The 72,089-nt window shown below is 44.1% G+C and overlaps 1 long non-coding RNA gene across 1 annotated transcript; it reads left to right on the top strand.

Moving 5' to 3' along the window:
* The first annotated feature begins 44,297 nt into the window (after positions 1-44,297).
* Positions 44,298-70,392, top strand: LOC140595464 (uncharacterized). Its single transcript, XR_011997095.1, has 2 exons — positions 44,298-45,034; positions 70,049-70,392. It is a non-coding gene; the product is annotated as an uncharacterized lncRNA (long non-coding RNA).
* The last annotated feature ends 1,697 nt before the right edge of the window (positions 70,393-72,089 follow it).

Raw genomic sequence — 72,089 nt, 5'->3', positions numbered from 1 at the left:
TCTGGGATTTTGATTGTGGTTATATTAAATCTATAAGGTCAATTTGGGGAATATTGATAATTTCACTACTGAGTCTTCCCACCCGTGATATGACAAGACTTTCCATTTATTTACTTGACTTGGATTTCTTTCATCAGCATTTTTAAGTTTTTAGAATCCAGATTCTGTGCATATTGTTTTAGATGTATAGCTAAGTATTTCTTTTTTTCGAGGTATTGTGAATGGTTTTTAAAATTTTGGTTTCCAGTTGTTCTTTGCTACTGTATAGAAATACCATTGATTTATTGTATGTTGACTTTGCATCTTGCAACCTTGATAAACTCAGTAGTTATAGGAGGTCTTTTGTAGATTCCCTGAAATTTTCTTTGCCAATCTGGTTGGGAGTGTATCAATTTTACTGAGCTTTTGAAAGAAATGGTATTTGGTTTCATTGGTTTTCTATTTTAATTTTCTGTTTTCAGTATTGTTGGTTTTTGCTCTGTTTGTTATTTCCTTTCTTTGCTTACTTTGGGTCTATTTTGCTCTTCTTTATCTAAGTTTATAAGATGGAAGTTTAATAAAGTCAGGCCTTTCTTCTTTTTTAATAAATATATTACATAAAATTAATGCTATAATTTTCCCTGTTTGCACTGCTTTAACCGCATCTCTGAATTTTGATATATTGTAATTTCACTTTTAATTTATTTGCTGATTCTCCTTGAGATTTCCTCTTTTGACTCAAGAATTACTTAGAAGTATTTTATTGAATTTCCAAGTATTTGGGGGATTTTTCTCATGTCTTTATGATATTGTTTCTACTTTATTTCCATTATGGTCAGAGAACATACTTTGTATGACTTGAAATAGTAAGAAGTACAGAGAGGTCCTAGATACTCCTTCCATAGCCTTCCCGTCACCAATGTCCAGCACCAGAGAGGTACATTTGCTACAATCAATTAGCCTACATTGACCCGTCATTATCACTAAAAGTTCATGGTTTACATTAGGGTTCCTTCTTGGTCCATTCTATGGGATTTGACAAATGTGTGACGCAATGTACCCACCATAGGCATACCACAATAGTTTCTATGTATATGAGTTTAGTTGCCAAACGCCCAAATGCTAGTTGCACTACTTTGACCCTTCTCATTTATGTTCCTTCCAGGGACAAGTTCAAGACCTGAGTGATGACCTGAACCTTCATTCATTTCTCAAGGCCTTTGGTATCCTGTTTGAGCTCTGTCCACAGGGGCACAGTTAGAGATGGATGCAGAACTGTGTACACATCTTGTTGCGATCCATTTCTAAAAACTCCATCCTCTTCATGACTCCCCACAAACTCCCCTAGTCTCTGGATTCCCTTTCTTGCTTCTTGAGCCAGAAAGGTGAGATTCTAGCTTCCCAGCACTGTTGTGCATTTCCTATGCCTGGGTCTGGCCGCCGGGTGAAGCACCGAGAGGAAAGAGAGAAAACACCACAATCAGGATTCCCTCTTACTTTTTCATTGTTCGCTAACCATAAAAGTAGGTGCCATTATGGCTGCTGCTGCCACCATCACTGGAATACAGATTTGGGACATTTGCCTGGGAGCAGCACATAGAGAGAAACAAATAAAAAAAGCAAACAGTGGGCTTTCCTCATTCTGTTCTCTGGCCATAAAGAGGTGGCTTCTCTTGGGCTCTTTCCCCTCTGCCAATGCTGAGCTATTTTGGGATTTGACCTTTTTTCCAAGTATAAGCTGGGAGATATGGGAGCAAAGAAACAACCAGGGCACTCATTGCCATATCCATCTCTCGGAGTGTTTACTCTCCCTCCATCTGCCTGCTCTTATTTCCTTTTTAGACTTCTCTGATTATTGCATCATGAATCCTGTCGGGGGTTCTTGGTTGTAATCATTGGGAGAGATAGTGAAGTGTGCATGCTCCATTTAACCAGCTCTAGAAGCTGGCTTCATAGTTGAACTGGAAAGGAATTTTAGGCTTTATTTTCATACGAAAATATACAGAGTAAGACTCAAGATTGGCACGAACATTCCAGATAAAGCTTGAGACTTTGAGTACATTTAGCCTTGCAGGGGGTGTAGTCTCCTCTTCTTGGAGAGAAGACAAGCTGGAGAAAGGGTGCTGTCACTGGTACAGATCACAGGGCTCACCATGTGACCCACTGACCTTTCAGGGGCCTGTGGTTCCTTTTCCCCATAAAGAATTTTCTTTAGAGATTCCCTGTTTCTCTCCCTTTGTCTGATGACTGGTCCTGTCAGAAATTTTACCTGATTGACTGGTCCCAGAAAATACCCCTGCCTGCATGGAACATGACATTTGCTGGGACCGCTCCCCTCTCCCGGCATAACCATCTGAGAGACAGGTGTCGGCACGAACTCCATCTCTCTGACATCTTTGCCCCAGGCAGGGAGAGGATCTCTTGCCATAACAGTGCATTCAAATGATGTTTTCAGGTGCAATTTCTTAGGGAACATGTCATTTTGTTGTACAGATGCTTCTCGCCAAAAAGCAGGGAAGAGGTGGAGGATGCTAAGGGCTGACAGGTGCACCCTCAGGGCGGTAGCAGGAGTGACGGTACCTTGGTGACAGGTGACTTGGTGCTGAGACTGATGAGGGCAGAGGGAGAGGAAAGGACAGAGCAGAGGACACAGGGTAGATGAGGCGGCAGATGCCTCAGGGAAGCAGACTCTTAGGGACCCAGTGAAACACAAAACAACATGGTGAATGCTTTGCCTTGTCCACCAGTTTCCGAGACAACTGGTGACTGGCCACCAAGGAGCCTCTACCACCCGATGACCTTCACAAAACCAACCCAGTGTACCTTGAAGCAGAATAGGCTTTTCAGGAGTGAAGACTTTCCTAGTTTTCTTTTTTTTTTTTTTTAAATTTTTATTTATTTATGATAGTCACAGAGAGAGAGAGAGAGAGAGAGAGGCAGAGACACAGGCAGAGGGAGAAGCAGGCTCCATACACCGGGAGCCTGACGTGGGATTCGATCCCGGGTCTCCAGGATCGCGCCCTGGGCCAAAGGCAGGCGCCAAACCGCTGCGCCACCCAGGGATCCACTTTCCTAGTTTTCATTCTCATCTTATTGCATGTTTTTGAGGGGCTGGGGTGAGGTGAACGGACACCTGGATCGGTTCTCAGGCTACACTCAGCTTCTGGATATTACAGGAAAATCTTTGTCTCTCTTTTTCTTTTTTATGCCTGAAGTGCAGGGCTCAGAAAGACCCACGCCCTGCTGCTGCTCCCAGACCCTTCCTCAGGAGGCAACGACAGACAGCCACATGCACCTCATTTGCTCTGGTCGTTTGTGCGAGATGGCTATTCCTCAGCACCAGGGTTGTGATTTGAAATTGGATAATCTTAGGCGCTGGGCCTTTGGCTGCCTTTGGTATTTTGTGTTGTTTTGTGAACCCTCCAGGTGCGAGAATGTAAAGTTTGTCGCTGGTTTCTGTGTACAGCTTGCTCTACATCATCTTGCTGTTACTGTTCAAAAGCTGCTGTTTCTGTTCTTATCTCTAGATGTCAAATGATGCCTATCCCACAGCTCTCCATTTGTTGTGTCCTCCTCCTTTTCTCTGTCTTCATACCATCAGCATTCCTTCCATTTGTGTCATGTAGAAAGCCATGCACAGGGGAGGAGATGGCATTGGGAAGACAAGAGAAAGAAAAGTCAGCCCTTCTTTCATTCAATGCTTTTTAAAAAAAAGATTTATTTATTTATTTGAGAGAGAGAAAGAGAGAGAGAGAGAGAGAGAGAGAGAGAGAGGTTGAGAACAAGCAGGGGGAGAAGGAGAAGCAGACTCCCCGCTGAGCAGGAAGCCTGACGCAGGGCTCCATCCCAGGACCCTGATATCATGACCTGAGCTGAAGGCAGATGCTTAACCGATTGAGCCACCCAGGTACCTCTCAATGCTTCTTGTTGTAGAAACACTTGTACCGAAAGTTTGCCAAGAAACAAAAATGGTGGAGGAGAGGCCAGGAGATGGGGAGGAGCTGGCTCCCCTGAACCAGATAAGAAGACAGTCAGCTATAGGAGGAGGAGAGGATGTGGGGTGTGAGGTTTAGAGGGAGACCAAGTTAGATGTGGTTGGCTGGGATGAGCCTGGAGGAAGCAGGACGGGGATGGAGGGATTTTCCATAGTCCACAATAGCCTCTCTTGTGAGGGGTGAGGTAGGGATTGGCTGGTTTGTGGCCCGGGAGTCTGGACTTAGCAGTGGCCAGCAAGAAAAAGGAAAGATCGCTCAGAGACCTTAAGTGAGAGTTAATTTTAGCTGAGCATTTGACTAATGTGGGGGATCAAAAACAATTCCTGGGCTCTACCCTGGACCTCTGACATGCATTAGAATTATCTGGAGAGCTTGTTGAAATACAGATTCTGATAAATTAGGTCTCAGGTAGGGTCTGAAATGCTGTATGTCTAAGAAGCCCCAGTGATGCTGTTGCTACTCGTTCAAGGATCGTGCTTTGAGTAGCAAGGATCTAGAACAATTAAATCATAATCTCTTGGGGATGGATCCCAGCCATGGATGTTTTTAAAATTTCCCAGATTTTCAGGGTTGAGACCCATTGCCTGAGAGCCTAATAAAAGATAGGAATGCAGGAAGTTGGAGGGGCTGCCATGATTAAAGTTTGCCCTTCTGTGAGGACATGGCAGATGGTCTGAGAGTGAATTAGAAGGATCTGCAGGTTTGCTTGAAGAGTCACAGATAATTCATCACGGTAGATGGCATTGGCTTCTTTGGCAGAAGAGGTTCACTGTGTGGGCTCAGGGCAACCTCAGCTAAGTCCGTGTCAAGGACTTCTGAAATCAACATGTCTCTTGGTGGTGGGAGAGAGAGTCACAAATCTCCCCAAACTCTGAGTCCTCCTATTACTCTGGTTCTCTTTTAGAGATGACCCCAAAGGATTTTTTTTTTTTTTTTTTTTTTTTAAATTTTTATTTATTTATGATAGTCACAGAGAGAGAGAGAGAGAGAGAGGCACAGAGACACAGGCGGAGGGAGAAGCAGGCTCCATGCACCGGGAGCCTGATGTGGGATTCGATCCCGGGTCTCCAGGATCACGCCCTGGGCCAAAGGCAGGCGCCAAACCACTGCACCACCCAGGGATCCCCAAAGGATTTTTTTGAACTTCAAAGACTTCACTTTATTTTTAGAATTTATTTATTCATGAGACACACAGAGAGAAGCAGAGACATAGGCAGAGGGAGAAGCAGGCTCCCTGAAGGGAGCCTGATGCAGGACTCAATCCCAGGACCACATGATCATGACCTGAGCCAAAGGCAGATGCTCAACCACTGAGCCACCCAGGTGACCCCAAAGACTTCACTTTAATCCTCAAAATGGCCTAGTCAGGTCTCTGTCCTATGTATAAAATGGAAGAAGAAACTGTATGTAGAACTATCAACCTGGAACTTAGACTCAAAGGACAGTTGAAATAAAAACACTTTGGAAGGAAAGGAAGTAGACAATAACTAACCAGATGTGGCCATTTGGGGGTCAGTTGGTAGCCCACTGAATGTCCACCTAACTCCTTGGTCTGTCATCCATTTCTGGGTTAGTAACCCTATCATTATTCTTCAAGTAATTTAAACAACTGGCCTGAATATTATTTAATTTGCTGCATGGGCCTGATGTTGCTCCTCTAGAAGCCAGAATTTACCCACCCTCCCACCATATCCTCAGGCCCTATAATTCATTCTGATTTTGATTGCCCTGTCATTCTGTGAAGTTGGATAATAGGCCATTATTCTAGGAATTACCATTATATTTTATTAATAAGAGCCAGGAGAATTTATAGCAGTGAAACGTTGAAAGATTTCCAAGTGGAGCCCTCGTATCTCCTGTAAAATATGACTCCATTGGCCAGCACATGTGATGTATGAAGACAGTGCAAGCTACCTTCCTACCTCCCTCCCTTTGTGGCCAGATCCTGGCTCTGGGGACCTTTGACTGAGCCCGGCTCAGGGCCTGCCAAAAGAGGACATGTGTGGGATGGGAGTGTGACACAGAGGAATTAGTATGAAACTATGAGTGGCATGGCCACTCTCACCTGCGGGTGACGTCGTGGTCAAACTCCAAGCATGAGCCTATGAAGGAGAAGTCTATGCATATCTTCATAATTTTTTAATAGCTTTTTTAATAGCTTTCCCCCAGATGATCAAAGAAAAATCTGCTTATTGTAACAGACATTTGGAAAGTAGTGAAAAGTGAAGAGTTGAAGACATGTACTATTCCGAGGCAACCACAAAGCTCACATTTTGGCATATTTCCCTCTCATTTTATATTCTTGCACAGTATTTTCTTTATATAGTTAAGTTCATTCTATCCACACAATTCTATATACTCTTCTCTTTCATATGGCATTGCACTTACCCAAATCATTAAAGAAAACTCTTCCTAAATATCATTTTAAAGGTTTATTTATTTATTTTGAGAGAGAGAGAAAGAAAAAGAGAGAGCAGTGGGGAGGCGCAGAGGGAGAGAGAGAGAGAGAATCTCCAGCAGACTCCACACTGAGCATAGAGACCAACATTGGGCTTCATCTCATGACCCTGAGATCATGATTGGAGCCAAAATCAAGAGTTGGATGCTTAATTGACTGAGCCACCCAGGTGCCCCCTAAATATCATTTTAGACAGCTGCATTAGTGTGCTATCATAGGTTAAGTAATGGTTTATTTACCCCTGTGTATAGTCACCACCCGTCAGTTGGGACCTGTTTTCCACTGGGGGATTCCCCTACAGCACTGTGCTTGGGGAAATTCCATCAGTCCTCTTGATCAGACTTCCGCTTTGTCTTTTGCTAGATTTGTGGCCAAATTCCCCGTGTAACTCTGGGTAAAATGGGAGTCATAATAATTTGTGATGCAGAGTTGCTATATCTTTGAAAGAAGATCATTGCCATAAAGTATCCACACACAGCCAAGTACTCTTTAAATCAAATAAATCATTTGCCCCAGAACTTTGAGTGTCTTTGCACTTGGTGTTCCCTCTGTCTGGAATGCTTTTCCTCTGGAAATCTGTATAGAAATCTAGTTTGTGTCTTCATTGGAAAAGCTTCTCAGAACACTCAATAAACAGAAGTAATGTCCCCTCATTTCTAACTCTGCCATAAGTCTTACCACCACTCTGCAGGTTTACCCAGTTATGGCCTGTCTCCCCACCCTAGAGGTAGAGTGCCATGATAGCCTTTTTTTTTTTTAAAGATTTTATTTATTTTTTTCATGAGAGGCAGAGAGAGAGGCAGAGACATAAATGGAGGGAGAAGCAGGCTCCAATGCAGGACTCAATCCCAGGACCCCAGGATTACGACCTGAGCCAAAGGCAAATGCTCAACCACTGAGATCCCCAGATGCCCTGACAGCAGGGGTTTTGAGGACTTTTCTTATTGCTGTGTCCCTAGCATCTAGGATGATGCCTACGTGTAATAAGTGCTCAATAAACAGATGTGTAACAAATGAATAAGTTGCTTGGGTGCTGGGGATGAAAATGTGAAGTCTGGGCCTCAACTAGCCTTATCTCTGGGAATGTGACCCCCAAATCTGTTTTAAGAAACCCCATCCTGGAGATGTCTCTGCCCTCAGAAATCTGAGACCTCCCTTCTTGAATGACAATGTAGCTCCATCCCCAGTTTCTTATTTATTTATTTATTTATTTATTTATTTATTTATTTATTTATTTAAGACACAGAGAGAGAGGCAGAGACATAGGCAGAGGGGGAAGCAGGCTCTCTGTGTGCAGCCTGATGTGGGACTTGATCCCAGGACCCCAGATCACACCCGAGCCAAAGGCAGGTGCTCAAGCCCTGAGTCACCCAGGCATCCCTATCCCCAGCTTCTTTGACTGAAGGAACCTTTACATACTCTGACTTCATGTTCCTACTCTCCTTTCAAAACCTACTTGACTCTAAGTAGGTAACAGTAATTAAAATGACAATAATAACATTCCTCACCTATAACATGTTAAATATCTTGTCGTGTTTCCTACGCAGCTAATTTGCTGCAAAGATCGCAGTGACGAGATAGCCATGGCTTAGTGGTGAGGGGGACTCATGTGGGTTTTGTTCAGGGTGGTTACTCGGGATGGCCACGTTGTTTTGGCTCTTCAAAGGATAAAAATGTGAGGCCATCTTTTGTGTGACTTATGCAAACCTCTTCTCTTTCCTCTACTTGGCTCTCATTCCCTGACTGGCCCCTTCCTTCTTCCTCACACTTGGTACCAGCGCTACTTCCAGTGTGTTTTACTTTCTTGAGTGAATAGTCAGAAGAGCTAAGACTCCAGGCCCCCAGGCTGTGTGGACTCAGGCTCAGAGGTTAGGGCTGGGTTCAAACGGAAGGCCTGGTGCCCAGTGCTTGAGGGGACTGGCAGGGAGCTGAGCAGACCCAGGTCTTTTCGTTCCCAACTTCACAGCCTTGTGGCCTTTGCCTGCATTTATAAAAGAAGCACACTGTGAGAATGTTCCTCATAGCTTAACCTGAGGCTTGAGTCAGATCCAACAACTAGAAAGCTTCACTCTGTGTCTGCTCAGTGGAAACGTGTAATGAAAGAGAATGAGTCCTGTTTTCAAAAAGTGGTGACCCTAATTCTTCTTTCATCTTCTGGAAAAATCCGTCATGGAGCTTGTGTGGTTTCTGTGATTGCAAACATGTATGGCGGCCTTCTTGGGAATGAGCCTCGTGCTAGGTCCTGGGGGTACATGTCCTTGTTGCGGGACATGTTAGAATTTTTAATACAATGTATTATAACGTTATATTTCTATGGTTATAGTTTTTGAATACAGAGTTAAATCTTTCCATTTTTGGCTAACTGGGGAAGGACCCATCTGAATGATAGCATATTTCAGAGTAATCACTCTCATTACTTGACACATTATAGGAAATTCGATAAATGCAGATTTGAATTAAATTGAGCTTAATCTTCCTTAAATACATACTGGAGTTGAAACTAGGTTAACAAGTGTTATCTAATAAAGAGATCCTTGGTGAGAACCAGTTAAAATGACTATAATTAGTGATTGTTTATCATTGTCAATTTAAATCCTTGGTTATTCCTAAAGTACTTAGAGGGACTTAAAACATGTTTGCCCTCTTAAGAGGCTTTAGAAACATTTTCTCTACAATCTTGTTGACACAGTTAATTAACAGAACAATAGATACAAACGCTTTCTTCTCAGACTGTGCCGGGGTAAACCTGTCACAGCACAATTATTTCCAAAATTCCTGTGGGTGAAATGCAAGTGAGTGTGTGTTGTACATGGTCTTGGTTTGGGTTTGTAATGAGCTGAAAAAACTTTTACTTCATGTACCCCCCCTGCCCCTGCCCCGGCCTCACCCCTACCCTCCCACCCAGGTCTACCCAGTGATTTTTATTCAAAATGTTTTAGTTATCTCATTTCTTTTCTATCGAACTGCTTTTACATGGCAATCTCCATCCTGAAATGAACCATTAACTAGGGAGCTATGATTATTATTATTATTTTTTTGTGGCCTCTGTTCCTGACAAGGAAATCAGTTATGAGCTCAGATCTGTGGATTGGGATTTCAAAATATAAACAAACCTCACAGGCTGAAAATATTAATTATCTGGGTGGAACCAGCTGTAAATGATGCAAAATCTGTACCTTTTGTTTTCACACACCCGAATGTGCCTGAAGGATACGTGCAGATTTGTTCATAGCAGTTTGTTGATAGAAGCTGAAGGAAGAAGAAAGAATGGGGGAGAAGAGGGTTTTAAGTAGACTATAGGGCGTCTGAAAGTGAGACCCTGGGATCTTCTGGAAATCTCCAGGGTTGTGGGGAGGGCTGTGGTCTGCCTATTTCTCTCCAGGCAGCATTACATGCTTGGCTCTTTTCTGGACCTGAGTGAGTCAGGTGTGCTGGGATAGAAGTCAGCCTGCCAGACCCCTTTGCCACTTGGCTGACAATCTGTTTGGAGCCTTTGCCAACCCCCTGGGGAGACTGAGCTTTGCCACAGCTGGGCTCTTTCTCTCAGCAGGGAGATGGGAGGAAGGAGGCCCTTCTTACAGCTTGGGACAAACGCTGGATTCGAACTCTATAAATATAACCCTTTTATAAAAAGGAGGAAAAAAAAAGGAAAGAAAAGAAAAATAGAGAAGATAGTTGTCAGATTAAAAGAGGATTTGAATTGACTTTGACTCTTCCTTGCCCCCAGTGCACCCAATGGCCAGGGAGGGAGCCTGAGCAGTGGTAGCGGTCCTCAAGTGTGGTCCCTGGATCAGCATCGTCTGGGATCTTGACAGTAATGCATATCCTTGGGCTGCTCCACAGATGCTCCGGGGCTGAGGGCCAGTATCTGTGCTTACCAAGTCTCCCAGGTGGTGGGGATGTAGTGGAAATGAACCCTTGGTTTAGAAGAGTTTTGATATTTGGGTTTGAATATTCTTCTATTACACTCCAGCAGTGGGATCTTTATTTTATTTTATTATTTTAAAAAGATTTTATTTATTTATTCAGGAGAGACACACAGAGAGAGGCAGAGACATAGGCAGAGGGAGAAGCAGGCTCCCTGTGGGCAGCTCGATGGAGGACAGGATCCCAGGACCCTGGGATCATGACCTGAGCCGAAGGTAGACGCTCAACCACTGGGCCACCAAGGTGTCCTGGGATCTTTGTTTTAGAGTCTCAGCCTTCTCTCTACAAGGTGGAGGTGATGTTGACCATCCCTTAATTCAACAGATATGATTTGCACACCTACTAACCCCAGACAGTGTGCTCAATTTGGGGGCATGATCAAGCAAAGCCAGAAAGGACCTGAGATCAGAGAGCTTAGAGTCTGGTGGAAGAGACAGGTATTGAACAAATCATCACAAAATAAAAGAATAAGGGCCAACTGCACTAAGTGTCCTGGAAGACAGAGTCACCAGCTCTAAGTTTGGAATGGGGCACCAGACAGTTTGGTGGTTTGGAAAGACTTCCCTAGGACAGTGGGGTTTGAAGTGTCAGTTGATGGATGGGAAGCTACTATGGGAGGAGAGCGTTTTGTGGGTGGGCTGAGTGGTGCAGGCAGGAGGAAGACCATGTGTGAGATCCATGGGTGGGTGGGGAGAACACCACCAGGTAAGGAAACGGTGGTTCCCAAATTTGTCCTCCTAGAGTCACCCAGGGAACCTCAGAAGTATCGATGCCTGCGCCACACCCCTAGAGATTGTGATTTCGTTAAATTTTAAATATTGGGGTCATTCTAACATGGGACATGTTTGGGAACCACTGAACAGGGAAGAAGATGAGAGTATGTGGAGCCCAGAATGGGGAAGAGGGGTGGAGAGGAAGCGTGGGGCTGCCAGGCTGTGCCTCACGTGAAACATCTAATTTCTTCCTGAGGGCAGGGCTGGAGGGCTCTAAGCAGAAAGAAGACCCAAGAAGTTCTGTATGTGGGAGAGATCACTCCCTCTGGCACCTGGACAGGATATGAATGGGTCCGTTGGAGGAGGGGGGAGATGATGACAGATGTGAGATAATCGAGCCATCTCAGCACCAAGGACTAGCAATGGGGAATTCACGGTGGCCCTTGGTTCCTGACTTGCAGATATGTAAAGACTGGCAGAGGACCAAGTTTGGGGGAAATCACGCGTTTGGCTCTGCATATATTGAGTTGAGGGCAAGTGGCAGAAAAATGCAATAAACAGGGCTTAAACAAGTAAAGTGTTTGTGTGTCTTATGTAACAGGAGGGATGAGGTAGCAGGTCTGGGGCTGGAATGTTGGCTCCAAGACGCCTTTAAAAATTTTAAATCTTTGCACCTTTCTGCTCTGCCACCTCTGTGCTCAGGCTTGTGGCTTTGGGTCCCAGGTGCTGTACCCTTTAGCTCCTTATCCCCGCTGCAGGCAGGAAGAATCAGGAAGGGGAAAGTGGGGAAATAGAAGGCAGTGTCAGGGAAGCATGGGCTCTTCCCTACACCCTCTGCTTGTGTCTTCTTGGCCATAACTGTGCTCATGGCCAACCCTTCTGGATAGGCAATGTGGGGAGCACACGGCACCCCAGACAAAAATCAAGGTTCTGCTCATAAGGGATGAAGGTTATGGATACTGAGTAAGTAGCACAGTGTATATACCTCAGATGCTTCTTCCAGTCAAGATAAGATGTTATATAGATCGTCGCATATCTATTCCTCTAGCTCAAAGGTAGGTGAGGGAAGAAGCATTTTATGGTCATGATGATAGAAATAGCTTTTGTGTCTTTCCAGTGAAAAGAGGAAGTTTTATTTGTGTGTGACTCCTGCTGTTACCTTAGTGAAGACTGTTGAAGATAAACAAATCAGTAATCCTGATGTTGTAAGTTGTCTCGAGAATCATTTGATCCTTGGGCTTATATAAATGTCTGGCTACCTGACATTACTTGAATCTTACAGTAGAGGCAGTCATCAAAATAAATGTCTGAGTGTCTACAATGCTAAGCACTGCATTAAAGCTCTGAGCAGTGTGTGTGTGTGGTGTGTGTGTGTGTGGTGTGTACCTGCACATGCTCACTCCTGGGTATATGTGGTAGACTATAAAAAATGGCCCCCAATCTCCCCTGTCCTGGCACGTGACCTGTTTGTGATATGACTTCCCTGATCTTCCCATCAAGGAGAGGAGTCTCTTGAATCGGACCTGGGTCACATGATTCTTTTTTAAAAAGATTTTATTTATTTATTCATGAGAGACACAGACAGAGGCAGAGACATAGGCAGAAGGAGAAGCAGACTCCCTGCAGGGAGCCCGATGCGGGACTTGATCCCGGAACTCCCAGGATCGCGCCCTGAGTGGAAGGCAGATGCTCAACCACTGAGCCACCCAGGCGTCCCTGGACCATGTGGACAAATGTGATGTAGATAAAGGCTTACAAAACTGTGTATTGAGGCTTGCCCTCCTGTTGGAGATTCCTGGATCAGCCATGTGAACGAGTACAGGCCAGCCTGCCAGGTGTTGGGTTTGCTCATGTCACCCCAGTTAATATTAATCCAAAACCAGACCTGCAAATTAAGGTCATCCCTGGATCAGTCAATCTTGACCAAACCAGCCCGGCCCAGAAAAATCATCCAATGTACACACAGAATCATTGAGGAACAATAAATGTTGTGTTAGCTGCTAATGGGGGTTGGGGGTGGCTTGTTACAGGGCAGAAGCTAAGTGATACATGAGTTTCTCATGAATATTTTCTTTTATTGCATAGTTACCACTAAGAGGCAATGTTTGGTAGAAGCTATGCATATGGGTTTAAGGGGCTTAACTCTCTGGGCTTGAAGTCTGGCTTACACATCTCCTAACTGTGTGACTTGTTAACTCTGTGCCCATTTTTCCTCATCTGTTGGGTGGAAAAGTAAGTCTTGACCTCTTAGGTTGCTGGGAGGATTAAGGGAGTTGATGGGGTGACAAGCCCCCTGCACTAGATCTGACTCCTTCAGACATTCCACAATGTCTAGCACATCACCACGCTGTGCTAGTCATTAGCAGTGGCCTTGGTGTGTCCTGCTCAGTAGATACTCATGGTTGTATGGCTTTCTGCTCAGGGTTGATTCCAAGGTCAAGTTTTAAGTTATAGGTTCTAAAGTTCAGAACTCTGTTCTCTTCCTTTCACACATTCACAATTTATCTTGGGGAGAGTGTTCAGTCATGGACAAGGACATCAAAGGTAGCTGATGAGGAGAAAGAAGTTGCAAAAGAGAAAGGAAGGCCCGATCTGTGGGACCCATAGAATTTTCCATTCCTCCAGCTACTCAGGAGTCAATGAAGGACAGAATAATGTGAGTCAGACTCCCTCAGCAAATGGATGAGGAAACACAGCCAAGGAGGTGAATGAAGGGTCTTACAGAGGATGCTGGCAACCCCAGCGCTGGCTCCCAGGTGCCCCTTCTCCCCAGCCTGGCGCATGCTGTCCCCGAACCCTCTGCCCTTTGCTGGGCCATCTCCCCTTAAATTCCTAAAATCCATAAACCTTTATAGGCCATGAAGAATTACGCCGAATCTGCAGGCAAGGTCTGGCTGGGAGTGGAGGGTGGGGGTGGGTGGGTAGAGCTAATCAATCAAGTATTGCCATTGTGCACATTTCACTTCCAATGTGGCTCTTGGAAGCAGCTTCTGACAGGCCAGGCCATTTTTGCCCATTCATTCCACCCCATCTGGTGGGGCCTGAGACCTTCTCTGTGCCCCCCTGGCATTTGTTCCTGTCCTCTGACATTTTTTGTCTTAAGATTTTATTTATTTATTTCCCACCCTAAAGGCACAACTGCCAATGGACCCCGGGGCCAAAGATGGATCCCCCCCACCTCCAGGACAGCCCTTTCCACAGTGTTCTCAGGCCTGACTATTGGGGGGAGTCTGCTAGGGGGCGGGGTTCAAAAGATACAAGAGTCTGATCCCTCCTGGACCATTTAAAACAAATCCCTTGGGGCTGGGAGACCAGCTTCTGTATTCTTTGAAAGCTCCTCTGTTGGTATAAGATACTTGCATGTTTGAGAACCACTACCTTACATTCATACTTGAGGGCTCTTTAGATGACATAAAAGTATTTATGGGAAGACTTTTTTTCCTGGATTATTATTATTATTATTATTATTGGTGCGATTGTATTTATTTATTCATGAGAGACATAGAGAGGCAGAGACATAGGCAGAGGGAGAAGCAGGCTCCCTGTGGGGAGCCTGAAGTGGGACTCGATCCCAGGACCCTGGGATCACGACTTGAGCTAAAGGCAAGCACTCAGCCACTGAGCCACCCAAGCGTCCCAGGACGGCTTTTTAAAAATATTAACATAAACATAAAGATGGTTTTGATTCCTATGGGATCATTTGGTTGGCAACCATTGTTGAGCATGTACCAGCCAAACCCCAAAGATATAGAGGGGAACGGGACAGATGTGTCCCCAGCTCCTGTGGCTCTTGGTCTGGTGGTGGACAGACACCTGGACAGGAAAGATTACCTGAATACATAATTAAAAGCTGTGACAAGAGGCAAGGATGAAAGGCGCAAGGTGCTAAAAGCAGAGTTCTGCTCCAGAGGGCTGGGCAGGTGTGGAGTGGGGTCAGGGGTCACGGCCAGGGAAACATTCCTCAGGGGCTGGGAGAGGAGGATGAAATGACCAGATGGAGGAAGTTGCTGAGGTGTTCCAGGCAGAGGACACTGTATTGGAAACACCTGAGGGTCTAGGACACAAAAAGGGAGAGTGTTTGGGGATGAGGCCCAAGAGGAAGCCCGGATGAAGTTCCCCAGGCCCTTTTTGACACTGTCCTGGCCTGCAGAATGACTTTGGAGGATGTGCTGTCTGGGAAATTTACTCTGGCTAGAATAGGGAGAGCAGATGTGTGGGGACAGGAGTAGATGTTGCGGGGGACCTGCTTGGGGCAACTAGAATAGTCCAGGCATGAGGGAGTGATGTCTTAGGTCAGGACAGGAGAAGGAATTGGAAGCTCTTTAGGGGGTCAGATGGGCTCAAGATTTGGAAGCAGACCAGGGAGTGGGACTGATGTCAGTCATGGCTTCTGGGTGCAGAATCCTAGACGGGACGGGATGGGTACTGGTGCCACACGCTGAGGGAGGAACCCCTGGGGGGTGCGGTGGGCAGCAGAGTTGAGATGGAAAGGTGACCAAGGGTCTATCTATGACTCTTTACAAGGGCTTGTCTCTTTGTAGGGACTGATACGCATTAACTGCTCTTGTTGTTGGTAATAAGTGTATGAGGTTGGCCTTGGCCCAGCTCAGAGAGCCTGGAGGGATGGCTGATGGGTGAGAGCTGACCGTGTTGAGTTGGACTGGGGCTAGGCTCTCTTCTGTGTGTGGTGCTTGTATGAACTTGGTTACCCTTCCTGACCGTGAGGAAGGTGTCTCTCTTACCCCGCACCCCCCAACACACAAGTTACAGATGAGGACACTCAGGCACACAGAACTAGGACTTGGACCCCAACAGTCTGGCTCTAACAAGATGTTCCTAACTTCTATGTGGCGCTGCCTCTAAGTCAGGACAGCTGTTGTTCCTGAGCCCAGTCTGCTGTGGAGGAGAATTTGGGGTCCCAGGGCAGCAAAGGAGGTCCGTCTCCTTGGGAAAAGCTGACGGACACGAAAAACCACAAGACGCTTGCTCACTTTTCCGATGACCTCACGCTGAATGGAAGCGCATTGTGCTCTGTACAGAACAATTATTTCTGTCAGACAGGGATGGGTTAGCTGATAGAGGAATCCACGTTCCCTCCTCGATTTTCCCCGTGGTAGGCTTGGCCTTGTAATCCTGCCCTGCCCAGTAATTTAGAAGAATAGCAGTAATGATGACAACCAAAAGCCAGTTGGATCTGCAGGGAGAGTCCTAGGAGGCAAGCTATAATTATCCAAATTAGACTCTGAGGGGGACTTGGGTTTTACAACCTGATGATCTCTGCCACAGAAAGTACTGTTGCTAATGTCTCTTTTTGCGAAGGGTGTGGCTTGCAGCACCGTGCCTCATGGCTACCTTCCAGGTGATTCCTAAAACTGCTTTGTGTGCCAAAACCTAGTCAGGGAGTTCATTGTATCTTAGAATGGTGATGGTTGAGGGAGCAGCTTCTAGAAACTTCTGAGAGTTCCCATGGTTGTGAAGGACATATTTAGGCTTCCCCCTGAATTCTACTCCCATTTAGAAGCAAATAGTTATTGCATATCCTTATATCTTAAGTTAATTATTCCTTTAATATTCACACAAAGTGACTATTTTTTTCCCCTCACTGGACAGCACATTTCGTTTTCTTTCTTTTTTTTAAAGATTGTATTTATTTATTCATGAGAGACACAAGAGAGGCAGAGATGCAGGCAGAGGGAGAAGCAGGCTCTCTGCAGGGAGCCTGATGTGGGACTTGATCCCAGGATCTTAGGATTATGCCCTGAACTGAAGGCAGATGCTCAACCACTGAGCCACCCAGGCGCCCGTGGAGAGCACATTTCTACAAAGTGATTTCTTTTCTAATGGTTTTTAATGCCCCTTTCTCAGGAGTTACCACTATGTGAGGACCAGGAGAGATCCACTGTGCTGAGGGCAGCAGGGCAGCCTCATCTGCCTCTGTCCTGCTCATAAGCCTCCCCAGGCTCACCCCAAATCAGCACCTCAGCAAAAATTATAACTACCAACTGAAAACCTGAGTTGAACCTGGGCTTTGTAGTCTGGCAGGCTGGTGTTTAAGTCTAGGCTCTGCCTTGTTCATTGTACACCGATGTGCAAGCTCCCTAACCATTAAAGACATGAACCGAGGACTTCTACCTCCCACGCTGCACAAAGCCTGAACACCTGGCTTCCACCGGCAGTAGGTCGTTTCCCTAAAAGCGATCCCAGCCCCCGTGGTCATTTTTTGCTCAAGAAAGTACAATACAATCACATCACAAAACTTTTTTTGTCCCAACCCACTTTGCTAAACCATCTCCAGTAATTCTGCACTCACTCCCTTTCCGTAATTTTCCATTTTCTCCATGGCCCCATGGTCCCTCTTTTGCTTCCCCCATTGCATGTCCCCAAAACCCTTTTTCTGTTTCATGTCTGTCATTTCTTTACATTTCCTTTACCTTTGTCTTAGCTGGAGTTAAGCTTGCTTTATACAGGAGTCTCTCTCCACTAGAGAAGTAGTATGAATAAAATCTGTCTTATCGCTTTAATCATGTGTCTGGCACTGGTTTTCTTAGACAAAGGCTCAGCCTCTCAACCTGCAAAACAGAGATGTTAGTGTTGCCTCTTTTACTATACACTGCTCTCTGATTAGGATTATACTGACAGTGACATGTCACAGGCCACTAGGATTGCCTCCCAAAGTGGAAACCATGTTTGTTGAATGTGCAAGTATCAGTGGTGTACCGAGTAGGAAAAAAACCCAACCCAACTATTCAAAAGAGAAAGTAATAGTTAAAAGAATCTTCATAATTTGCCTGCTAAGAAGAACGATGAGGGTATCTTTAAAATGTGGACATTGTATGCAAGGCCGACTTGTGGATGGATGTAGGGGCTTACGTAGCAGAAGAGGTGGAGGGGGCCTGGGTGGCTCATTGGTTGAGTGTCTGCCTTTGGCTCAGGTCGTGATCCCGGGGGGGTCCTGGGATCGAGTCCTGCATTGGGCTCCCTGCAGGGAGCCTGCTTCTCCCTCTACCTATGTCTCTGTCTCTCTCTCTATGTCTCTCATGAATAAATAAACCAAATCTTAAAAAAAAAGAAAATGAAAAGAGGTGGAAAGGTTGAGATTAGGTTGTAAAGCAAGGGCCTTGCATACCAGAGTAATGTGCTTTGATTTCATCCTTGAGCCAACAGGAGAGCTGAAGGCACAGGGCAAGTTTTGCTTGTATATAGGACAGGACACTTGCAGTGGTGTAGGGGCAGCTGGGGTGTGGGGAGCAGATGGGGATATTAATAAAAATATTCTGAGGCACCCGAGTGGCTCAGTCAGTTAACCATCCTGCTCTTGATTTTAGCTCAGGTCACGATCTCAGGGTCATGGGATTGAGCTCAGAACACGGAGTCTGCTTGAGATTCTCTCTCTCTTCTTCTGCTCCTCCCTCCTGCTCGCACTCTCTCTCTTAAATAAAGAAATAAATCTTTTTTAAAAAAGAAGAGTCTGGTGGAAAGTACAAACCACAAGGCAAGAAAGAGATGGATCTGATTCCATCAAAGTGAAGTTCCTCTGGTCAAGTCGCCATGGACAAAGTTAACAGATGACAGAATGGGAGCTGTATCTAGGCTATGCAAGAAAATCCACAAATCCACAGGAAAAAGATAGCAACTTGTAACAAAATAGGAAAAGAATATGACAGCCAATTTTTAGAAGAATCCCCCCACTTCGGGTGATAAACATACAAAGAGGTACTTACTATCATTAGAATTGGTTAGATGAAAAATCAAACAGCACAACGTGTCCCTTTCTATCTCTATCAGAAAGTCGGATTAAGGCCTATGTGGTAGGACTGGGGAGTATGGGTGCCCCTGGGCGCCGTGACAAGGAGGTTAGCTGGGAGAGTAAGCAGTAGTACTGGAGTACTGTGGGAGCCAGCCTACACCTGGAGGTCTGAACGAAGATGCTCGTCGCAGTGTTATTTGCTGTGTGTAGGGAGCGCCCATCAAGCTGGAAGACCAGACTGGCCTCGTGCTGTGGATGCACATGAAGGACAAGGCCACAGTTAGAGGGGACAGACAGGCACATACCGGCCCCACAGCTGGATCTTAAATTTACTGAGTATCTGGGATGCAGAACAAAACTTTGAGACCACTTACGATAAATAAAAATACATATGTGCAAATACATATAGCTTTTAAGGAATATGTACAAAAGGCTATATATCAAACAGATTAAAATAGTTGCTCATGAGCAGGGAGGGGCAAAGAGGGGTGGGGAGTAGGGCTAAAGGGACATAAATCAGTAATAGGAGTGGACACTTGCGTGGGCCATGCTGATCACATTCCCTGGGCTGAGGAATGTGAACATTTCAGCACACCTGAGGTTCACACGAACAAAATAGATTGTGTTTTTGAGGGAAAGGGTTACTTTTTGTTCAATATGTGCTTTAGTGGGGCCTGACTGGGTGCCAGCATGAGCTTTGATTAATCGTGCCCTATAACGTTTATAGTGTTTTAAAAACTCTTACGCATAGACCAGCACATTGGAGTGTTAGGACACTATATAGGACTATATAAAGTAGTTGAGGGCTGGAGCTATTTTTAGGAAATGAGGAGACCAAGGCTCAGATGGGTAAAGGGACTTGCCTGGAGTTACACAGCTGGGACGTGGCACACTCTGTGAGTCAGACCTAGGACTCTTGACCTGGGTGCTCCGTCTCAGGTCCCTGGGGAGCATGACTGCACCAAATGGGAGATCTTGGCTTCTTTGAGGAAATAAGAATGTAAAATGTCACTTGGCTGGGGTATATATATTTTTTTCATGTGTACTTTTCTGTTTCCACTGATTTCTTTTAATTTAGATTTTATTTTTGTTGTTGAGGGAGAATTTTCTTATTCTCTAGACAATCCTAAATCAATAGCTGTTAGTTCCCACCAACATGGTGTAGTGAGCTTAATAGAACCAGTAGGAGATATTTTAAATTAAGAAGTATGTTTACTATTTTTTTTTCTTATTTCAAAAATGATTTCTGCTCCAGTGACATCCTTCTTTATCCTCCTACCCAGGGATTATCACTGTTAAGTGACTTAAATTCTCCTAAACCCTGCTCCCCGCCAAAATTGAAAGTTGAATTTCCTTCTTCAGGAAAGTAGGAAAAGAAGTAAAATCTGTAAGTAGGTTAGAATCTTGGGAGTGGTATTTCTGAGAAGATAGGTCTGGTTTAGCCAAGTGGGAGGGTATGCCTCCTGAGGCTGGAGATTCAGAAATTGTTGATTTTGTCTTCACAAAGCGACTCTACATTTTTAGATGCAGCTGGGCTCTAAGACCGGAAGTTCGATTCCCTGGAGGGCAGGGCTCTCCATATCTTAGACATATGTGAAGCCAGAACAGTTGGGGAGGCTGAGAGTTTGCCTGAAGAGAATTGCAGTCTTCAGACTTGTTACAAATTTAGCTCAGCTTCTAAGAAGCATTCCCATCAAAGAGAGAGATTTCCTGGCTGCTGTCGGATTGGGTTCACTGTGGGATTTCTCATGTGCAGTTAACTAGGTATAGTTGTTTCTAGGCAGTGGGACCACAGATTTGCCTAAGATCTCTGTTTTGACGATTTGAGGACTGGTGACTTATGTGGTATTAGGAACATCTGTTGGCTTTGGATTTTGCCTGCCGAGCATCCGCACCCTATCTTTTCTGGTATTCATACCCTGTTTTTCTTCTGGTTTACCATCTGTACCAGGTTGATTTAGGTATCCCCCCATCCTCCACTCCCCATCACGTCTACTTAGAAACTCAGAATGTGACTTTATGTGGAGATAGGGTCTTTGCAGATGTAATTCATTAAGATGAGGTCATACTGGGTTAGGGTGGGCTCTCCATCCAATGACAGGTGTTAGTGTGAGGCAGCCATGTGAAGACACAAGGGAAACAAATAGAATAAGATGGAGGTAGAGATTGGCTGGAAATGCAGAATCTAGGAGAAAGGCATGGAACAGATAGATCATCCTCAGAGCTCCCACTAGGAACCAATCCTGCTGACACCTTGACTTTGGACTTCTGGCCTTCAGAAGTGTGAAAGAATAGATTCTGTTGTCCAAGCCACTCAGTTTGTGGTACTTTGCTATGACAGCTCTGGGACACTAATATACCACTGGGTCAGAGGACTGGGGGGCTGAGCTGCATCCTTGCCTCCAGAATGGCACGTAACACGGGACTGAACAGGGCATAGTAATTCCCTCAGGGACAGATGCATCACTTTATCTAGATCAATAAGAATCAGGTGTGGGAATTTTTCTAGATTATTCAGGAAAGAGGATCTCTTTTCCTTCCAGGTTTGTCAACCTAGAGCTCCTGGAGGTCTACTCAAGAATGAAGCTAGTACTGAGGAAAGCAGAATAAAGATAGAGACAAATTCAGGGCAATGTCACTTGAGCACCTAGATCTGGCTATACCTGATTCCCACTAGACTGTTCAGTCAAGGCAGTTTTAATATCTTCAAAGGCCACTTTGAGCTGGAGTTCTTGTCACTTATAACCAAAGGATCCAGGCTAATAAGTATGATTTAGAGACAAGCATTCATGATCACGATCTTTAAATGACTTTCTATAAAAGACCTGGTTGACCATGTTGGTTTGTTTTCACAGTTTCTTTGAGAAGATAGGAAAAGGAAAGCAATACAGGAAAAAGAAAACTTTTATTGAGTGCCTCCTACCTGCTATGCCCTGTGTGAAGACCTTTAAAAGACTTAAAAAAAAAAAAAAAACACCCTAACAACAAAACCTACTTAAGACTTGTTGCTTATAAGTTACAGAGGCTTTTAGGTCTGTTTGGCCCATGCTGTCACATGGCCTCTTGGAAGTAGTATCACTGGGCTCTAAAGCCTCTTTGAACATCCTTGTGGGATCTTTTTTTTTTTTTTTTTTTGAGATTTTATTTATTTATTCATGAAAGACACAGAGAGTGGCAAAGACATAGGCAGAGGGAGAAGCAGGCCCCTGCAGGACTCGATCCCAGGACCCCGGGATCATGACCTGAGCCAAAGGTAGATGCTCAACCACTGAGTCACCCAGGTGCCCCCCTTCTGGTATCTTTATCTTCCTTTACTGAAGACAGAGCCTGGGGTTGTGCCCTGGCTCCTCCCCTCCCTCACTGGGGAGCTCCGGGTGCTCCCACCCTATGAGGTAGCTGCTGAATTTCATCCCATCTTGCAGATGAAGAAACAGAGGCTGAGTGAAATACTAGGCTCTGTGCCACCCAATCAGAAATGGTCAAGGGAAGTATTTAAAACTAGGTGTGCTGTGTCCTTGGTATTCAAAGGTCTGTGGACCAGAACCTAAATGATGACGTGGAAGCTTATCACGCAGAACCTTGTCTCTGCCCCTCCCTTGTAGCCATTCTGATTCACTGCACCAAAGGCTCTAGGGGAGCCCTGCAGGTGAGAACACTCTGTGTGCCCAGAAGGGCCAGCTTCCCCCATACCAGCTGGTCTGTATCAATGAAGGGAACAGAGTCTCCTCCTAGTGCCTAAGGCTAGCCCACTGCCAGCACAGCCCGGGCAGAGAACTGGCGAGCCCTTAGCCTCTCTCCATGTGGCTGGGAGAGTGGAGGCTTCTGCTGCTGAGCTGGCCATGCTGAAGGCCAACAGAACACCCTTTTCTCTTCCGCCACGGGTTCATCTCAGCCCACCTCGGCCTGTGTCCTCGCCACCTGGGTCCAGCTGGAGAGCCAGCTGCTTTTTGCACCAGGGATTATGCCCAGAGAACTTCCCACAGCAGCTCTGAGGATTCCTTGCTAAGCTGTTCTGGGAACAAAGGGCCTGCAGAATATCCCCAGGATGGAGGGGCGGGGGATAAAAGCGAGAGCCACATCTGTCACAAGGAACGTGGGAATAGCTCTTTGCCAGGAGAGATGGGAATACTCTGTCCCTGACTGGCTTTGGTACTCCACGGTTGAAATGCTTTCCTAGTCCATGGGGTCAATAGCTGCTGTTTGCTGAAGTCTACTGTGTAGGGGCTCTGGCCTCCAGATTGGCATGTGGGCAGCAGGCCACCTGAAGAGGTGCAGTATGGTGCTGGTATTCATCTGGCCTGGAACAGGTAGGGGACACTAGGTTAGAGCACTGATGTGATGGCCACACAGGCTGGGGTTCACACCCCGGACATCTGGCCCCAGTCTCTTGCTTCTTCTGTTCAGAGACATTATCTGATGTCATGGAGCGGCTGGTCAGCCAAGCAAAAAGGGCAGTTCCCTGGATAGTGACATTTTTGTGGATGACGAGGAGGGTCAAATAATTTTATTAAAGAAATCTGTGATCTATTTTTTAAAAAAAGACTTTATTTATATATTCATGAGAGACACACAGAGAGAAGCAGAGACATAGGCAGAGGGAGAAATAGGCTCCCTGCAGGGAACCCAATGCAGAACTCAATTCCAGGACCCTGGGATCATTCCCTGAGCTGAAGGCAGATATTCAACCACTGAGCCACTCAGGCGTGTGATCTATTTCTAAGAAGCTTCCAGGAAAAGCTGTTCTTGTCAGGGGACCATGCTTCAGGAAGTGAGGGGACAGGCCAAAGCATGCATTTAACTGTATGGCCCTGGCAAAGTTCACTTACCTCTCTGGGCCTTTCTTTCCTTGCTTGTCAGATGGATGACAGTAATATCCCTGGGAGGGATCATGTTGTAGCTATTCCAAATGAACAGTGGCTCTCTCGTGCCCTAAATCTTTGGTACTCAACCTGGCTGCACACTCGGATCCTCTGTGGAAATACAGAAACTACTAAGGCCTGGATCCCTCCTCCTAAAGACATTCTGATATAACTGTGCAAGGTGGTGTGAGCATGGAGATGGTTGAAGCTCCTTGGCGATTTCTCTCTCTCTCTCTCTCTCTCTCTCTCTCTTTTTAAAGATTTTATTTATTTATTCATGAGAGACACACAGAGAGAGGCAGAGACACAGGCAGAGGGAGAAGCAGGCTCCATGCAGGGAGCCTGATGTGGGATGCGATCCCGGGACCCCAGGATCACACCCTGAGCCAAAGGCAGACGCTCAACTGCTGAGCCACCCAGGTATCCCTCCTTGGCGATTTCTATGTGCAGTTGAGAACCGCGGTTCCCAAGGCAGGTCTGGGGGAGGACATGGCAAAAATCCCCATCATTTTTGAAGGTTGGTTCTCCTCTAACCATGGCCTATGGATCTGTGCTGCTTGCAAGCTACTTGTAATTGGTTGGCAAGAGAACTGCAGACACTAAGTGTTAGGAGCTCCTGTGGCCTCTCCATACCTCCACGCTGTAAATTCTTAGGACTTAGCCCAGCCTTTTGGAGCCAGAATCATTTGAATAAGATTTCCGGTGACTCATCTGCACATTAATGTTTGAAAAGTGATGCTCTAAGTCATTTTCCTGACGAATTAATTTAAATGGAGCCACCAGACAAATTTTTATTTATTTATTTATTTTTAAAGATTTATTTATTTATTTATTTATTTATTTATTTATTTATTTATTTTAGAGAGAGAGACAGAAGGCAAGGGTGGGGAGGGGCAGAGGGAGAGGGAGAGAGTCCTCAAGCAGATTCCCTGCTGAGTGCAGAAGCTGATGTGGGGCTCAATCCCAGGACCCTGTCATCATGACCTGAGCTGAAATCAAGAGGCAGGTGCTTAACTGACTGAGCCACCTAGGCACCCAGACAAATTTATATTTAAAGACTTCTCTTGACAAAGGAATCTGTACATGTCCTACTTTAGGTTAAGGTTGGCGATCCTTCAAAACCTTGCTCAGTTATCTCTTATCTCCCTCTTGTTTGTCCCTCTCCTGATCCTCCCAGATAATCACTCTTTCCTCTTTGCTACTTCATCACAAACAAACTTCTTTTCTTTTTCATCACGTACAAACTTCTAATATTGCCTTATAAGCATCTGCTTACAGGCTAGTCTCCTTGATGGCAGAACTGCATGGTCACCGTCTTGAACCACCTGCACCTGGTTCTCTGCCTGGTACAGTTAAGTCCTCAGAAAGTTTGAGCTGAACTGATAGGTAGGGGAAAAAAAACAAGCTTCATTTTTGCTTCTCTCATGGCCACAATGGGAGAAGCACAGAGAACATGTTGGCATGCTTTATTATTTTCAGAATATTCTCCCCACCTGCTTCCGTGCTATGGGAACGCCTCTCCCAGTTATCACACGGAATGTGCATGCCTGTTCTCCCCACTTTTCCCTGCAAAGAACCAGTGGGTACTATGGGCTGCTCACCCTAGTGTGAAAGCCATCTTGGGGTAGACCTAATTCTAATGCAGATGAAAAACAGCTTCAAATTTTCATGGAAAATGTGAGGCAAGAATAAAATTTAGGTATTTCTTTTAACCATCAAAAATATGTTTTTGTCTTCTTTTTTCTCTCTTGCTGTCTTTCTTTCTTTCCTCTGTGGGAGGTGTGCCAGGTAGCATCTCTAGCGTTGACTAGAGTCTCTGCCACATTTGCAGGTTTAGAGGCCACTTCCTGTCGGGCTTTTGGACCAGAGAAGACCCCCTAAGGGTCAAGGTTGAGGAAGAGACAGAGCTCTGGAGTAAAGAATATTGTTGTGTCTATGGAAACAACTCATTTTTCTTTCTTTCTCAGATGTTTTCATTCATCAACTATTACGGATTTCTGTGAATATTTCTTAAACAATTATTATGTACCCGCTCGAGGGGTCAATTCGAAGGGGCTTCACACAGGGAGGGATACCTCAGTGGCGGCTTCAGTCATGACCACAAGTTCACCAGGTGGAGGACTGGAAGGAAGAGTTCCCAGCAGGGAGAACAGCTATGCGAAGCCTCAGAGGCATGAAATCCTATGGCTGTTGTACCAGATTTACGTTTAGCTGTCTAAAAGAGAAAACCAAGTAAGTAGCTTCAGTTAAATGAAGGCTACTTCTCTCTCATAAAGAAGCCCCAAAGCAGGCAGTTTAGGGGTGATCTGGAGGCAACTTCTCGATCTCTGCTTTGGCCATCCTTGGCGTGTGACTTCTATCCTCAAGGTCACGAGATGGCTGCTGGAGCTCCAGCTAGGATGTCTATGTTCTAAGTGGAGAGAAAAAGAAGGGGAGAGGGGCAAAACTTATTCCTTCCATCTGAATCAGCCCCTTAGAGAAAGACTTCTCAGTCTCTGCCTAGAATCAAAGGAGGCAGTAGAATGTAGTCTTTTCACTGAGCACATTGCAGCCTTGAATAAATCCTAAAGTCTGTTATTACAGAGGAAGAAGCGAATGGGTACTGGGTAGGCTGCCATGGTATGCCTGGAGGGACGTCAAGTTCTTGGTTCTTGATATTGCCAGAGCCTACGGTGCAGAGGGCATGTGGTGAGAGGAACATGGTGCTAGCTTGTCGGGCAGCAGGAGGTCGGGGCAATGGAAGGCACTGGCAAATCCTCATGGCTGAAGTGGGAAGAGAAAGTTCAGGGAAGTGACAGCTCTTGGACTGAGCCTGAAATGTGAACTTGCCTGGCACAGTCCATGGGACTGGAGTGCCCCAGTGTCCCCCCTCCCTCCATCCCCATCCCTGGCTGCCTCCTTTCCTCCCTCCTTCTTTCTCTTCTCTCTGCCATTCCCCACTTCACATTGCCTTCTTTCTTATCCTTTCCCCTCTCTCCTGGCAGGGTCTGCAGGATTTGGGTAGATCAGCAAGAGAAGAGGTGAAAACTTTGTAGCAAGGGATGGGGAGGAGCCCGAGGGCATGCCAGGAGGGCTATAGTGGGAGTTTCCATGGATAGAGAAAGCCTAGGATCCAGGCTAGAGATACTCACGTAGAAGTAGGGAACAGAGCAACGTCATTGGTCAGTGGAGTAACATGATAAATGCAGATTTAAGAAAAGTAAGTCTGTTGGGAATGGTGCCTTCTCTAAATGGCAATTTAATTTTATATTCTTGGCTCAGAGGGAAGAAACCACCATATAAAGCTGCTAGTGCATCTTTAGGGAGTGATACTGCTGAGGACTTTGTGCCTAGCATCTCTCATTATCCCTGCATGAAATCCCAAAAGGGTCATTCATTTCTTGATGTAGAAATGGGAAAGAACAGCTTTCTTGGCGAAGTGCATGACTTTCTTTTCCATTAATGAAATTTACCTAACACTTCCTTTATATTGTGGATTCCAGGAATATCGAGGGAAGTGGCTGGGTTGCTAGTGTTTCCCTTTTCTTCAGTTTGCATTTTCAATCTCTGCTAGTATTCAAATGCTTCACTGGATGTGTTTCTGTGTGTGAAGCATGGCAGGAAACACAGTTATGTTTTAAACAGGTGAGAAGAGAGGCACATGCAGTGTAGCTGAGCAGATGGGTGCCAAGGAGTCCTGGCAGGGTGGGGACCCAGAGATGGTCATAGTCCAGGTGGGACATGGAGTGATCACATCAGAAGGAAAGTTTGGGTGAATCCCAGGGAAGTTGCAGAGAGCCCATAGCATGACACCTGGCTGTGTCAGTTTCACAAGGATGATGGTGGCAGGTGGCTCAGCACATCCAGAGGTATGTGTATGCCAACTTGTATAGCTATTGATTTAGGGCCAGGATAGAGGCTTTAGGCACCCAAGCTAGGCTGTTTTTTGAATTCTTTTGATTTTTACCACTGGTATATTCTGTCTATAGCTACACTCTTTGACAAGATATTTACTTCCATTTATTCTAAACTAATCCCAAAACTGCTTTGCTGGACAGTTATTGGTCACTGTATCACCTTCCAGGAAACATATGTACCAAAGAGTGCTGGATGGGGACAATGCTTTGACCTAAAATAATGACCATGGCCATTATTTTATCATGGCCATGGATACATGGAAAAAAAGCATTTTAGTCAAGTGAAGTTTCATGACCCCAGGACCAGATGAACTCACACCCACTCATGGTGTGTCTGATTGATTCTCCATGGCTAACACCAGCCTCACCTCCTGCTTGACTCCATCCTTCATGGACCCACCTAACCATCTAATCAGGCAACCAGTTACTTCAATGCATATCCATTCAGGTCCAATGTTCAATGCTAAGAAGTATAGAAAAAGAGTTTTATGTATTCTAGGGGCAGGGATTTGGTTTCTTCTAGTTCTGGGCCAGGTTTCCATTCTTATTCTGGCCACTCATCCATTCTTTCACCCTTTCACATAATTATTCACTTCTTATACATTTATTCAACACAGCAATACATTACCAAGCATCTCTGATGTGCCAGACTTTGGGTTGATGTTGGAGAGAAGAAAAGAGACATCATTTCTGTCTTCATGAAGCTCATGTTCTAGTCTAGCATTTTTCTATTATAATTTTTGAGTAAAGATAATTTACTGGGATGGCGTATGCATCATGGGACATTTAGCATCACTAGTCTCACCCTCTAAATGCTAGCAGCATGCCCTCATCCCATTTTGACGACAAAAAATGCACCCACATGTTTCTGATCTTCATTGAGAGTCTGTTGTTAAGATAAAGTGCGGTGGATTTTGTGATGGGCTCCTCGAATCTTACTCCTTGTATTATTGTGGCTAGAAAGCTGCAAAGCAAGTTTCCCAGATTCCCTTGCACACAGAGTGTATTAGTTGGTAAAGCCTGTCATAATAAAATGCCACAAACTGGATGACTCAAACAATAAGAGTTGATTTTCTCTCAGTTCTGGAGGCTAGAAGAACAAGGTCTAGGAGTCAGCAGGTTTTCTTTCTTCTGTAGCCTGTAGATAGCTGTCTTCATGCCATGTCCCCACATGACCCTTTCCCTGAATGCACATATTCCTGGTGTCTTTTCTTCTTCTTCCATGAACACTGATCATATTGTATTAGGATCCTCTCCTTGTGACCTCACTGAATCTTTTTTTTTTTTTTTTGAGAGAGAGAGATTTAGTTAGATAGGTATAGGGGAGGGGAGAGGCAGAGGGAGAGAGAGAGAGAGAGAGAGAGAGAGAGAACTGCAGGCAGACTCTGAACTGAGCACAGAGTCCAATTCTGGGCTTGATCTCACAACCCTGAGATCATGACTTGAACTGAAACCAAGAATCAGACACTTACCCAACTCAGCCACCAGGCTCCCTGTGACCTCATTGAATCTTAATTACTACTTTAAAGGCTCTATCTTCATTTCTAGTCACGTTGGGGGTTAAGGCTTCAAACCTATGAATTTGGGGGGAACACAATTTAGTCTGTAACGCTGAGGGAAGCATGCGACCTCACTTTGCCTGGCAGATGCTTCTGCTTGAGATCCGGATGCTGAAGTGAGCAAGGTGTCTGCGTGAACTTCTGCACGTGACAAGTATGGTGGTGGAGGTATCTATTCTAGGACCACTGTGAGTTTTTAGATCCCAACTAGTATTTTCAGGCATTGAATGGGGGATGGTAGTGGCAGTGCAGTTTCTCTAGAACAGACCCAGGGTGTGGTTGGGTGTTCCTCCTGGCTCTGTTACCCCTGTCATGCTGCATTCAATGTCATCTCAATCATATTCTTTCCCTCTGAAGATTCCATGCACTATTATATAAATCATCTTTTTGCTTAAACTAGTTAGAATAGTTTCTGTTGTTTGCAACTATGAAACTCTAGTACAAGGAGAAGATCCCCAAATAGACCAAATAATAATGTAGAGTTCTGTCCAGGATTTTATGGGAACTTAGAAAAAAAATAACTTATCCTTTGAACTGTTATCCATTCATCCCCTAACATTTAACCCTACCTCCTACCACTTGGGTGCTGCTGTCTCTTCGTTAAGAAGTTTCTTGCTAGATCTATCTAGTGATCCACTGATCCAAGAATGATACTCCAATTTAGGAACCAATAACTAGTGACTTTAGTAACTCATTAGCTAATCAACTAGTAAATCCATTTATTTATACATGAGAAGCTATTCCCATTACTGTGGTCTGAGACTTAGGACAACAGACGTCTAGAGAGAGCTCCACGTCTCTCTAGTTTCCTCACCTTAAGCTGGTGGCTTTTGCTCCATAGGTCACACTTTCCTCAATGGTAATGTAAGAATCAAGCAATCCCAGAGGTCCTTCTCGGCATCACCATACTATGTGACATAGCATTTCTCTAGTGGAAGCCAAAGCACATTTATCTGCATGTAGGGATGGAGGAAAACTGCTGAGAGTGTGACCTGTAGTAAGAGTGGACGTCAATTCACTGTCTTAGAAGCACAAGTGTCTGGAGACTGCTCTGCTTTCTTGGTGAGGGAGAGTGAGGAAGAGAGAAGCCACAACTAAAAAGACCTTTCCAAAATGTGTTCTTCAGTGCACTCAGCCCCATGGATTCCATGGTGAACCAACATTGGGAAATTGCCATCCTGGATGTTCAGAGTGACTGCTGGTAGGTTGAGGCCCAAAGGAGACGTGCAGTGAGAAAACCCATTTATCAATCATTTTCCAAATCTGTTTGACCATGATACCCTTTGTTTTCCCTATAGCACCAACTAGCATCCTGGGCAACCCCACTTTTGGGGCAACAGTGAACTGAGGTGATCTTGAAGTCTTCCAGACTAAGTACAGACCCTGAGAGGCCCTGTTTGGGAGGATGAGTCCTATCTGTGGCTTCCCTTGATTCTGACTAAACCAGGGCCCCTCAGTGTTCTCCAAAGCAGGAGGCAATGTTAGAGTCCCATATGTGTGGGGGCCACATGGTAGTGGTGAGTCATGAGGGCCCACATTTGAGGCATGACTTTTAGACATGAGTCATGACCATATGGAAACCTTATTCACATCTACCTTCCTTTGGTCTCTAATCCTTTGTAATGCCCTGGTTTCATGATGTAACTTCAGGGGAATTAAGCTTGGACAGCAAAATGATGTAATTAATTTAACTCAGCTTCAATTAAAGTCTTCCGCTAGCATGACATCTGACCGTGTCAGTTTCACAGGCAATGGTAGCAGGTGGCTGGGCATGTCCAGACTTGTGTATATGCAAACTGGGGACTAAATCTGCCACATGGGTTTCATCGGGGGGGGGGGGGGGGGGGTTTAGCCTAGTCTCTGGTGTTGAGTGTGCAGGGCTTCCCTGAAGATACACTTTTCTAACAATTCTTGTGGTAGTAATAGCCCAGTTACTAACAAGAACCAGCAATCTGCAGCCCAGCTACTAATTTAGGACCAGTATGGATATTTTATGCCCCAGAGCCAGGCTGTTTTCTGAAGTCTTTTGAATCCCACAACTGGTCCTTTCTAGCTTCAGAAAGGAATCACCTTTTATTAATTCAAAAGTAATAAAAGAAAAACAAAACCCTGTTTCTATGGACAGTTATTGGTCACTGTATCACCTTTCAGGGACCTTGCTAACCTATGAAGAGGGTTTAGTGGGTGCAGTGCTTTGATCCAAAGGAGTGGTATAAATAGTGGAGCTTGGGAGAGCACAATAGAGTATCCTCAAAGTTGTTGGTAAAAGTAAGCTATTTCTGTGACTTTTGGGGCCTCCAGGCCCACACATTTTCTTATCTCTTTTGTCTTCAAATTTACAATGAAAGAACCTTCTGGAATAGAGAAACATCTCCTGATCCAGCCATCCCTGCGCTCTGTCCAGCTGGTTTCCCTTTGTCACCCCTGGCCATCTCCTTCCAAGTCTTCAGCCAGCCTGCCTCCTGTGGCTGCTGACCCTGTCTCTAGCTGGGGAGCTGGACAGCTCTGGTCTGGCTGGGGCCACACAGAGCTGGAGCTAACACCACTGAGGTTTGAGCTGGGGGTGTGTGTGTGTGTGTGTGTGTGTGTGTGTGTATGTCCTGCTTGCCCCCGGCTGTCTTTGAAGACTCGAAATGGCAAAAGCAGCATCAACTTGTAACCATGAGTTAAAGTGAGGGGCCCTGGGGCCAGCTCTGCCTTCCTGTCTGGCTGGCTGGGGACACTTTCTGGGTTGTACCAGAGGGCTCAGTGGGGGCATTCTGATCCATTCTTCCCTAAATATTGTAGCTTCACATCACCACCCCTCAGCATTATTCACTGGAGCCTACTTATTCCTTCTTTTTTTTTTTTTTAAGATTTTATTTATTTATCCAAGAGAGACACAGAAAGAGAGGCAGAGACATAGGCAGAGGGAGAAGCAGGCTTCCCACAGGGAGCCTGATGTGGGACTCGATCCCAGGATCCCCAGGCCCACACCCTGAGCCTAAGGCAGATGCTCAACCACTGAGCCACCCAGGTGTCCCTTATTCCTTCTTTTATAACTGACACCATCCATTTCTGAGCTTCCCAGAAAGCTAGGAGAATAGCTAATGAGAATTGCTAACTGGTACTGGGCCATGTTGGGCCAGGCCCGAAATTATCTGATGTTGATGTTCTCCTTAATTCAACAATCTGAGGAGGAGTCATTATCATCTCCAGTGTAAACATGGGGCAGTTGATGCCTCAGGAGGAGGCATACCTAAGCTATAGTGTCCCTGCTGATAAGCTGTGGAACGAGCCTTGCTCACTCAATGAACCATTTGTAGAACACCTACTCAGGCTGAGGCATGGAATGGGCTTCAGGGATAGAGACTGAGTACAAGCAAAGAGGGAACTTTAGTGGGAAAATAAGACCAAAGAATCAAGGATGGAAGAAAACAAAATGAGCACTGGGTTGGAGAGCCCATGGGTGCAGCTCAGAGCCACGGGGGTGAGTCTGGGCAGGTGGGTGACCAGATTCCAGTTTAAGGAGACTCTTATGGGAAGGACACACAGCATAGCCCTGGAGGAGGAGGAGGAGTGAGAAAGCTATGAAGGAGGGCAGACGGGAGGACATGTGCAAAGAAACAAAAGTGGAGAGTGAGATAGGACATTCACAAAAGCACTGTGTCTCGTACAGAGTGAATTCTGGCTAATGTTCATGCAGTGAAAGAGCAGATGCCTGGCCAGATCTCTCATCCTATCTCCAGCTCCTCAAGGGCAGGATCTTTGAAGGGCATCAAGGAGGGGAAGGCACACTCAGATTTGGAGTTTGGAAAGATCACTGTGGCAGGATGGAGGAGAATGAGTGGGACTGGCCAGGGAGGTAGCACACCCCAAATGAGTCTTTCTTCTCTTGCTGGGCAAAAAGACTGTGCTTTTCAAGAGTCCTCTTCACCAGAGTTCTAAAGTTGGAAGGAATTCAGGGATCTGTTGTGAAAAAAATGGAAAGTTCTAGGATACCAAAAGTGATTTTCTGATTTTGGAATAGAAAATGTCACAGTAACGATGTAGAGAAAAGGGAACCTTTGCACACTGTTGGCGAGAATGTAATTTGGTATAACCACTATGGAAAATGGTAAGTAGGCTCCTCCAAAAATTAAAAATAGAAATATCATATGATCCAGCAATCTGCTTCTGGGAATCTATCTGAAGCAAATGAAAACACTAGCTCCAAAAGATATATGCACCCCTATGTTCATTGCAAAATTATTTACAATAGCCAAGACGTGGAAATAATAATCTAAGTGTCTACCAAGAGATGAATGGATAAAGAAAATGTGAGATATATACACATATACACATGTATATACACGTGTACATATACATATATACACACATATGTATATGTCTCTAATGGAGTATTATCTAGCCATCAAGAGAAGGAAATCTTGCTATTAGTGACAATAATGATGGGCTTTGAGGTATTATGCTAAGTGAAATAAGAAATAAGACAGAGAAGTCTAAAACGAAACAAAACAAAACAAAAAACTGAGTCCATACGTACAGAAAACAGACTGACGGTTGCCAGAGTTAGGGTCGGGGAAGGTGGATTGGGTGAAGGGGATCAAAAGGTACAATTTAGCTGTTATAAAATAAGTCGTGGGCTATAAACGTACAGCACGGCAACTATAATTAATAATACTGTACTGCATATTTGAAAATAGCTAAGAGAGCAGATCTTAAAAATTGTCATCACAAAATAAAATGTTATGACCATATGTGGTGATGAATGTTAACTAGACTTACTGTGGTGACCATTTCACAATACATACGAATATTGAATTATTTTGTTGTACACCTGAAATTGGTTGACATTATATGTCACTTTTATCTCAAAACGTGTGAATAGAGAGAAGAAACAGAAATGCTCTCCATATCTCATCCTTCAGTAAAGAGAAGTAATTAGTTTTGGAGTGTCCATTGGGCTGATAAAAAATCCTGAGACAGTATCTACATGACTAGCGCATTCAAAATGGTAGATTTCTGATATCTCATCATATTATATGGGTTTGGATTCAGGAGTTTACCAACCTGGAAAATGTTGCAGATTATGGACACGGTGGTTGGTTGTGGGGAGTAGAGCCACTGGGAGGCTCCAGGTGAAGGGCACTGACCCTTACACATCAAGGTGCATTAGGTCCTTGCTGTAGGGTTGGGAGCCTGGATTGGAATGAAGCCCAGGCTTTGGAGTCAGACCAACCAGAGTCTCTATATTCCTGCTTGTTAATCATGTGGTGTGGGCAAGGCCCTCAGCTTCTCTGAGTTTGTTTCTAATCTATGAAATGGAGATAAAATTAGTATCTTCTTTATAAGCAGTCATATGAGAAAGATATGAAACAGTGCTCATAGAACTTATGGTCCCTTATATTAGTCAGGATTCTCCAGAGAAGCAGAACCGATAGGAGATAGGTAGGTAGATAGACAGATAGACAGACAGATAGATAGGAGAGGAAATTTGTTATGAGGGGGTGGGGGGGATTGGCCAGTCAGTTATGGAGACTGAGCCATCCCATGATCTGCTGTCTGAAAGCTGGAGAATGCACACAGCCAGTAGTGTAATTCTCTGAAGGTCTAAGAACTAGGGAACCACTGGTGAAAATTCTGGACTAGAAAGGCCCTGGATGCTGGAGAAAATGAATATTGGAGTTCTGAAAACAGAGAAAACTCCCTTTTTTCTGACTTCTTATTCTGTTTGCCCTCAGAATTGGATGGGTGAAGGTGGATCTTTTTCTCACAGTGTACTAATTGAAATGCTAATCTCTTTGGGAAACACACTCGTGGACAGACACATCCAAAAATAATGTTTTACAAGCTAGTGGGGCATCCTGTAGCCCAGTCAAGTTGACACATAAAATAAATCATCAGAAGTCCACCCGTTGTCAACTTGACAGCTATATATATCTCCTTAAACCATACTTACTCTTCAAATAAAGACAATAAAAAGATAAAAATTCCACTGTACGTGATACAACCATCCTGTGTATCACTAAAAGCACACTAATCCCTTGCTGGGAAGAGGAAGTAGAGTCCTCAAATAGTATTTACTCCTCTCCTGATAACCGGTACACCTGAATAGTATGATGTAAAATTAGCAATACTTAGATACTGATTTGAAGTCAATGCAGCTTATGTTACATAATAAGGGAATAAGAGAGGAAAGAAAACGAAGATAGTTGCTTACTATCTGTGTATACACCCACAAACATAGTCATGACAAAATAAAGAGGAAATATCCATAACAATTACAGTCATTGTCACCGTATAGCTGGCCAGGTAGTCACAGCTGGTATTTATCACTACCTTCTTCTCCTCCCCATCCTGTATTCCCTTTGCCCTCAGCAAGCACCTCAGCTTGTGGTGGTTCTTTACCTAGTGGGGTGACCCAACACTTCATTCCTGAGCATCTGGGCCTGGGTTGGGTTGTGTGGTTTTCCAATGACCTTAATCACAGGACATGGTAACATGACTCCCTGAGGGATCTCTGTATTCAATAACTTCCTTACTCCATTAGGGGGTAGCAGTCCAATTCCCCCTTGGTGGTCAGGATCAATGATGCCAGCCAACAGATGCATCCCTGCTGGCCTGTGGATTCAGAGGTGCAATGGGTGCAAAATGGCTCCGTGATAGTCTTAACTTCCAGTTCAATGGGATCAGTGTTGTATCTCCAGGTGGAAGCATTCTTCTGTCTGGAACTAAGATCCTTACGCCAGTACAACATCAAGTGGAGGGAACAAGAAGCCAAAATTTTGCTAGTGGGTCACTACGGATAATAGTGAGTGGTACCACTCTTACATCGTTTCAGCTTCTCTGAGATTGTTTCTTATGTATAAAATGGAGATAAAATCAGTACTCACCTCAAAGATGGTGGCATGAGAAGGAAATTGAATAAAGCCCATAGGTCTAGCTTCTGGCCCATAGAAAGTGCTGGATGCATGTAAACCCTTAATATAGGCATGTCAGTGGAAAGTGGGGCTCAGAGGGGTTGAGGGCTTGACCCTGGTTTTGGGTTAAGTGGTAGAGGAGACTGGATGTGTCAAGAACAAGACAAAGGCACTTGGAGCCATGTGTCCTGAGTAGTGTTTGATTGCTGTGGTGGACAGCTTGGTGGTCCAGCTTCTTTTTTTTTTATTTTTAAAAATTTTTTTATTTATTCATGATAGACATAGAGAGAGAGAGAGGCAGAGACACAGGCAGAGGGAGAAGCAGGCTCCATGCTGGGAGCCCGACACGGGACCCGATCCCGGGACTCGAGGATCGCACCCTGGGCCAAAGGCAGGCGCTAAACTACTAAGCCACCCAGGGATCCCCGGTGGTCCAACTTCTTCCTGCCAATTTTTGTCTCTCTCTTATGGATGCGATCATTCCTTTATTAATTGAGAGCTGACCTATTTATAAAAAAATAAAGAATTGGAGGTGACAAAGAGTTATGGGTGGAAAGACAATAAAATGATAAAGGAACGATGATATGAGAACAAGGACCAAGTGTTAGTAAGGGTAACTATCAAAATTCTTAACCAAGCAATTAGCTTTGAACTCTCAGAAGTGAAGACAAAAGGGGTACACAGCAGTTTACCTCCACTTGGGGGGAGTTGTGTTTTAGGCTACTCAACATTTGAAGCCTTTGTTTGGGGAATTCTGTATCTCATGGGACCTGGAGGATCATAGAAATTGGAATGGCTCATACTCTTATCTCGGCTTCCTTTGCATGCTGAGAGCATTACACAATTAGACTCACCTACCCCTGGGCATGGCCCAGGAGCAACACTGTGACATGTAGCTATGACAAGATCAGGCTCTTATGCCTGCAGTTACAGGGGTGCTAGTGGCAGTGACAGGTGACCAGTGCTGGTGGGGCTGGTGGCAGAAGGCAGGTTGCTCTGGCTGACACAATGTCCCCCCACCCCGACCCTCCTGCATCAAGACTGAGGGTGTTGATCCATTCACTCAATAGAGCTTTTTATTTATTTATTTATTTAAATTATTTACTTATTTAAGAGAGAGAATGGGAAGGAGAGGGAGAAAGAATTTGAAGCAGACTCCATGATGCATGCAGAACTTGACAGGAGGCTGGATCCCACGACCTCGAGGTCATGACTTAAGCCTTAACCAACTGAGCCACCCATGCACCTCTCCACAGAGCTTTTATTCCTTCCGACTTTTAATTTTGAAAAATTTCAAATCCACAATGAAATTGGAAGAACACAACAGGTATCTTTATTCAGACCCCACAGTGCCGTGTTTCCACATTCAGTTTTAACATTTCATTATTTATTTATTTTTAAATATTTTATTTATTTATTTATTTATTTATTTATTTATTTATTTATTTATTTATTTATGAGAGACTTAGAGAGAGAGGCGGAGACATAGGCAGAGGGAGATGCAGGCTCCATGCAGGGAGCCCGATGTGGGACTCGATCCTGGGACTCTGGGATCACACTCTGAGCCAAAGGCAGATGCTTAACTGCTAAACCACTCAGGCATCCCCAGTTTTAACATTTCAACATTTATGGTCACATACTCTCTCTCCACATACAAAACACATATGTTGAACCATTTGAAACTAGATTGCCCATATCACACTCCTCCCCCTCTAAATACTTCAGCATGTGTCTTCTAAGGACATTCTCTATGTACATAATTCCATTCCCACTCTTAAAAAAATTAACACTTCCCTAATATCATGTAATACCCAGTGCTTATTCAAATTTCTGCATTTCCCCAAAACATCTCATGTCTTCACTTCTTTAATATTTGAACAGCCATGCCCCCTTCTAGCCATTTTGTGTGTCTGGTGCATTTTTTCAAATACTTTTAATTGCAGATACTTTTGATAAGTTTTTTTTTTTTTTTCCTCAAACCAAGTCTCTTTCTGTCCTGACTTAAATCTGGTCTGGTCCACACAGCTCTCCTTACTCTCCACACACATGCACAGGAAGATGGTCTTCCCACACGCGCCAAAAGGAGTAGTGGCTCAGAGAATGGGCTTTGGAGTCAGGCTTGGAAATGAGCCCCACCACTAATTGGTTGAGTTAGGGCAAGCTACTTAACCACTGGAGGATCAGCTTCCCAAACTGTGAAAACACAAAATAATAATAATCTCTACTGAGTGGTTGGTTGGGAGGATTATTCAAGTTCATAGTTGCCAAGGGCACTGAACCATTGTCTGGATACACTGTAAGCACTGTGTAAGAGCTCTTCTCACTAATGCAACCTCTTCCCAGTAAGTTCTCCCAAGTCCTTGCTCTCTGGGTCACTAGTCTCCTTGGAAGGTAGCCCCTCATGAGAGACATTACTCTAAGACCTATTTTCCACTCTAGGATGATAGTACCAACTGTCTTCCTCATGAATGGTGGCTTAGAATTTTTATTAAGAAGGAAAAGCAGGTTGTTTTTTTAAATTTTAAATATTTTATTTATTTACTCATGAGAGACACACAGAGAGAGGCAGAGACATAGGCAGAGGGAGAAGCAGGCTTCTCAAGGGGAGCCTGATGTGGGACCCAATCCCAGTACCCTGGGATCATGCTCTGAGCCGAAGGCAGGGGCTCAACCACTGAGCCATCCAGGCACCCCAGCAGATTCTGTAGAATGGTACACTTGGAAAGAACTTCCCCAACCTTTAAACATACCAGTAGCTATCATTTACTTAGTGTCTACCTTAGCCAGAGCCGGCGTGCCTATCTATACTCCTTGCTACCACTATAGAAAGTGGCCACGATCATCACCATTCTATACACTCAGAAACCCAGGCAATTAGTAAGTACTGGTGTTGGCATTAAAACTTCAATCTGGCTGCCAAGTAAAGTTCTTTCCAATAAACCATGTGACTCTCTGCCCAAGGGTGAGTGGGTTCTATTGCATTTGGCTAATTGCTCCCCAAATCATCTATTAAAAAGTGTGAATATAGCAGGGGATTTTCTCTGTAGACAGGAAAACTGAGACCTCATTAGCTTTAATTGGGGCAGCATCAGATCTTCTTTTAGAAAGAGACAGGAGAGGTAATTCCCAGGATAATACTGAGCTGGCTCTTTGGGCTGCATCATCCTAAATCTGGCACTTCGGAAGATCATGGTGACTAGTAATTGGGAGGGATTACTGTTGCCTGATGACACGTGGGTTTGCATGGAGACTTCTGAGTAAGGGGGAGAGGTTTTTTTTTACCTATTGTGTGTGCTACTCATGTCACTTGACTCAATAGGAAATGAGATCAAGCAAGCCAAGGGCCTGTGAGAGAGGCAGCTCTTCACATGCACATAAAATGCAGGGGCACATCTGGACTAGCAGGTTTCAGACCTGAAGGTGGCCTTCCCTTTGACCCAGTGTTTTCTCCCAGGAAAAGCAGAGGAAACACAGAAGTGTTCCGACAGGATATTCCTTTCCCTTTTTAAAAATGAGATTTAAATGAGAAATTTGTTACCTTGTAATAAGGTTGTTAGAAGTTAGGAAATTGGAAGTGATAGTGGCATTCACAGTCAACTGAGGCAAAAATGCCTTCTCTTTCAGAATGTTTTAAGTTTCTTTTTTATAAGTAAAATTATTCCCTCCCCTTGCTCCAATCCACTTTATATGGATACTCAGAATAAAAGCCTTTGACAGTGGGGCTGTTCTGCATGATATGAAAAAGACTGGAGCCCTGCTCCCTGCCTTCCTTTTCCAGAAACCCTTACAATTCCTTCCTGGGATCCTATGGCTTTGTGGAACACAGTTTGGGAACTCCTGATATATTCTATTGTCTCTTTCTTTAAAAATGCAGATGGTAAACTAGTCATTTCAGTCTACATTTAAAAAATGATCTATTCCACATCTTCTATGCTGAAGAATTCTAAGTAATATATGTAGATACACTGTGTTCTTTTTCTTTTCTTTTCTTTTTTTTTGGTGCACTGTGCTCTTAATGAGGTGCGCCCTATCATCCCACTCCTGAAATGTATGTTGTATGTGGTGATTTCTTTCCAAGGAGGAGAGGAAGAAAGAGTAACTTCGCAGTAGAGAGACCTGACCAACATGACCTCAGCCAGGTGATCAAGGTCAGCACCAACAGTGGTAAGTCATACTGGTCGGATCTACCCTTGGTGTGATTATCCCTCAACTGAGGGATAATCCACAAAATACCTGATCAATATCGTTCGAATTCATCAAGATCATCATAAAGAAGGAAAATCTGGGAAACTGTCAGAGTCAGGGGGAGGAGCCTCAGGAGACATGACAGCTCCATGGGATGTGGTGATCTGAGTGAGATCTCTGGACTGAAAGAGGACATGGGGCGCTCAGGTGGCTCGGTCGGTTAAGCATCCAACTCTTGATTTCTGCTCAAGTCATGATATCAGGGTTATGGGATCGAACCCCATGCTGGACTCTGTGCTGGGTGTGCAGTCTGCATGAGAGTCTCTCTCCCTCTGCATCGCCCCTCTTTGCTCTCTACCTTAAAAAAAAAAAAAGGAGAATTGAGTGAGGGGGTATTCTGTACTATCATTGGCAATGAAAGACTATCCAAACCATTCTAACCTTAAATTTATTGAAAAAAAGAGGTCCATTCCATTACATAATATTTTCTACTGTAGGAGCGGGGTATTTTGATTCGGTCTAGTCCTTTCTGGTCATACAGGGAGGCTAAAGGGATTTAAAATAGCATGACAAGGGTCTAGACATTAACTTGTATAATCCATGTCTCACTTCACCAGCTTGGGGTACAGAATAAGGTCACATCTTTTTCAGCTTATGTGTTAATGGGCTCCCATCCCCCTCTGGCTGGCTGGAGAATCTTGTTGTCCCATGCTTGGCCACCTGCTGTCCTCCCCAGATGGGGGCCCTGCCTCCTCCAGCCCCTGAGAGAGCCTGGGAGAAGCACCCTGCCTGTGACATCTGTGTGGCTCAGCTTCAGGCCTGGGTCCCTAGTGACCTGAGTCCCTAATGCTCTGGGTCCCTAATTCCTGGGACTCCTCCAGTTACCCAGTTCTTCAGGCCGTGAAAACACAGGCAAGTCTCCCCACCCAGGGTCGTCAGGATTCCTGGTGGCGGTGAGGTCATGAAACCTCTCCAGCCTCAGTCATCAGAAAGCCTCGAGGACTGCAAAATGAAAATATTATCCTTTCCCCTTAATTTCAATCCTGCTCATTTCCCGCTCCAGCATAAGCGGTATTCCTGCCCCTCCTTCCCCCAGGGGAGCACTTCACTAGATTTCCCTGCTATTTTTGTTCTGTCGTGGGTGGAGAAAGCCACTGCGGCCCGGTGGCTCTGTGACTTAGAGAGATGTGGCTCCATCTCTCTCAGCGGACCTGAGAGGAGGCAGCAAGATGGGGTGCTCCTTGCTTAGAAGAGAAAGGACTTGGGTTCGGGGCCTGGTTCACCCAGCTCTGTGAGTTTATCATATTTCATCTTCCTGGACCTCAGTTTTCTCATCTGCAAATTGGGGAGAGCACAGGAAGAATGGGAAGAATCAATTGTGGTTGTTAAGTGTGTCCTCTGTTGGAGTCCAGGTTCTGGGGCTCAGGGCTAAATTCCCTGGGTGGGGAGATGCCCACTGAGCCTCGGAGATCAGAGATCGGTGGGGGCAAGCCAGCCTGGCTATGACCCCACCTTAACCCTAACACCCATTCCAAGGCTTTGTTGCTATTGTTCTTGGAAGTCCGCTTGGGAAAGAGCACTGTTCCTTAGATGCGCTGAGATCCTTTCCAAGGAACAAGGGGTCCCCTCCCCCACCAGAGAGCACATTCACTAGATGAGGTTAGAATTTACTTTTTTGTTTGCAAAATCCAAGTCTTTTCACTTTTCCCTTGCAAAGGGATGAAAAGGAATCCGGTGCCGGGCAAGTCCCAAGGAAGATGAAAGCAGCTTTCCTGAGGTTCAATTCTTCCAGAAACAATCTTCCTCTTCCCTCCTCCCCCCTACTCCTCCCCAACTTTCAATAAGCCCAAGTGTATATTGTTTTTAAATGTCAAAGAGAAAAAGAAAAAATAAAAAGAGAGAGGGAGGGGAAAACCCTCTTGCTCCTGAATGTCACATTCTGGGGAGAAAAGAAGGGAGAAAGAACATGTGGCAGAATTAAAGAGATGCAGATTCTTTTTTTTTTTTTTTTTTTTGTTTCCTGGTCCCTATTCAGGTCTCTCCTTATCCCTCCCACTCCCCTCCCCGGGTCTCATTGAAATGTCAATGCAGAAGTTTGCAGCTGAAAGGGGGGGTCCCTGGTGGGAACAGACTGCCCTTCTAACCTGCAGGTCTGCTCTGTTCCCTTCTGCCCTCCTATTTGCTTTTGCCCTGCTTTTTCTCTTTCTTCCTGGAGGCTTTCTGCAGCAGATGTTGTTTGAGAAGGAGGAGGCGCAGCTGGGAGCACTGTGCCTGCCACCTGGGGGTGTGGAGGAGGCAGACTAGGACACCCTGGGCCCCTTCTTCCCCGGACCCTAGTTCCTCCAACTTCCAGCTGGCACTCAAAGACATCCTTTCCTGGGAGGGCAAAAGCGGGGTTCATTTTCCCTCCTGGAACAGAAAGAATGGGCAGAGATGCTCTGCATACCCAGATACCTGGCGCCGTCTGGTCCTTTCTGCCCAGGCATGTTGGAGGTCGAGACACAGCAGAACGGTGATATGCTTTGTTGAAAATGTGTAAACTAAAGCTGAGATGCTTTACATTACTCAGAGTTGGTGAGGGTGTGGGGAATGGGTGTTTCTCTGAATTACTAGGGCGGAGTGGTGAGGTCGGGGTTCTGGTGATCAGCAACCTTACAGAAAGTGCAGGTGCTAGACTGGGTAATTCCACTTCCAGGGATTTTTCCAAGAAAACTAATAAGTACGTGAGGAAAGAACGCAGGGATATCTGTCCCAGGAATGCTTACAACACAGCATGATTGAAAAACATCCTGCCTGACTTTCTCTCTGTAGGATTAAAAACAAAATGTTGGCACACCACTTAGTGGAATAGTATAGAGCCGTTAAAAATGATCGCGTGGATTTATATTTGCTGATGTGGAAAGATAGCCACAGAAAAACAAAAGGAAATAATAACAGGTTATAAAATATTATGGGTAGTTCTTTCTTATTTCTTTATATCAAATGATAAAGGTGAGTAGAAAAAAGTCTGTAATGATTGGCACCCAGATTGTATGTCTGGGGTGGTAGGATTATGGATGCTATTTATCATCTTGAAAATTTCTAGTGGTTTCTGATTTTTCAACATCCCTGTTATAAGTGTTCTTGTTATAATCAGAAAAAAAAATAACAGTTATTTTTTCAAGTCTAAACGAACTTTTTCCCCTAAGGCACTGTAATCCTATTTTTTTCTTTATGTTGTACAAACAAAAATTTTTTTAGTAATTAAAATGCTTGCATTATAAGCCACAAGCAGAAATTCAGTGTTTTTGGCACCTCAGAAGCAAAGCAACAGGTAACTAATAGGTTGTAAAATACAGTAAAGCTTATAATTTTTTCTCTGATCACCTGTTTAAACCTGATGGCTCATTAAGTAAAGAATGATCATTCTCTCTCTTGTGCTCCAAGCTAGACTATACCCACTTACCCAACTTCTAGCTGGTAGTCAGCCTTTCTGCTGATTTGCTTTACAACCACCTCCAAACTCCATAGTAGGATATATCACTCCATCTGTTTAAAAGGAGACTGACCTGGATAACCCAGGACACGTGGACATTGCAGCCAAACATATCCTTTTTGAATATTGAGAGATTTCTATAAGCTTCCCAGCTTCTCCTACCCAACATTGCTTCCCCAATGCACTAAAAGTTATTTTTTGAATTTATGCAATTTTTGCTAAAGGGTTAATACTCGGTCCCTCTCCTTACATGTCTCATAGTAAGGTAAGGTCTCTGCTTTGGATATCATATATCATGCAGGTCAAAGTCCTGACTCTTCTCTTCTAAATATAAATTGGTATTTCTGGGAAACATGCTGTCGGATTGACATGGCATTTCCAATTTGTGCTCAAGTGGGAGTGGCTAGAGGAAATAAGAGAAGAAATTCAAGCAAGGTCAGCACTCAGGATCTTAGCTGCTACCTTGGAACATTGGAGGCATGGCTTAAATAAATGGGGCTGACTCTTGGAGCTCATGCTCCTGCCAACCTTGAGCTGGGCAGTAGTTAAAGTGGTAAAAAACACATTCCATCCCGGAACTCTTGCAATAGGGGGAAAGAGAATTCAGTCGAGAACAGGGCTCAGTTCTGAATACAGCATGGGCAAGTGGGGATTTATAGTCAATGAGCAGAGCAGGGGTTAGTGGATGGAAAGTCACTGAGCAGAAATATCAAGGTTAAGGAGGAATTCTTCCTGAAGGTGGGCCAGGATGATGAGATAGCTGCAGTGATCAGTTATTGAGGGTGCGGGATTTTGGCTAAACCAATTTACAGGTTTCTTGCTGGGCAATAGCAAGGCCAACACGGAGTCCAAAAGTCAAGGTCTAGATGAGAAGAAGATTGAGAGGAACCTGGCTAGAGTTTGATCAAGAAGAGCTTCTCTGTCATCCTTGCTGGTCTGGCCGTCTAAAGACTAACTTCTCATAGATGGGGAGAGAGGAGAGGGAGAAAGAAGAAAAGGGAAAGGCAGGCTGCATTTGTGCTTATTCTTCTGCTGGGGTGCATATCAGGGAGGGTTGTAGAACCATTCGGGTGACTTTAGCTGCCGTTGGCATGCAACTCTGCCCCCGTGCCGGCCATCACTTGCACAGAGCGGTGTGTGTGCTTCAGCCCTTGCTAGGGCAATGTTCCCTGAGGGCCACGGAATGGAAAGTGTAACCAAGGAAAAGTTCTTCATCTCTTGCAAGGATGCTCATGGCTGTGACCCATTCAGGGCTCGGGATGATCCAAGGTCAACCAGCCTCCAGAGTGTCTCCCTGGTACCAGTACCAAGATTTGCCTGGTAATGCAGATACAGTTCGGTATGTGTAGTGGGGAGACAAGAGCTTGTGGTGGGAGAGTGAGGGGCTGCTGCTTCCCTGGCAAAGAATAGCTTTGGGGAAATGAAAAACAGCTGGGTAGGAAACAGCAAGGCGCTTCTATGGACACTTTCACTTGTTAACACAGGCCATGCTAAGCAACAACTAGAAGAAGCCTTGGGCATCCGTATCTGGCCAGAGAACAATTCTTTGTCTTTCACCATAAATAAGGGACCTTTTTCTAGGACTGAGATGTTTTCTTAAAATTTGTCTTTTGTTAGGGCTTTCAGTTGTCTTTTCTGATTCTCTGAGGTTCTTAGGTCTTTATAGTCCTGCAGATTGAGGAAAATCATAGCTGAAAAAAAAAAAACCAACCTATTTCTAGTGATTGCAAAATATCTAGCTTCAGATCCTCAAACTTTGCCTGTCTTATGTTTTATTCGTTTTTCATATGGACTATAATACCTTTCTTAGGGGGTCATGGGGTTCCTGTGGCTGATTATAAATGACGTGGTCCTGACTACCATTCTAACTCTATGTCATTTCCCCCAGCATCTCAAGCCACAGGCTTGTTCACACCTTTGTACCTCTACACCTCTTCACTTTTCTGTCTGTTCACTCCCTGACTTGCTTACGTCTCAAGCACTTCATCCTTCAATGGTTATCACAGATTGTGGTCTCCTTGGTGGGATGTGTCTGCCTCTCTTCACCCCTGCTGGAACTTATCATAGTCTCTGTTTTTTTGTTGGAAAGCTTTTCTGAAAATTGTCCCTCTCCTGGACTAGTCTCTGAACTTCTCAAGGATGTGGAATATTTATTGCCGAATGGATCAACAGATTATTTAAATGCAGTATGAATGGTACCTGCTGTCTTTCTCTTTTTCTGCTTTTCTCCTGTCCCCATGCTAAAGAGTCCTTAATCCCCAGTGAAATAAAATGATGTGACCACATTCTCATAAAATGATTCGATCAGGAGTAGGTGGTCTGACTCCCTGTCTCCTGCTTCTAATAAAGCCCCTAGATCAGTGATCTCCAGAGTTCTTCAGGCGGAACGTTGGGAAGTTACTGTATTCTTTGATGGTGGTGGGACAATAGGAAATATTAATATACTTGTGTTCATTATGTAAACTAGAAATAACTGATTAAGGGGATATATGATGAATATAAAGCTATGTAAAATTGCACCCAAGGGCATGTATGTGTGTCTATAAGAAACAAGCAAAGAGCAAATTCACCAAAATCAAAGCCTTTGAATGAATCCTAAGTGTATTCCTCCAATTTTAAAAAAATAATATTTATATGCTGATTATCTATTCATTTGATCTGTAAGTACTCATTAGTAAAGAAGCAAAAATAGGTGATGAGGGGCACCTGGGTGGCTCAGTGGTTGAGCGTCTGCTTTTGACTCAGGTCATGATCCTGGTGTCCTGGGATCGAGTCCTGCATCGGGCTCCCCTCAGGGAGCCTGCTTCTCCCTCTGCCTGTGTCTCTGCTTCTCTCTCTGTGTCTCTCATGAATAAATGAATAAAATCTTTTTTTAAAAAAATAGGTGCTAAGTCTTTAAGAAAAAAATTTTTTGAGGACAACTTAAAATCGAGAACATTCTATCCATTAATCATTACTCAATTCGGACAGCTTAATAGTCTTGCTTTGTGATGTGCTGGACACTGTGCAAAGGGCTTTGCATGGATTATTCCATTTATCCTCACTCCCTGCCCCCCACCCCCGATGAAATGGGCATTTTCTTATTTTCATCATCCTGACGAAGAGGTGGAGAATTGGTGTTAAAGGTTTCAGAAAATAAAATCATGTCTTGCATATAAAATGAACACATGTCAAAGATTTTATTGAACTCATTAATTAATGAGAGAAGCAGTAAGAGGTTACAGTGGGTTCAAAGGAGAATCCACAGACCAGCGCACGCACTGGCGGTCAGGAAGGCTGGAACACTTGTCAACTCGTCAATATCCATGGGGCAATAATCAATCAGTTGCCTTTCCACAGGACACATCTGCGGTTCAGTAGAAAACTTACAGTAATAAGCACAGGCTTGTCAAGTAGCTGTGAGTCAATGCAAGGCATCAGGATGTAACTCAGGGGATACACCCAGTTAGTTATCTTTTTCTGTTCGTTCAAAGTCTTTCTCCGGTTTTCAGGGGGTTACAAAAAGGAAGGGATTAGTTTAAGGTCTCATGGTGAGGATGCAAATCCCAGCAATCCAGAGTCTCACAACTGCCCTGTTGCCACAAAAGTTTAAGAACAAAGATTAGCTTTTTTTTTTTTTTTTTGTGGAGTTGTTATTCTGCTCGTTTGATTTCTCTCATGTACATATTCTTCTGCATAAAAACATTGCATTGTATATGTTTAAATTTTAGGAAATACAAGGAGCTCGCAAGTATCGAGTTGTTAATGGGTGCCACATATCATGGCAAGTGCCCGAAGTCCAAGATCTCACTTTACCTTAGCAACAGCCACATTAGGGAGGTATTAGTAACCCTCATTTTACAGATGAGCAAATAGGTTGAGGTAGACTCTCAAAGTGGCAAGGCTAGCATTGTGGAGCTGTGATTCAAACCCATGCCCCTTCCAACCAAGGCCCATACTCTTTTGAGCTGAGTCAGTCACTTACTATTCTAACAGAAGGAATTTGCATCGTCCCCATCTTTTGGAGGCTACATGGTTTGGTGTGGGGGTGTTGTGCTGTGGCCTGGGGGATGCTTCCAAAGAAGACAGCACTGAAAACAAACCACTTTTTTTTTTTTTTTTTGGTCCTCTGCTCAGGAGACCCAAATTTGTCTGTGTTCAGCAATCTCAAAGTGACACATGTTCTGCGCCCAGCCCTGACTCATGCCAATCCTCAGATATCGAGTAGGACATTGATTTTGGAATGGCAGTGTGTTTTCTCAGCTGCACACAGGCTGGTTTAGCAGGACAAAGTAATTCTCTTAAGGCATTAGGAGTATTCTTAAAATGCTGTGGGCTGCTGAATTGACTGCCCGACATCAGCTATAAGTTATCCCCCTTTCCCCACCAAGGAAATCATGCAGTATTTTCCAGCACTCACTATGCCATACCCTGGGGCTAACATTTATGAACCTGCACGTGGTTACTTCCTTCGGGTTCTCCAAGCATCTCCCTTCATCACCGGAATGACCCGATGTTTGTATAAAATGCAGTTTTGTCAACAGCACTAGAGACTTAATGAATCAGAAACACAAGGAGGTGAGGGCTGAAAGTGTCTATTTTTAAGATCCATCCTAAGGGATTTTGGAGACCCCACAAGTATAAATTCTTGGGCTTTGGATTCAGACAGGCCTGAATGTGATACTGGCCACACTGTGTGATATTGGGCAAGTTAATTCAGTGCTTGGAGACCTGCTTTTCTCATTTGAAAAATGGGGATAATTATAGTGGTGAAGAGTGAATGAGATAATCCACAGGAAGCATTTGGCACAGGGCCTGGCACCGGCTATGTTCCCAGTAAGTGTCAGCTATTAATGTATTTCATTGATTCTAAGACGCTCTACACCCCCCACCCCAATATTAACATCTCTGAAATCAGTCTGCTTCTTAAAATTGATGGCATGTCATGGTCTCAATGGTGGCATTTTTTCCTTCTTAGTGGTCTCTAAAACAATGGTGTATCTTACAATAGATGATGTCTCAGACCATGCAAATACAGAGTATCTAAGGGCTCCTGGGGCACTGCGTTGTGATCACAAGGTCTCCTGGAGGAGTGCTGGAATTTGGGGAATCTCGGGGCTCTGTAAGCTCTGCTCATCTTCCCATTGGCTCTTGAGCAGGAACAAGTCAAATGACAGCTGAATAAAAATGGCGGGCGGGTCCACCCTGCTCTGGAGGATCTCCCTGGTTTCAAGTGGTCTTGTTCAGTCTCCCCTCTTGAGGTCATGTTTCCTTTTAGGACACTTGGAAGCAGGACAGCTTGAACTGGGTGGGGCTGGGCGGGTGGGGGCACTGCTCACCTGGTTCATCCCCTCCCTGTTTCCAAATCTGTCTTGTTGGATTTCTCTGGGCCTCTTGGCTTCCACAGCCTGCCTTTTCCTTTTCCTTTGGGTCCTCTTTTCAGAAAAGGATTTTTGAGACTGAACCCAGGGTGCCAAAGGAGCCAACAAAATCTAGACCACTGCTTGATCCAAGATAGCAAATCAGGGAGAAAGCCACTCCCCTCCTCCCAATGACCCCCTACTTTGCTCATGGTTCTCATGCTCTCATCTGTGTGATCAAAATGGGATTTGGCAGCACGATACTGGGGCAGTGGGGCGGGGGGGGGAGAATGTTTGCTTGGTGTTGTCTATAAGGTGATCTATGCAAAGGAATAGGCTTGAGGAGTGGTTGGCTTCCTTAGAAAAAGTACCATCTGGGTTTAGATTTCATCTTTACTATTTAAAACCCTTTAGATGAGATCCCTCCCTGGGGTTTCCCAGGCCTGCCTAGGGGAGTCTGTCTTCAAGCTTCTCTTCCTTTCTTTTCCAAACCCTGGGACAAATGTTTGTTTTTCTCACATATTCATCCAGGCCCACGGCCTTCAGAAAGTACCCAGGGGCTCAGTAGTGGCATGGGAACCTGGTGCCTGCTTAGGGCGGGGGGTGTTTCACTGAGAACAGTGCTTGGCAGGCGCGCTTCCTGCCCCACACAGGCATTCACCATGGAAAGCTGGGGAGGGTGGTCTTGGCACATTTGCCAAGCCCACTGGAAGCCCTCAATTTTGAGAGGGAAAGGGACTTTCTCATGGCTTTTCCGCTCCAAGGGTATCAATCAGCCTCAGAGAAACACAAGCGAGGCAAGAAGTGGTTTCCTAGCAGGAACAGTGATTACAAAGGCCACCGGCTGGCTTTGTGTCTTTTGTTCCTGCTGGCGCCTTACTCAGAATTTCGGGGCCGCCCAAGTGCAGCCTTTGCTTGCGCGGGTCTGGGGATCCTGGGGGTCAGGCGGGAGACAGAGGAAGGAAAAGGGGCCTGCGTAGCCCCGCGAGCCCAGCTCCGCAGCCTGTGCTGGGGCTCCTCTCCCTCTCTCCTGTCGGATGGCCGGCTTTCCGCACATCTCTGGGCTGCTGATTCTTGGCGTGTCAACGCGGAACCATCAGACCCTTCTCGCAGGGTTGTGAAATGTACATGGGTGTCACAGCAACCTGCAGGGCACTTAGCAGGGGGGCCCCCTAAACATCACTCTGCCTGCACTTCTACCTTCCTTCTTTCCTTGGAGGGTGGAATTCTTATCTCATGTCATTTACATGATTTTTGAAATGGTGGTGGAAGCAGGGGAGTGGAGGAGGATTTAAATAAGGAGGAACAAAGTAACGTCATCCCCTACCCTCCCCCCACCTGTTTACACTTTGCTGGTATTATTGGGCAGAACGTGCACAGCTGTGGCTGGTTGCATTTCCTTGCCTGGAGCCGCTTCCCCTGGACCCCGCCCTGCTGGTCTGTTTTTTGCTCCAAGTTGCTGTGGGGTGTGGGGTTGAAGGCCCCTTGCCAAAGTGAAGAGTTTTATCTGGCTTCCTGACAACTGTGAGAAATCCTGATTGACAACAGGGCAGGATCCAGGCAGGGAGCTGGGAGGATGGCACAATGTGAAGAAGCCCTCAGGCGGGGGACAGGTCCCCGCGTGTGAGTTTTGAGAGGCATTATTGGTTTCAGATAGATTTCATTCCCATCTTAGAAAGGAGTGCTTCTTTAATATGGGGTCAAAAAATATCTAAGACTCTAATGAAGGGCAGGTGCTCCAGGGCAGAGAATGGTCTGTATAGAGATGATGACCCAACTGCTGGGTGGAATACGTGGACTTTGTGCTAATAACAGTAGGTGAATTTATAGCAAGAGCTTCTGGGGAAGAGGTGCAAAAGGGTTTCTAATATGCAAATGAACCTGGGTCTGAAGCCCCCAGGATACAAAAGTCACTTGAACCTCATTCATCATCTTTATACAGGTGAGTTCCTAGACTGATTTTGAGATTTCATCAGTGTGCAAATTAATTAAGCTATTAAAAGGTGATGCTGAAGCATGCACAGGCATCTTTGGCCTTCTCTGACAAGGAGCAAACTGCTCTGGGCCTAATTGTCAGAATAATTATTTTCTCCCCTGCAAACTACTGGCGGAAAATTCAGCACAGTGCACTGGTGTGCTTTTAATTATCCACAGGATCTGAGGATAGGGGGCTACATGGGATATATTTTTATGAACGATCTAGATTTGTATAGTGTAAAAATACCTATTAATCCCTCCCAGCTGGATTCATTTATTTTAAACAAATCACGGTGGCCGGATATAGGCTTGGGGCTTGGGGGTTCCGACCAGGGATATTTACCTTCATGGTATGTGGATTTCATCTTAATTTGCCTGAGTGATATAAAAAAAAAATGTCAGCTTTTCTCAAACTGCACTCACTGCTGCAAGCCAGATTTGTGGTGGGCATTGTTGTCATAATTGACATTAACAAGACGCTTCAAAATATAGGCCAAGGGCCAAAAGAGAGCAATTGAAGAAAATTAATCTATTCTGTAGAAGCAAAAACCATTTGGACTAAGTATGTAAGGGGTATTTTAAACTGAAAACAACACAGGTGGCAAGCATTTATTAACTTGGTAAATTGTTGGTGGCTAGGTACTGGGGAATCTAGGGTAAAGTGTTGTCACGGGAACAGCTGGATAAGTATTTGTTCAAATGGCTGGGCATCCACAGTACAGAGTGCAATGAAAGGAGACCCAATGTGGATGGGCAGAGGTGTTTCTGGTTGACCCAGAAAATGGGTCCCTCAATGGTAGGAATTAACCAGAGGAAGTGTGTGTGCACACACGTGTGTGTATGCATGGTCGTGGTGCTAGTGGTATTGACATGGAAAGTGTATACTGGGATCCTGGGGTCGAAAGGTGATTACTACATGTATTAGTTTGGTAAGGCTTTCATAACAAAGTGCCACAGACAGGGTGGCTTAAACAGCAGATAGTTGCTGTCTCACTGGAGGCTAAAAATCTGAGATCGCGGTGTTGCTAGCACTGGTTTCTTCTAAGGCTTCTCCCATTGGCTTGTAGATGCCATCTTCTCTGTCTTCACACAGACTTTCCTCTGTGCGTGTCTGTGTCTACATTTTCTCGTCTTATAAGAACGCCAGTCATATTGGATTAGGGCCCACCCTCATGGTCTTATTTTAACTTAATTACTTCTTAAAATATCTTATCTCCAAATATGGCTACATTCAGGGCTCCTTGGGGTTGAGACTTCAACATATGAATTTTGAGGGGGACACAAGTCAACCCATAACACTCTATGAGGAAACAAACTTCTGAGATTCAAAATCAAATGCTATTAACAGATGTAATATGTGAGAGGGATTACAGAGTTTAAAGAAATTTAACCCTACCCACCATGAGTTATTATGAATGGGCTGCAAATTCCAGCTCTAACAGAGAAACCGTGGAAGGAAGAAGAAACTGAGGTCATCTCCTGCTTACTGAGGGAAATGCAAACTTCGAAAGATTCATAAAATGAAAATCTTCCTGCTAAAAACTTAAAGGAATAGACATGCACAACATTGCCAATGCACTAAATTGTTACTGAATTGTTTCCTTTAATTTTTAAAAAAGATTTTATTTATTTACTCATGAGAAACACAGAGGGGGGAGGCAAAGACAGAGATGGAAGCAGGCTTCAAGCAGGGAGCCCAATGTGGGACTTGATCCTGGGACTATGGGATCACACCCTGAGCTAGAGGCAGATGCTTAACCACTGAGCCACCTGGGCATCCCTGAATTATTCCCTTTAAAATGATCATTTCATGTTGTGTGAATTTCACCTCAATAAATAAAAAAGAAAAACAAGAACTAAACAAAGTTAAAGGCAGCCATTGATAGAATTTTTTTTAGAATTTTTTAAAATTTAAATTCAATTAGTTAACATTAGATAGCACATTATCAGTTTTAGATGTAGAGTTCAATCATTCATCGTGGTAGAATTTATTAAATGATGAATATAACGTTCACAACTCTAGAGTAGATTAAAAGACAAAACAAAATTGACCATAAAAGCAAATGAGAGCAAATAAATAGAGCATGACAACCTCACAGCCAAAATGCACAAAATGATTTGACAGACACAAGACAACTATGAGCTAAGATGATAAATATAAATGATTTACACTATTTACAAAGGCTTTCAAACTGTATTTAAAAAATCAGTGAGTGATACTCTGTTGACACAATATATCTATAATTCAAGACCGTGGTGAGATTGGAAATACAATAACAAATGAAAGTTGGATAAGCAACACCGATTTAAAGAGAGCAGGATTGGCAACACTACTTTCACAAAAGTGATCCTTAAGGCAAGAAGCATTGAATGGGAAACAGAGTCAGAGTCATGTTATGTTGCTAAGTTGTACTTTCTACAATAGATGTACTTTCGGAGTGCACACAGTATCCCAATTACTATGCTGGGCACGCGTCATGCATTATTTCTTGACAATCCTTTGAGGTATGTGCTGTTACTATCCTCATGTCAGATGAAGGGTAACCAGGTTTAGAGCATTTCACAACTAATCGGAGATAGACTAGGAATCTGATCTCAGAGACTGATGCTTTGCCATCACAGCCCACTTCATGCACTCAGGAGCCTCACAGAATATGTATCAACCAAATGTTTAAAATAGAGGTTAATGGTAAAGTAGCATAATGCTTTTCACCATCTTTACCAACCTTTGTCAAGAGTGATTAAAACGTATGTGGCCACAAAGGAAATATCAGCAGATTCCAAATTGATTGTGGAAACTGTCCAGGCCACATTCTCTGACTCCAAAGCGATAAAAATCGAAGCTACTAATAAAAACAAAACAAAAATATCCATCCAGCCAGCCACTTAAGAAATAAAACAATAAGACCTTCAAACCTCTCCAAAACTCAATCCCATTTTCTTAATAGTTTATTTGGAAATTAAAGGAAAAGGAATGCTTATATCAAAAACATATGAAATGTAGCTAAAGTTGTACTTAGAGGGCACATGATACCAACAAATGATTTCATTTTTTAAAAAGAAAGAATATAAAGAAATAGATGGCATACTCATCCCAGGAAAACAGGTAAGATAACAAGACTGCAAGTCAGTTGAAAAGAAAAGGTAATTCAATGAGAAATTCTGATTTTAAAAGGGGGGAGCTCCTCCCCCTACATCCAGTGTAATTGACTAATAAATCTAAGAGCTGGTCTTCTGGTTGAAATTTCCGGAAAACTTGAGAAAACAAAAGAGAAACGGAAATTCAGAAAAATAAGCAGCTACAATCATAGATTTGGAGGAGGTTTTAAAATTGTAAGAGAATTAATACTATGGAAAAAATGGAAAATTTCAATGAAACGGATGATGGATATTTTTCTGGAAAAATAAAAATTGATCTAAGAAAAAAAAACTTCAAACAAATCATTGTACTTGGAAGAAATGTAAAAATAAAGGATTTATTCTGAAATTTATCCTAGGGCCAGACAAGTTTCTGTTGCTATTTAAACTTTTAAGGAAGAGCTAATTTCTGTGCTGAAAAAAAAATCTCAAATAGGAAAATTATAAATGCATATTCTATATGATGTGGATGCAAAATTTGAAATCATGAAGGGTAAATTCAAAACTGGGATTTATGTAAAGAATTCAAGCAGTTTTGTATGTGGAAATTTTTCTCATTAGTTATGCCATGTGAGCTCAAACCAACCTGATATATCAATTAATGCTGAAACATGATTGATAAAACTCAGCATACACAGTTATGATTTTAAAACCCTAGTCCCATAAAATATACTAAAATAAATAGCCAGCTTTGCCATATATATGTGGTCAAACAATAGGGAAAATGTATTAAAATAGCAACAAAAACCATAGTAATACTATCAAGAAATGTGTGGAGCCTTTATATGAAAACTCCCAAATTTTATTAAAAAATAATAAAGGGGGCCCCTGGGTGGCTCAGTTGGTTGAGTGTCTGACTCTTGGTTTTGACTCAAGTCATGATCTCATCGTCCTGGGATGGAGCCCTGCATTGGGCTCTGCCCTTAGTAGGGATTCTGCTGGAGATTTTCTCTCTCCCTCTGCCACTGCCCCTCCCCCTTTCTCTCTTTTTCTTTCTCTCTCTCTCTCTCTCTCTCTCAAATAAATAAATCTTTAAACTAACAGATTATAAAGGACATTTAAATGATAAGGAGATCTATCATTTTACATGACTTAATGATGCCAAGATATTAGTTTGTCCCAAGTTAACTATGGGCTTAATAAATATTGGTCACAATTCTCACTGTAATTTTTTTTTTTTTGGAGGAATTTGACAAATAAGTCTAAAGAAGTACATGGGCTGAGGAATACAGGAATAAAAAAAGGATGACCACTTATATAAAATGGTCGAACTAGGAGACCTGCTAGTGATAGGCTGAGTGGTTAGTCTTTAAACTCAAATCTGTGTAAGAGCTTAGTGTATAAGCAAGGACAACATACTATAACGGGAAATAGATTGAATCTTTCAACAAATGGTATTGGTTCTTTGTGGGAAAAATCAAGTCAGAGTTGTTCCTTACTTCAAACACCAAAATAAATTCCAGATGGAATCAAGATTTAAATGCAAAAATATTCTGCTGCTTTTAGTAATCAAGCAATGCAAATTAAAATGAAATGTTAGTTTCTTTTTCTGTGATATTGGCGATGATTTTAAACACACACACACACACACACACACACACACACACACACACACAAACACTTGATTTTGTGAGAGTGTGGTGGGGAGGGCCCTTCACAGACTTCTGGTCTGAATTGAAAAGAATTCAGCTCTTCTGAAGAGGGATATTTATTAAAAACCTCTAAAAAAGTTCAAGCTCTGTAACCTACAGATTCTATGTCTTGGCATGTATCCCAAGGAAAAAGATAGATGATAGACAGGTAGATAGGTAGATAGATAGATAGATATGGAGACAGAGATTTACCTACAACTATTTTTATTTTAGTCATATTTGTAATAAGGTCCAGTAACTGGGAATTTGTTAAATATCATATAGTCCCCAGGGTAAAATATTTATTTCTATTTTTATAAATAAAAATTTTGAAGACTATGTAATGACACAATAAGATACTTATGACGTAATGTTAAACAAAAGGGATGACACAGGCTCTATGTATCTATATAGGCACATATAAAACAAACTCAATTTTATTAAAAACATATAAAAGTATAAAAAATTGCAAATATGTACAGGAAAATATTAGCAGTGGTCATCTGGTGTGTGAGATTATAAAGATTTTTATTGTGATCATATTTTTCAAATTTTCTAAATTGAAAATTCAGTAATTTTGTGAATAGAGAAACAGTTATTAAAAAACATCAAGTCAAACAATAAAAAAGAGTTAAAGGTAAAGAAATGAAGTAAAAACAAGTGGAAGAGGGAGAAATAAATGTTTAACTCTTAAGGCATGCAGAATAATTTGAAGATCAAAAAGAAGGAGAAAAATCATAAATACAATTGTTCAGGGCAGCCCAGTGGCTCAGAGGTTTAGCATCGCCTTTGGCCCAGGTCATGATCTTGGAGACCCGGGATCAAGTCCCACATCGGGCTCCCTCCTTGGAGCCTACTTCTCCCTCTGCCTGTGTCTGCCTCTCTCTCTCTCTCTGTCTCTCATGAATGAATAAATAAAATCTTAAAAATAAAATTGTTCATAGATATTATGTTTATAAATTAAAAGCTAATTGTCTGAAAATCTAGACCAAATTAAAAAGCTAGCACCAAGCTGAAAAAAATACCTGTGGCAAAATTGACAAGATTACAATAAATAAGAAAAAACAAACCCCAACTCACTTTTAAATATAGAAATGCTCAAATTATGTTAACAGATAATTTGATAGTAGAAAAAAATCAAAATCAAAATGTTTAGTATGCACAGGAAAAAAATGTTCCCAGAAATCAAAGAAATATGTATTGAAACTAGATGGAAATATTATATCTACAAATATTTACAACATTGTATTGAGAATGAAAAGGTGGATGAACTATGTGGCTCGATTTATGAAAATAAATGAATTATAAAATGGATGGAAGGAAATATACCAGATATAATAACAATGGCTATTTTTAGTTAAGTGTATTAGAGGTTATTTTGAATTTCTTCTTTAATGAGGTTCTAATGGCTAGAACCTCTAATGAGGTTCTTACATAGCAAATATTACTTTAGAAGCAATTATGAACAAAGAATTTGGTCTTCTACAAATGTGTCCATGATCACTGTCTTTCATGGGAAGGACACCTCCTGAATTATGGACAGGCCTTCTAGAGAATAGAGCATCCACTCTTCTCACAAGTCTATCCTGTTAGAAATCTGCACCAACTGGGAACAAAGAATGGTTGACAAGCATTTACCACTGGCCTAAATTTTCGCTCTTCAACAGGGCTTCCTGACATCCTTGCTGCTCAGTGGGGTTTCCCTGGGGGAACCGGGATGTAAAGGGAGCCCCACATGGACCTCCTCCACCTCTCCCTCCCTCTTGTTTCTTCCCTCTCCATCCCTCCTCCAACCTCTTTCCCAGATCACCATCACTATGTGATGAGCACTGGGTGTTATACTCTAAGTCGGCAGATTGAATTTAAATTAGAGAGAGAGAGAGAAAGATGAACGTTAAAAAAATCTTTTAAGAAATGGGGTTCCTGAACATTTAAAGAGAGGATCTGGAGCACCTACCGGTTTCTTTCCCCTTGGCAAGAATCTAAAATATCCCTAATGTGGATGTTTACTTTTTTCTTGGCCTCTTCTGGAAGCTTCACTTCTTCTCATCCCATTATTCTACATCTCTGTTGGTAGAAATGAGCCGAGCCACTCACTAATATGTATAGCATCAGTCCTAGCCCATGGAAACCCACTGAACAAACTTAATCCCTTTCCTCTTTCTTCTTTTTTAAAATCAATCCTTTATTTTAAAAAATACTTTTTACTTATTTAATTGAGACAGAAAGAGGGAGAGAGAGAGAGAGAGAGAGAGAGAGCACGAGCAGGAGCAGAGGCAGAGGGAGAGGGAGAGGGAGAGGGAAAAGCAGACTCCCCACTGAGCAGGGAGCCTGACATGGAGCTTGATTCCAGGACCCTGGAATCATGACCTGAGCTGAAGGCAGACTCTCAACGGACTGAGCCACCCAGGCACCCACCCCCATTTCATGTTAGAACCTATTTATCATAGAAAAATACAGATAAACAAAAGGAAGAGAATAAGAACTAGTTGGAATCCAGCCATCCAAATATAACTCAGGTTAACATCTCTGGGTAGGCACACTTTCATGTTTGTACTTTGTACAATTCCACATAGGCTTTTCAAAAAATGAAAGAATGGGGAATATACTTTTTTTTTTTTTAAATTAAATTCAAGGCGCACTTGGGTGGCTCAGTTGGTTGAGCATCTGCCTACAGCTCAGGTCATGATCCCAGGGTGCTGGGATCAAGCCCCACATTGGGCTCCCTGCTCAGTGGGAGAGTCTGCTTCTTCCTCTCCCTCTGCCACTCCCCCCAGCTCATTCTCTCTCTCTCTCCCCCTCTCTTGCTCTGCTATCTCTGTTTCTCTCTCAAATAAATAAAATCTTTTTAAAAATTAAATTCAATTAACTAACATATTATTAGTCTCAGAGGTAGAGTTCAGTGATGGTGAATATACTTGTTTAAACTTCATTTTTTTAAACTTGGCAATACACAGACATCTCCCACTAAACTTCAGTTATTGCCTAGTGAAAATCTGAAGTTCTGTATGAAAATGCTAATCAGGGGTCTATTCCTCATTACCTTCAAAGGGAAAAGTGGTACTGGTTATAGATCAGTGGCAAACTTTCAGTCTATCCCCAGGGCTGTTGTGAGGATCACTAACAACTATTGTGATAAGCATGAGGGATAGCGGAGTGAGATCAGTGCCCATTGGTAAGGTTTGTTTGGTTAAGGTTTGCCCTTGTTGCTTACACTTCTAAGGGAGAATGAGGCAAAATGCTTGCTCATCCATGGAGAGAGTCATGAGTTCTACAAGACCAAGCTGGTTTTCTCTAGCATGAAAGTGGGAAGTCTTGCCTTGTCCCTTCTTTTGTGACATGCCTTCCCCCAGCCCCTCAGGTGTTCACAGGTAAAAGTTTCCTCTCATCTTGCACAGATGGTTCTGAGCACAGGCCATGACTCCAGGGGCCGGCGTGTGTTAAGTCCAATAGAAATGATAATAAATAATTTCCCAGTGTCTTGATAGTCCTCTCTATTATTGATACCTACTGAGAAAGGAGTATTGCTGCTAAGGAATGAGTAAAAGGAGGGGAATATTGCCACACTCATGTATTTCTGCAGTCCTGTGGATTTAGAAATTCTACTCGTAAAGCCCCGCTGTGATATTCAGTCAGAAAGTCAAGAAGAGCAGGAACCAGGCCTAGCAGGCTGGCAGGAAAGCCAGGTTCCCATGGGTTTTTATAACATGGGTGATAAACAATGCTGGCAGGCACCTGGCCCTCCTGGTGAAACACGCTTATTGTGTAAGCCGTGTGGGTGGTGGTGTGCTGTGAGAAGCAGCAGCTGCGGTGTGCTCGCATGGAATGCTCTTCCTGGCCAGGTCTGAGTCATCGCTTGAAACCATCTGAGGCTACCCAGGGGGACAAAAGGCACAAACTGTGGCACATGCTCAGCTAAGTCATTGCCACCAGCTGAGGTCCTATGAGTTTTAAGGAAGGGAGAGTCTGTGGGAGGGCCTGGCTGGTGGCTGGCTGGGAGGCCACTTGTCAGTGTGAGCATCAGAAGACATGTCACTCTCCTGGGAGCACATTGGGCCAATGCTTTGGGTGGAATCTAGCCTGATTTTTTTTTAAAGATTTATTTATTTATTCATGAGAGACAGAGAGAGAGAGAGAGAGAGAGAGAAGAGAGGCAGAGACATAGGTAGAGGGAGAAGCAGTCTCCCCACAGGGAGCCTGACCCAGAACTCGATCCCAGGACCCCGGGACCATGACCTGAGCCAAAGGCAGAGGCTCAACCATTGAGCCACCCAGGTGCCCCCTAACCTGATTTTTAAGGTGAAGTTTGCAAAGCTTGAGTTGAGACTTTAATGAATCATCTCTGTAGCTCTGGTTGCCCGCTATATTACACGTTTTGTGTCCGCCCTGTTATAGAGGGTTGGCTTAAGAAGCAATGACTCTGCATCTGATGGTTGGAAAAGGCCCAAAGCAGCCATCAAGTGAGTCCGTTGGTCTCTGCACAGCCCTGCCCTCAGCATCCCAGCCAAATGTGCAGAGAGGACTTGCTTGGCAGTGATTCCCAACATTGGGCCCTAGGAGAACAATACTGAAGCCAAAGGCTACTGAGGGCTTGCTGGGTGTCGGGTACCCAGGCAGACATTTACATGAATGACAAATGTCTCACCATAGGATGTAGCATCAGACTGCTTCGATTCAGATCTGACTCTCCTGTTCACTGTTGGGTGATGGTGGGCATGTTGTGCCTCTATTTCCTTTCCTGTGCAGTGTGTGTATTGTGTGTGTATGTGTGTAATAGGGGTAATCACATCACACACTTGTCATCGGATTTAAATGGAATACACAAGGAGGATGCTTTGAATAGTGACCATAATGCCTTAAACACTGAGTCTTCTAGAACCTCATTCCAGCAACAATATGAGGGAGTGCCCGCCAGTGCTGTGACTCTCACGTGGTGGGTGAAGCTGCGACATGGGCAGCTCGTGCCCTGACCTAACATCAGGCATCTTGTAAGTGCTGGAAGCAGAATTTAAATCTGAGCAGTACAGCACTGTGTGAAAATAAGCTCCCGTCCTCTCTAGCCTAACTGAATTGAATTGATTTAACCTCGGTCATGCTTTCTATTATGATTGATGTTTAAATTCAGTATTTCTTACTATAATTTAAGACCTTTGTCACTCATCTTGCCCTTAATGGATTTAAAAAAAAAAAAAGGAGTCTGTTTGGGATTAATTATCCCATATTTTATTCTCGTGGAGAGTTTAATAAGGTTTAAACTTAACATTTCCTACCTCTGATACAGAGGGTTTGAGCTCTCTGAGCTGGTCTGGGAAACAGACTTCTCCACTCGCAGCCACCTTGCCTACTACCTCCCCATTGTCTATCACTATGCAGGAGAGAAATACCTGCCAGTAGCAAATGTGCTTGTGTGATACCTGGGGATGCCCCTTCCCACACAAATGCAACAGGGAGGGATTCCATAGGCAGGGTCCACCTAATTTGGCTTGCTATCTGATTTTTATCTGGTTCAACCTGATTCACTCAGGCTTGGGAAAGAGGGCTAGTCTTTATGTATTTTATTGTGGTCTTTGGTCTTTCAGGGCCTTTCCCTCCTATCACAAGGCTCTTAGCTGTGGTTTCTATACACCTGAGTTCTCTGTGTCAGACCTCAACTCAAATTTGGATGCAGGTACTCCAAATCTGGGCTGACACTGAGCATATAGGCAGGCACCTCACTATGTAATGGCAAGGCTTCGGACACGCTAGCCTCCTTACCTCCAGCAGGATGTTGCTGAGTCCCTTACAGGCAGTGGGAGTGTGTTAGGATCTCCCAGGATGACTCTAAAGTTCCTCTGGCTGGGAAAAAACCAGATGGCTATTTTTTCTCCATGCACATGATCTTGAGAATGCCCCCAGTCGAAACTTACTTACAGATTCTTCCTTCTGCAGCTGGAAAATTGATACTTGGTTTTGGCTGCATTTATCAAGATGCTAGAATTAATTAAATCTGTTCATTCAGCATAGACCAGTCCTGTCAGCAGTCAGTGATGAGAGGCCCTTGGGAAGTCTCCGACCATGATGGGGGAGCAAGTAGAGGAGAAAGCACAACAGAGTGCTGACCCCCAAATTTGAGACCTAGGTTCTAGGTTCTTGCCAGTCACCTGTCAGATGTGTATTCTTGGTCAAGTCTGCTCATTGTCTTGGGCCTTGGCTGAACATGATGATTAATTAGAAAGGTCCTTTCCAGCTGTAAAAGGCCACACGTCTAGGATTTGGGAAGAACCACATTTTCCACTGGTCATGGTTTTTGAGACAGAGCTTGGCTCTAATCTAGCTTAGCCTCTCTCTGCTTTTGTGCCTCTGGGCTCTTGATGCTTCATCTTTCATGTGGGGATAGTGATGCTTATTTTGCAGAATTGTTGGAGGACCATGCTCATGCACAAAAAAGAATCTTGCACAGACTCAGCATATTGCAGACACCCAGTGCATTTGAGGGCTTCTGTTCCAGTGTGGTGTCCACCTGGCAACCCATTTGTATCTACAAATGCCCAGCAGCACAGGAGGCAGAGTGGCCAGTGGTGATAGAGACACAGAGGCAACTTTAGAAAGAAAAAGAAAAGATTGTTCTCAGTGCCTTCCCATGGGACTCCTTAATCAAAGTTGGCCACTTTCTCCCACGTGTGCTGTTGTTGGGTAATTAGTGTCTCAGGCAAAGCCAAGGCCAGGGCACACTGAGTGCCTTTGTTTTAGTCTTGTAAATTTCAACACAGGTTGGAAGGAACAAAACCCCAATTCATTTGAGAGATACTCTGAATCTGGTTCCATGCACTGAGCCAAGGGAGAAACTGCCTGGCAGCCCCAGGAGTGGATGTGGGGTTGGGCAGCTCTGGCAATAGAAGGACCTTGAGGACACTAAGAGATGCAGAAAGGTTGCCTTTTGACTATAATTGGCAGATGCTGGCCAGTGTCAGTGTCCTGACAATGTGGTCTGAACCCTGTTCTAAAATAGGCCCAAGTGCAATACTTTTTTTGGTTCCCCTGGACTCTTGCTATCTTTCAATCTGAATGCTTTGAGAGTCGTTGACTTGAATTTTACAAACACTGCAGGTCTGTTTCTCATGTCAATCCTGGAAGGTACAGAGCTGAATCTCACATCTTGATGGATGGGCAGGAATTTGCAAGGTGAAAGTGTTAGGTTGCAAAAGAGAGTTCTAGTAAAGACAGCAGTGTATGAAAAATTCAGAAGTTTGGGACCTGTGAGGTGGCACATATGTATGAGGATGGCATTCTCTGTCCTCATGGATGGAATGAGCCAGTATGACTGGATCACAGATTGCAAGCAGAGGGGTAAGGAGGGAAGAAATTTGCCTTCAGTATATGTGTTTGGCTGGATATCAAGTTGAGAGTCCCTGCTCAAGATGAGGCTGGACCACTGGGGTTCACAAATGCCTGGGATGCCCGACAAGCTGGTGAGTAGGTCCGTTAGAAGTATATTTGCAAGAGGATTGAGGGACCTTCTAGGCGATACTTTACCTTAAAGGAAGAGGGAGTCAGAAATGACAAATGTAATTGGAAAAAGAACCTTGATTATTGAATTCAGAAGGCAATTCTGAGCACAGGGTAGTTTGTTACTCAGATTACATCCTGGTCAAGTCCTGCAAGGAGTAATACCTATGTTCTATGGATATTCTATAGAATATCCCTCCCTGGGCAAGAGGATATGACAAATAAAATATGAAAGTTAGCTCTTTTAATAAATCCCGATGCTTCCCTGGGAGCCAAGCAGCATTGCCTTGCTGTCTTCCCAATAGACAGAAGAACATTCTCCTTGTGTTACAACTGTCCATTAAGCATGGACTCTGGAGGCAGGTACAGAATTACTTGGCAGAACTGGTGGCAGTGGCCAGCAGGACCCTGGAGCCCAGCAGGAGAAAGCTACAGATGTCACTGGTGACTCACTGCACTTGTCTATAAACCCATGGGAATTGCTTCCTGGAGATTCCCATAATTATTCAGGGACACATTTTCAGAAAACTGATTCTGTATTTGCATGTGGGGAGAAAAAGTAGCAAAAGCCAGATTATACTTGATTTTGATGTTTGAGGAATTTGTTTTCTGCAGTGTAGTAGGCATTGTAGACTGTTTCCTTAGTATCCATTTCCTGCTTCCTCACTTGTAACAAAATCCTGATTTTGTTCTGGTATCTTCCCTTCATGAATGGGAGGTAATCCCATTCATAGAGATTAAGGGTGAGCCTGGTTGGTTTAAGAGTCATTTCATTTCCATCCCCAATGGTTGGCTAGTGTTGATCACATAATTCAGTTTGGTCTAATAAATGTGGAGGCAGGCTAGCTATGCACATTTGAAAAATTCATTTATCTGCATTCTCCCAGGACAGTGTCTAGAAGCATCCCACTCTTTTTTTCCTCTGGAAATAGTCATAGACCAACAGGGGGGCCAGACCAGCTGCCGTGCTTTCTATCTAGCAAAGAGGTAAGGGGAACAGGGCAGAGAATGGTTGGAAAATGTATGCAGAACCTCTGACTTAAGCCAACTCTCAAGATTGCTATTCTTTTGTAACTTCCAGGTATATGTGTCAATAAATTTTCTGTGTTGTTTATGGCAATTTGACTTGAGCTTTCTATTATTTGCATCTGAAAATGTTTCCTAATAAATGTGGTTTGGTAGATGTCTTTAGGGTTCCAGGAGAGATGTCCTGGACCAAAGGGACAGTTTCTTCTAGTCAAGGATATATATATTCTAACTGAGAAGATCCCTCCCTGTCACTCTTATGTAGGATGTTTCATTTCTCCCCTCAGAGCTTGGCATGGATAGGTCCCATGTTTGGGATAATCAGCTGTCTCTGTCCATACCCATGCTTCCCATTGAGACATGGGGTTTATGTTCCCTCTTTTTGAATCTGGGTTGACTTTAATGATTTGGTTTTGATCAACACAATACAGTATAAATAATGCTATATCACTTCTGAGGTTAGGTCAGAAAAGGCAATGCAGCTTCCACTTTGTTCTTGGGATGCTTGCTCTGGGGGAAGCAGCTGCCATATTAGAAGTCCAGTTACCCGAGGTGGCCATGCTGGAGGCGCCAGGTGTAGGTGCTTTGTTTGAAAGCCCCAGCTGAGCTCCCAATGGGTGGCCTGCATCGACCACCAGCCATGTGAGTGAGCCATCTTGCATGTCCACACCAGTGACGCTGGATTATGGTCATGTGATTGTAGCCCCCACACACATCTAGCTGCAATAGCATGCGAATCCTCAAATGAGAACTGCCTGGCTGATCTTTACCTAGATTCCACAAAATTGTGAGCAAAATAAAATGGTTGTTTTAAGATACTAAGTTTTTGGATAATTTGTTACAGCAAAGTAACCATAATACAAGCTGCTCATTATTTTGTTTTATTTTGATTTTGATTTGTGTTATTAGCTTCTCAATAATTATGTGGAAAGGATTTCTTCTTTTCTCTCTCTCAGTGGTAGAAATACAGAGCATTAGCCCCAGAATTCCATCTTATTCCAGCCTCTCTTCATTGCAAAATAGAACAATGTAGAGTAAAACTTGCCAAATAGCTTAAGTAAGAAAGGAATATGTGTTGGGACAATACAGAGTCTCCAGAGTCCCAAAGGCTAGTAGTTAGTCTGTTTCTTATCTTTGGGGAATGTCCTCCCACACTGCACCAAGGTTGGTCTGTGTGGCAGCCCTAATGGCATGTCATTCCAATGTTAGGGTTGCTGTCTAACATGATAACATGCTTTTGTTTTCGGCTCTCTCTCTTTCTCTTGGATCATCCACTCTGGGTGGGGGGCGTTGGGGAGCCGTGTCACCAGCAGCCCTCTGGAGAGGCCTGTCTGAAAGACAAGGAAGTGAATCCTCCTGCCCCAGTCAAGCCTTCAGATAACTGCTACGCAGCCCAACATCCTCACGGTAGATCCAAAGCCCCCCCCCCCGCCCCCCCCAGCTAAGCCCTTCTGAATTCCTGATCCTCAGAAAGCTGGGAGAGGTACAAAATGTTTTTATTTTCATTGTTCTGTTTTGGGGGATATTTTGTTATGCAGTCACAAGGTGCAGTGGTACAAAGTCTTACAACCCTTTCTGTCTGGCAAGGAAAAAGATATGGAAATCCCGAAAGGAGTTTCATCTGATGACTTTTATTCAGCTCCCAGTACAGTTAAATGGTGGAGAAAAGGAAATCTGTTACTTTCCTCACCTTGTCCTAGGTAGTGTTCTTCAACCCAATTGCATCCCCTTTACCCCCATACATGCTCTAGATAGAGAATTCCATTGCAGGCAGGTATGTGTTCCCACTCCCCATGTAGGGTATATATTGTTACATATTTTGGTGCCTGTCTGTGTGTGTGGCTTTTTTTTTTTTTTACAGGGGAAGTCATGGAATGAAAAACATTAATTTATTCTTTTTATGTATCAAGCAGCATGATAGATACTTTGTGTACTTTAATGCAAAGAAAAAGGCAAATCAACCCCAAACCTGCTGATGATAGTCCTTTTGTCTTCTAAAGGCAAGGTGGTGATATAATTTATATCAGTGGGACACTGAACATATGTTTAGACATTGCTGGGGCAAGGAGAAAGTATGTTGGAAGCTCTGACAATTGTTCTGGGATCCTAAGGGTAAGACACATAGCAAGGGGCCTTTTGTTTAAACAAAAGCATGGAGTCTATGACTTTGGAACTGTAGGTGTCAGAGTGGCAAACTAGATTGTCCTGCATCATATGTAAGTGAATATTGAACTTCTGGGGGTATCTTGTAGATGAAGGATTCCAGAAAATACAGAAGCAGGGAGATGTGAGGAGAATGACAAGAAGGGATAGGTACCTATGGAGGGGTGGGTGGGCATGCAGAAGGTTTCGCACCTACAGGGAAGGTGGCCAGTGGGAGATTGCTGGTGGTGGGTCAGCCATGAGACTATGGAAATGAGAGAAGCTGGATGTTCATTTTAAAATTATTTGGGTTGGGACGCCTGGATGGCTTAGTGGTTAAGCATCTGCCTTAGGTTCAGGGCGTGATCCTGGAGTCCCGGGGTCCAGTCCCACATCGGCCTCCCTGCATGTAGCCTATTTCTCCCTCTGTCTATGTCTCTGCTTCTCTCTCTCTCTCTCTGTCTCTCATGAATGAATGAATGGATGAACGAATGAATGAATGAATAAATAAATAAACAAATAAATAAATAAATAAAACTTAAAAAAATTTATTTCGGTTGTAGCCATGTCTTCCCCTTCCCATGGCCCCAAGCCAGTAGCGAAACCTGCTTCTCATACAATGCCTTCTGTGACTTTGTTCTGAGGGAGAGCTAGCTGAGCTACAAAGTCTTGATTGGCACAAAGCAGCAATAGCAGCTAAGGAAAGGAAAGATGAGCAAGATCAGAGTTTGGAAAGAGTTGGAATTTTAAGGCACAGTGACCAAGAGAATGAAAGGCTCTGGAAGTATTGAAGAGGACATGGGACTTTGCCAGGACATGGGGTTGAATTGAACCAATGTTATCTGAATCTGAGAGGTCAGGATGATCTCAGCTGATATGCTGTTGGGTTTCAATGATACTGTTTCAATAAACGTGATCTCTGTTTTACAGATGAGGGAATCAAAGTATGGAGATATTCATAAATTGTCCCAGGTCACAGCTCTTTAAGTGGTGGTCCTGGGCTGGAGTGTTTCAGTATTTGTGTGGGCAAAGTGGAGGACCTTATAGAGCTACCAATGCACATTGTCAAAGACTTACTTTCATGACGAAGGGTTGGGAGCCTTTCTTTTGTCAAGGGCCAGGCAGTAAGTGTTCTAGGCTTTGCAGACCATGCTATGCCCATTGCGTCTATTTGACTCCACTGCTGTAGCATGAAAGCAGCCTTAGACCACATGTGAATGCACGGTGTGGCTGTGTTCCTGTCAAACTTTATTTGTGGATATCAACATTGAATTTCATGTACTTTTCATGTGTTTTGAAACATTACTCTTTTTTTAAAAAAAGATTTTATTTATTCATGAGAGACAGAGAGAGAGAGAGAGAGAGAGAGAGAGAGAGAGAGGCAGAGACACAGGCAGAGGGAGAATCAGGCTCCATGCAGGGAGCCTGATGTGGGACTCAATCCCAGGTCTCCAGGATCACGCCCTGGGCTGAAGGCAGGCGCTAAACCGCTGAGCCACCCGGGCTGCCCTGAAACATTACTCTTAAATTTTTTTTCAACCCTTAAAAAGAGTAAAAACCATTCTTCACTTGTGGTTCATACCAAACCAGGCAGTGGGTTGGATTTCACCCATGGACAGACCCTTACACTACACCATTTGGTTATTTATCAGTTTGTAAATGAATAGACAGATCAACAAGAGAGCTTTAGGGAGGAAAGAGGAATGATAAGTATTGACTAGATAATGAGTTAATTTTTCTTTTGAGATGTTTGCTGAAATTCACACAAGGTTCTTCCAGGTATGTGAACACATTGTAGTCCCCACTCCTTTTAACCTATAGGTCTAAATGAAGCATCCGTTCCCTTGGACAATTTATACTTTCTCTCTTGATCTCATTTGCTCTGTATGTGTACGTGTGTGTACATACGTACGTGTGTGTGGGTCTGTATATGGGCATGTGTCTGTATACATGTGCACATATGTATGTGTCTGCATAGGTATGTATGTCTTTATGTGTGTGTATATATGTGTATGTGTATATGGATATGGCTGTAGGTGTATGGGTGTATGTGTCTCTGTGTGTGTATGTGTATGTAGTGTGTATACATGTCTATATGCGTGTATATGTGGTTGTGTATACATTATGTATGTATGTGTGTTTAATGAGAAGCTGTGACTAAGTATGTTCAAAATTGCTTCTTCTTCTTCTTTTTTGTTTTTTAAAGCAGACTCCCTACTGAGTGTGAACCCTGCATGAAAACTCTCTGAAAACTCTCAGATTTCATAAAAACATAGCTGGTTTTTTAGGGGAGATTTTCTTGCTCTCTCCTGCCCCCTTGTTCTCTTCAATTCTGTGAAAATCCACTCCCCACCCCCACCCCCACCCGCTTTGACCCTCCTCCTCCTTGATACTCTATTTCAAGTCTGGTGGGATTATCCTATCCAAAAGCATCCCAGGGAAAAACAGTCTGAATATCAAGGATAATAGAACAAGCCTTCAAGAGGTGAAGGGGTGTGTCACTGGGCTCTTTGTCTCGACCCTTAAAGCTGCATGCTTCAACCATCTCACCATGACAGGGATTTTCCTGTTTTCTGAAAAGCTGATGTAACACCCTCATGTTTTCCTTTTTTTTTCTTCCTTCTGGGAAAAAAATAAGAATTCATTTTCATTGGGATTAACAAATCTTTCTTCTCCTTTTATGTTGGCAACACGAGGTCTTAGCAGATCTCTGATCTGGTGCTGAATAAAAAATATAGCATTACAATGGAGCACCCAGGCTGGGGGCTTGAACCCAATTTGGATTATCATGCACAGCAGCTGGCATTCTGTAACTAATGGGGGTGGGTGCCTTTGGAGCTGGTCTGAGGGACAGTCCCCAGGGACCAAGCCCCACACGCCCTGCCTATTGTTCCACTCTAATCTGGGGCCAGTCCTGGGGAGGCTGAGCCTACAATCAGATGCTTGGAGCACTGGGCTTGCTGCAAACTGTCAGCCCAGGTGGATACGAGGCTCTGTTGTGCAAAAACAGGATTGGCATTAAGCCAGGAGATTTAAGAAAGTTGGGGCATTGGTGAAGGCATTTAACCTCTCCAGTCTCAGTTTCTCTCTCTCTGTAAACTTGGGTAGATCATTTAGACCCCAAGGCCTCACTAACCTAGAGGTACAGAAGGGATCGTGGCTAGCCTGTGGGGTGGAAGGAGAAGGGTTGCCCCAGGGCTGGGGATATCACAGAGACTCCAAGGGCAGAGGAGAGAAATGATAAAGAGAAATGGGAGGTGGAGTGGGCTAGAAGGTGGGAGGTGGGGGGAAGGGGAGCATGGCCATCGTCTCTCAGAGAGCCACTTTTTCTCAGATGCTAGAAGCCACCTGTGTCAGAATGATTCAGGGTGATAGTTTATGATTATTTGGAGAGCTAGTTTAGAAATATGCCCATGGCAGGCAATAAGGCATTAAGGGGAGATAATAATTCCTACAATGAGGGGCACCTGCCTGGCTGAGTCAGAGGAACACATGCCTCTTGATCTCAGGGTTGTGAGTTCGAGTCCCACATTGGGTATAGAGATTGCTTAAATAAATAAAAACTTAATAATAATATAATAAATAATAATAATTATTATTATTCCTACATTACAGGCCTGTTGTGAGAATCAGAGGACAGAGAACAGTGTGTCTGGTACAATGAAGATGGCGATGGCGATGCCAACTCTTTTTTCGGTATCTTCTTACTGTGGTTCTACCTCCTTCATTCCCAATTCCACTGTATTTCTTAAAATCTGAAGGAAATCTGGAACGCCTAGGTCACTCAGTGGTTGAATGTCTGCCATCAGCTCAGATTGTGATCCCGGGGTCCTGGGATCAAGTCCTGTATCAGGCTCCCCGCAGGGAGTCTGCTTTTCCCTCTGCCCGTGTCTCTTTCTCTCTCTCAGTGTCTCTCATGAATAAATAAATAAAATCTTAAAAAGAAAAAGGAAGACCTACCCCCGAATTCTGTCTTTATTGGTCAATAGCTGCAAGTGTATTTTCCCTAAATGGATGCAAGTAGAAAGTGGCTGTGCAGGCCTGTTTCATTCTGAAATCCTGGGAAATACTGTTCATTTCACCAATATTTATCTTCTGTCTCTGAGTGCACTGACTGGAAGTTAAATGTGACATGATTATGGTCAAACTGGACAAAGACCCAACCACTGCATGCCAGCAGCCCCTGAACTCACTGCCCAGCTGCTGAGGAGAGGTGTGGGGCCTGGGACAGATGGGAAAAACCGAATCACCCTTGGAAGTCAGGTCATCTCCTAAAAAGGTTGATGACGTTTGTTCCAAATGTCTATAAGATACTGGTATTGGTTAGACCCACCCAACTCCTCCAGAGAGCCGGAGAGCTGCAGCCCACTGGAAGCCCAAAGTGGGCACAGTGCCATGAGCCCATGTTTGCCTTGGTCATCCAAGCACAAGTGGCCCCTGTGCTGTGTCCTGGGTTTCAGGCTGTGCTGTCAAGTGTCGGGAAGTGATGGTTACATGTAGGCCAATGGGATATCTCAAGAACACTCTGATTTCCAGCAGCAGAGTGGCCCGGCAGGCACAAACTGGGGGCCAGTGGCTTTGTCTGGTGGACCTTTATGACTTGCTTGGTTGGCACCCCCTGTAAATGTTTGAATGGATGGACTATTCAAACAGCTATACTCCCACTTGCTTGAGAAAGACTAAAATATAGGTCAGGAGTGGAAAGCTGAGTGTATAATGAGCATGTAAGTGTGTGTGTAGATATGGAGGGAATGAAGAGGCGGGCAAGTGCACCACCACTTTGACCAGGCCTGCTGTCAGCCCCGATGTGGTGTACAGTTTTTCTCACTAATCACCCTCAGCAAGCCTCCGTGGTGGGGGTTACATTGTGCATCTTCCAGGTGGAAGTAAGATTCAGGGAGATGAAGTGTGCTGCTCAAGGTCATTCTAGCAAGTGGTGGAGCTGAGCCTCGACCCCGCCGTCACTAACACTGGCCACCTCCTCATCATATGGTGCTGATGGGCTCCGTGAGACAGGCCAGGGCCTGACAGCGTCCAGGGGGAAGAAACTGGGACATAATGTCCAAGGAGGGCCTGAGCTGTATTCCTCCTGCCTGGTCTTAGGGGAGGAAGTGGGTATGGGGAGGGAAGCCACTGGGCGGGGCGTGTCTGGAAGACAGGGGTTTTGGGGAGGGCACAAAGCTCAAACCTTAGGCCCGTGTGTGAGCACTGCTAGGAGAATCAGGACATTGAGAGAGGAACACGTTCAGCCTGCAACATAGAGGAAGGCTTTGGTGGCTGGAAATTTCCATGAATGCTTAGGCCTTAGTGTCTGGCATCAGAGGGAAATAAATTTAAATCCCCTCCTCTCAGCCACACCTGTACCTCCTGGTTACTCCCCTTCTCCAGCCTCCTTTGAGTGAGACTCAGAATGGAAGGTCTTCAACCTGGAGCAAGTTAAGTGAAAAGAGGCACGTCTGTAAAGCGCAAAGTGAAGCCTTTGCCCTTTCCTGTCTAAAATCCCAGTATCCATGACAACTGGACAGGGTGAAGAATATGGCTGTCTCCTCCCCATTTCATTAACTTGCAGTTGCTCCAGCAACTGAAGATCCTGGCCGGCCAGATTCTTGGGCCCTTCCTTGTTTCTCAGTCTCCTTTATGGTGGGGCCTCATCGTT

The sequence above is a fragment of the Vulpes vulpes genome, chromosome 14, assembly GCF_048418805.1.
Source record: "Vulpes vulpes isolate BD-2025 chromosome 14, VulVul3, whole genome shotgun sequence".
In the NCBI taxonomy this organism is placed as follows: domain Eukaryota; kingdom Metazoa; phylum Chordata; class Mammalia; order Carnivora; family Canidae; genus Vulpes; species Vulpes vulpes.
This window is presented reverse-complemented; position numbering and strand designations above follow the sequence as displayed.